Source organism: Solanum lycopersicum, chromosome 3, assembly GCF_036512215.1.
Source record: "Solanum lycopersicum chromosome 3, SLM_r2.1".
Classification (NCBI taxonomy): domain Eukaryota; kingdom Viridiplantae; phylum Streptophyta; class Magnoliopsida; order Solanales; family Solanaceae; genus Solanum; species Solanum lycopersicum.
Window position 1 is genome coordinate 11,785,442 of NC_090802.1, and position 72,089 is coordinate 11,857,530.

Consider the following 72,089-nt stretch of genomic DNA (forward strand, 5'->3'; position numbering starts at 1 on the left):
GCTATGCCTTTGAAGAGGCTAAAGAGTAGACTTGGGGCTGAAGAAATGGCAGCATTAGCTGTGAAGGCGAGTTCTGCATTAAAGAGAACTAGTAGTAGTAATAAATTGTTTGTATTTTCTCAACAAAAGAATTGTGATAGAGTGACAAGGAACGGCGATGACGGTGATAGTGGGAGAAGAAGAGGAAAAAAGACGGCGAAGTTGAGTGTAATACCAGAATAAGGTGAAAAAAATTATATTTGAATAACCTTTTGTTATGTCCGGTAAAAGTTACCGTGGCTAAGAAGGGTGAAATAGTATTTTGCTTAGCAAAATAGGACGATGGCGATTGACCATTCAGTTATTGATCCAAATCAGGTAACAAAAAAGATATGTTTTGAAAAGATGAAAGTTGGAGCTATTGACCTTGAAAAATGTGCAAAGACACTTCCAAAACAATCATAATTTCTCATGCAAGAGTTGATCTGAGTCATCCCATTGGGAATCAAAGAAAGGAGCAGGAAAAATATTGTACAGTAATGAAAGATTTTCATTCAACTTTAAGTACTGTTCATTTTATTTTGTAAATAGTTGGTTTTATAAATAAGTTAAGATTCAAAGCTATTTATTTGGGTGATACAAAATTGTTCTTCTTTATCTGAATCATATTTAAGAATTTGCTGCTATAATTAACGTCTATCGACAGCAAGGACTGTATCATAATTTTTTAAATCTTACAATTTGATAAAGGATAATGAAATGTACAATTACTGTAAATTTAATACACGATTAGTATATATATATATGTATGGAAATCTTAGTTTGGAGTATTTTGGTTCGCAATTTGGTTTTTGCATATTTGCACAAGTGGAGTTGTTTGCTCACAAAAATTAAATTTACTTTTTTTAATGTAAATGTATTGAACAAGATTAATTAAATAATTAATATGAACGGGATGATTTATTTCAACCATTTGGGAAGTCAATGGAAGGAGAAGAACATATGAATGTGTACTTGCAAGCCCCATAAGACATACTGACAAAAAAATACTTATGAATTGTCATTTCCCCTCACAAATTTCATTATAATTATGTAATTATTTACTTTTTATAACACATTTATTTGAGCAGCTAAGGTGCGTGGTGTATACTCTCTACTTTTATTTTAAAAGAATATCAAGTGACACTTCATGTGTATAATTATTTTTAATTATGGAAAACTAAAATAATTATTAGGTTAAAATAAGGGGGGAGGGTGATGATTTTTTTGGATAAAATCTAAATCAAGTCATTTATAGAAATTTATGGGTGACTTGTTGTTAGGAATCATGTAGGTATAATATCAAATTACAATCTATCACTTTTTAGTTTGTAATTACATTAATTCTTAAAAAATAATATAAATCGGATACATAATATATAACTCAGAGATATTAAAGAGTATCTGAATACATTATAATATAAACCGTATACATAATATGTAACTCAGATACATTAAAAACAAGCTCGAATACGTTATAGAATAAATCAGATATATAATATGTAGTTCGGATAAATTAAATATTGACTCGGATACATTAATACGTAGCTCAGATGCATTAAAGAAATAAGAGATTTTAGAAGATTTTAAAAATAAAAGGAAATATTGAAAATAAAAAAAACATAAGACGTGCATTTTAGTAATTTTTCCTACGTATACTACTAGATCAGTATGACCGTTGCCAGCTTGAAAATTGGTTTGTTCAAAAAGATGAAATGAAGTAAAGAAAATTCAAAGTATTGGATAAAGTCAACCATATACATGCATAAGAGGCAGTTATCTTTGATCAAATATACATATGATATGAGAAGCTAAGAGAATAGTAATTTTCCAACTTAATTAGATGAACTGTAGCAGGAAATGATCAAACTTAATGTGTAAATTTTCTGAATATGCTTAGAAAGAAATACGTTTGCTGCCAAAAATATTCAGAAACGGTCACCAAGTAAAAAAATTACTAAAGTTCCATCCAAATATAACATATAAGTTCTCCATAAATAAATAAAATGGTGAAGAAAACTGAAGTCCTTTGATTTAGATTTATAAAAAGAACAATCTAACATGAACGATTCTCTTGGTTTCTATTTCCTCATCATGGTGGAACATATAGGGTGTGTTTCGTAAGGAGGAAAACATGTTTCAATCTTCACATGTTTAGTTTGGTAAAATCATTTGGAAAACATTTTTCAAATTAATTCATTTTCTAGAAATTTAAGGAAAATGACTTACCTTTATGTCACGACCCAAATCCGGGCCGCGACTGGCACCCACACTTACCCTCCTATGTGAGCGAACCAACCAATCTAAACCTTAACATTTCAATATAATATAAACAGAAAGTAATGCGGAAGACTTAAACTCATTAATAAAAACCGATTCAATAAGTATCAATTATTCCCAAAACCTGGAAGTCATCATCACAAGAACATGTACTTTAAACTACTAATTCTAAGAGTTTCTAAGAAGCTAAAAATACATAAGCAGCTAGTCCATGCCGGAAGTTCAAGGCATCAAGACATGAAGGAGAAGATCCAGTCCAAGCTAGAAGCGTTAGCTCACCCTGAAGATCCGGTGTGACGAAGACTGGCTTGAGTTACTGTTGAGTCGAAGATGACGGCACGTTTGCTGCACTCCACAAATAACAAGAAGAAAAATATAAAAGTAGGGGTCAGTACAAAACACGGGTACTGAGTAGGTATCATCGGCCAACTCAAAATAGAAAACAGTATGTATTAAGCAATATCATAAAATCAACTAATATCCTTAGCATGCAGCACTTACAGTTACCATAACCCTTGGTTACAACACCAAGCACATCAATGAGGACTCACACCTCCTCATCATACTCATTTGGGAATTTAGTTCATTAGATTGTATATATTAACATATTTCAAAATTCATTATCTTTATTCCCCTCGTGTCGGTACGTGACACTCCGCTCCTCAATATACTATCCTGGTGTCGGAACGTGACACTCCGATTCTCATATACTATCCTGGTACCGGAACGTGGCACCCGATCCATATTCTATCCTGGTGTCGGAACGTGACACTCCGATCCTCATTTACTATCCTGGTACCGGAACGTGGCACCCGATCCATATTCTATCCTGGTGTCGGAACGTGACACTCCGATCCTCATATACTATCCTGGTACCGAAACGTGGCACCCGATCCATATTCTATCCTGGTGTCGGAACGTGACACCTGATCCATATTCTATCCTGGTACCGGAACGTGGCACCCGATCCCCTAATCTCACCACTTTCGTTCATCAAGCCTCCTTTTATGCCAAGGCATCATCATTAACAAAGTAGATTAGGGTTTCTTTTCAAGATTTGGGATTCAATAGCTTCATCATGCTTATTTATTCACAATTACATAATCACATCATTCATGCAAGCATACAATTAAGCATATAGAAGGTTTACAATACTACTAACACATATCATTCGCTATTAAGAGTTTACTTATGAAGCATGAAAACCATAACCTACCTCCACCGAAGAGTTGAATCAAGCAAGAATTTTCCCCAAAGCTTTGTTTCTCCCTTCTCGTTCGATTCTCTCTCTCTCTCTTGTTCTTTCTATTTTCTTTATTCAAACCCTCTTTCTTTTACCCTAATTAGTATATAATTAAGAATAAAAGATGGCAATAATACCCCACTAATTAACTTAGGGTTACCTCTTTTAACCCCTTAAGAATTTTAGTTATTAATATAACCCCACGAAATCTATAATTAAGGAAAGAATAGTCCAAAAACGTCCCTTAAAACTTCACCAGAAATCCGACTCTGCCTGGGATTTGTGCAACCTGTGACGGGCCGTCGTGCCTGCGACGGTCCGTCCTGCAGGTCGTCGCAAGGGTCAGAGAGTCAACTTCCACTGAACAATCTGTGACGGTCCATCACGCCTGTGACGGTCCGTCCTTCCATTCCATCACGAAGTTCAGAGAGTCGATTTTCAGTACCCAATTTCAGATTTTCTAAGTGTTTTGAAACGAGACCCTGCGACGGTCCGTCGTGCCCTTGACGGTCCGTCGTGGGGTCCGTCGCTTCTGCCAGTTTTTCCAGAATTGAAGTCTGTTGCTCAAAATGACTAAACAGATCGTTACAATAGATACCAATTTACCCATCGTTCGTCCTCGAACGATCAAAAGAAGGAAAACAAGGGCGAAAAGGAGTACCTGAATCTTTAAATAGATGTGGGTATTTTTCTCGCATATCCGCCTCCTTCTCCCAAGTGGCTTCTTCAACAGGTCGATTCTTCCATTGCACCTTGATGGATGCAATCTCTACTTGACCTCAACTTGCGAACTTCTCTATCTAAAATAGCAACAGGCTCCTCCTCATAAGACAAGTTCTCATCAAGCAAAATTGAATCCCAACGGATGATGTAGTTTCCATCCCTATGGTATCTTTTCAACATAGACACATGAAATACCGGATGCACTCCGGACAGCCCTGGAGGCAAGGCTAACTCATAAGCCACCTCTCCTACTCGCTTAAGTACTTCAAATGGTCCAATGTACCTTGGACTTAGTTTACCCCTTTTTCCAAACCGCATCACCCCTTTCATGGGTGAAACTTTCAACAAGACTTGTTCACCCTCCATGAACTCTAAGTCTCTAACCTTTCGATCTGCATATTCTTTTTGTCTACTTTGCGCCGCTAGAAGCTTTTCTTGAATAGACTTCACTTTTTCCATCGAATCCCTCAAGAGATCAGTGCCCCAAGGTCTAACCTCAAATGCATCAAACCAACCAATGGGAGACCTACATCTCCTACCATACAATGCTTCAAATGGAGCCATATCAATGCTTGAGTGATAGCTATTATTGTATGAAAACTCCGCTAAGGGTAAGAAGCTATCCCAATGACCACCAAACTCTATCACACATGCACGAAGCATATCCTCCAACACTTGAATCGTTCGCTCAGACTGACCATCGGTCTGAGGATGGAACGCAGTACTAAGGTCCAACCTAGTACCCAATTCCGCATGCAATATTTTCCAAAACTTAGAAGTAAACTGCGTACCTCTATCTGATATGATGGATAGTGGAACCCCATGCAATCGCACCACTTCCGAGATGTAAAGTTTGGCTAACTTTTCTGCATTGTAAGTCACCTTGACCGGAATGAAATGAGCAGATTTAGTTAACCTATCAACAATCACCCAAATGGAGTCATACTTACCCATTGTTTTCGGAAGACCAACCACAAAATCCATTGCAATTCTTTCCCACTTCCATTCCGGAATGGGCATTCTCTGAAGTGTTCCTCCAGGCCTTTGGTGTTCATACTTTACTTGTTGACAGTTTGGACATTTGGCAATAAAATCCACAATGTCACGCTTCATTCTACTCCACCAGAAGTGTTGTTTTAGGTCACGATACATCTTGGTTGCACCCGGATGTATAGAATACCTTGAACTATGAGCCTCTGTCAGAATAGTGTTGATCAAATCATCGACGCGGGGTACACATACCCTTCCCTTGATTCTCAAAACACCTTCCTCATCGATTTGTGCTTCCTTAGCCTCCCCTCGCAATACTTTATCTTGGATTCGCCTTAGTTTCTCATCATCAAACTGTTTTCCCTTAATCTTGTCAAGAAAGGAAGATCTTGCCTCCACAGAAGCCAACAATCCTCCCTTCTCATTTACTTCTAATCTCATCAAGTCATTAGCTAGAGTTGAACATCTCTAGCCAATGGGCGTCTAGAAGCTTGCAAGTGAGCTAGACTTCCCATGCTTCCCGCCTTTCTACTTAAAGCATCCGCTACAACATTCGCTTTTCCCGGATGATACAAGATAGTGATATCGTAGTCCTTTAGTAGCTCCATCCATCTCCGTTGCCTCAAGTTCAATTCTTTCTGAGTAAAGACATACTGAAGGCTACGATGATCCGTATAGATCTCACACTTAACCCCATATAAATAGTGTCTCCATTGTTTTAATGCAAACACTACCGCGGCCAATTCCAACTCATGAGTGGGATAGTTACGTTCATGCACTTTTAATTGTCTTGAAGCATAAGCAATCACACTCTTCTCTTGCATTAGTCCTGCACCCAAACCAGAATAGGATGCATCACAATAAACAATGAAGTTCTTACCCTCTACTGGCAAGGTAAGGATAGGTGCGGTAGTCAACAAAGTCTTGAGCTTCTGAAAGCTTTCCTCACATTCATCCGACCATACAAATGGGACATTCTGCTTAGTCAAGTTCGTCAATTGGGAAGCGATAGAAGAGAATCCCTTGACGAATCGGCGGTAGTAGCTAGCTAACCCAACAAAGCTCCTTATTTCTGACACATTAGTAGGTCTTACCCAATTCTTCACTGTCTCAATCTTAGAAGGATCCACCATCACTCTATCCTTAGAAACCACGTGTCCCAAGAAGGACACTGCATCTAGCCAAAACTCACACTTAGAGAACTTGGCATAAAGCTTTTTCTCCCTTAACATTTCCAATACCATTCTCAAATGCTCTTCATGTTCCTTCTTGCTCTTTGAGTATACCAATATATCATCAATAAATACGATTACGAAGAGGTCTAAATATGGCTTAAAAATCCCGTTCATCAAGCTCATGAACGCAGCAGGGGCATTCGTAAGACCAAAGGACATCACTACAAATTCGTAATGCCCATACCTCGTTCGAAACGCAGTCTTTGGCACATCCGTTGCCCGTATTTTCAATTGATGATAACCGGATCTCAAGTCAATCTTAGAGAAGACACAAGCACCTTGTAACTGATCGAACAAGTCATCAATGCGGGGAAGAGGATACTTGTTCTTTATGGTTACCTTGTTTAGTTGTCTGTAGTCTATACACATTTGAAAACTCCCATCCTTCTTCTTTACAAACAAAACCGGAGCACCCTAAGGAGATGCACTTGGTCTAATGAAGCCTTTGTTCAATAACTCTTGAAGTTGTGCTTTTAACTCTCTTAACTCCGCGGGAGCCATTCTATAAGGGGGTATAGAAATGGGGCGAGTACCGGGTTCAAGATCAATACAGAAGTCAATATCCCTATCCGGTGGCATACCAGGAAGATCTGCAGGGAACACATCCAGAAACTCACGAACTACTGAAACCGACTCAATAGAAGGTACTTGGGTAGTGTCATCCTTGAGATGTGCCAAGAAAGCTAAACACCCTTTACTAATCATTTTCTTAGCACGAAGAAAGGAGACGATGCGGACCGGATTGGAAGTGTAGTCACCCTCCCACACTAACGGGTCTATCCCAGGCTTGGCTAACGTCACCGTTTTAGCATTACAATCCAAGATTGCAAATTGCGGAGAAAGCCAAGTCATACCCAGAATCACGTCAAAATCATCCATTTCTAAGATAACCAAATCTACATAAGTGTTGCTCCCCACAAAGTTTACCAAACAAGACCTATATACCTTTTCAACTACCACAGACTCACCCACCGGAGTAGAGACACGAATAGGCATATCAAGTAATTCACAATGTAAATTTAGACCATTAGCAAATGAGGAAGATACATAAGAAAATGTGGATCCAGGATCAAACAATACAGAAGCCATGCAATCACAAACCAAAAGATTACCTGTGATGACAGCATCAGATGCCTCCGCTTCAGACCGCCCAGGGAAAGCGTAACAATGGGCCCTATCGTTCATCTGTCCATTGCCCCTACCTTGTGGTGCTGTAGTGGCTCCAGTTTTCCCATCACCTCGGCCGTTTTGGTGACCACCATTTCCTCGACCACCACGTCCTCCAGAATAACGGCCTCTGCCATGACCAGCTCTACCTCTAACATTTTGAGGTCTGTAACTCTGTTTTGGACAATATCTCTTAATATGTCCAATCTCCCCACATCCATAGCACTCTCTGGGTTCATGCATAGGTCTCTCAGAGAAGTGTTGACCGGTCGGAGGTGGACCCCCAACTACAGTCTGTAGTGAAGACTGAATGGGTCGAAATGCGTAACTTCCCGAACCCTGTCCTTTAGTGTAAGAACCACTAAACTCACCTCCCTTTCGAAACCTTTTTGATATCGATGTTGTGGTGAAGTCGTCTGGCTTCACTCCTTCCACTTCTATCACAAAGTCTACCACTTCTTGGAAGGATTTTGCCGTTGCCGCTATCTGTAAGGCCAAAATCCGCAATTCTGACCTCAACCCCTTCACAAACCGGCGAATCCACTCTTGAGGACTGAAACAGAGTTGAGTGGGATATCTGGATAGTGCACAAAACTTAGCCTCATAAGCATTAACCGACATCCTACCTTGCTCTAGTCTCAAGAACTCATCCCTTTTCCTATCCCTCAAAGTCCGGGGGATATACTTCTCCATAAACAAACTAGAGAATGAGGCCCAAGTCATAGGTGGTGCCTCTATTGGTTGACACTCGATATGTGACCGCCACCACATTTTGGCTTTCCCTTGAAACTGATAACTCACGAACTCAACACCAAACCGTTCTACTATACCCATCTTGTGTAGTAGCTCATGACAGTCAACCAGAAAATCGTAAGCATCCTCAGATTCCGCACCCTTGAAGACTGGAGGTTTCAATTTCAAGAACTTACTGAAAAGTTCATGCTGATCATTTGTCATTATAGGCCCAGTAGTCAGACGTGGAAATGTGCCTATGTCCAATGGAACATCCATGCGGGGAGCCATAGTAGCCGCATGTTGTACTTCTGAAACCGGAGGTGTTGGCGCAGAAAACACTGGAGGTGCCTGACCTTGATCAGATAACCCGCTAAGATAAGCCAGAACCTGATTGATCATCTCTGGGGTAGGCTGGGGTGGCATTTCCTCATTTTGCACTTGTTCAGTTTCCCCATCCTCCCCTTCTCTTATTACTTCCTCAGTCGGTGGAGGAGTCATTGCCCTAGTATTAGATGGGCTAGGTGTTCGTCCTCTTCCCCTAGAAGACGTCCTCCCACGACCTCTTCCACGGCCCCTCGCCGCTGTTCTTCCTCGAGCCACAGCCCCAGTGGCTGGCTCAGTTGTTTCTTGTCTGGCCGGTGTTGGTGTTGACGTAGTCGTTGCTCTAGTTCTAACCATCTGCGAAAGAGAGTGAAGATGGTCAGATACCAATTCGTATCACCTAGATACCAATTGGACTCAAGTAGTAGCACGAAAGAAAGAATGAAGGAGTGAAATTTTCCTAAAGTCTCATAGCCTCTCAAGGAAAAGTAAAGGCGTCCCCCTACCGTTCCTTAAGACTCTACTAGACCTGTTCTTGTGTGATGAGACCAACGAACCTAATGCTCTGATACCAAGTTTGTCACGACCCAAATCCGGGCCGCGACTGGCACCCACACTTACCCTCCTATGTGAGCGAACCAACCAATCTAAACCTTAACATTTCAATATAATATAAACAGAAAGTAATGCGGAAGACTTAAACTCATTAATAAAAACCGATTCAATAACTATCAATTATTCCCAAAACCTGGAAGTCATCATCACAAGAACAACTACTTTAAACTACTAATTCTAAGAGTTTCTAAGAAGCTAAAAATACATAAGCAGCTAGTCCATGCCGGAAGTTCAAGGCATCAAGACATGAAGGAGAAGATCCAGTCCAAGCTAGAAGCGTTAGATCACCCTGAAGATCCGGTGTGACGAAGACTGGCTTGAGTTACTGTTGAGTCGAAGATGACGGCACGTTTGCTGCACTCCACAAATAACAAGAAGAAAAACATAAAAGTAGGGGTCAGTACAAAACACGGGTACTGAGTAGGTATCATCGGCCAACTCAAAATAGAAAACAGTATGTATTAAGCAATATCATAAAATCAACTAATATCCTTAGCATGCAGCATTTACAGTTACCATAACCCTTGGTTACAACACCAAGCACATCAATGAGGACTCACACCTCCTCATCATACTCATTTGGGAATTTAGTTCATTAGATTGGATATATTAACATATTTCAAGATTCATTATCTTTATTCCCCTCGTGTCGGTACGTGACACTCCGCTCCTCAATATACTATCCTGGTGTCGGAACGTGACACTCCGATTCTCATATACTATCCTGGTACCGGAACGTGGCACCCGATCCATATTCTATCCTGGTGTCGGAACGTGACACTCCGATCCTCATATACTATCCTGGTACCGGAACGTGGCACCCGATCCATATTCTATCCTGGTGTCGGAACGTGACACTCCGATCCTCATATACTATCCCGGTACCGGAACGTGGCACCCGATCCATATTCTAATCTGGTGTCGGAACGTGACACCCGATCCATATTCTATCCTGGTACCGGAACGTGGCACCCGATCCCCTAATCTCACCACTTTCGTTTATCAAGCCTTCTTTTATACTAAGGCATCATCATTAACAAAGTAGATTAGGGTTTCTTTTCAAGATTTGGGATTCAATAGCTTCATCATTCTTATTTATTCACAATTACATAATCACATCATTCATGCAAGCATACAATTAAGCATATAGAAGGTTTACAATACTACTAACACATATCATTCGTTATTAAGAGTTTACTTATGAAGCATGAAAACCATAACCTACCTCCACCGAAGAGTTGAATCAAGCAAGAATTTTCCCCAAAGCTTTGTTTCTCCCTTCTCGTTCGATTCTCTCTCTCTCTCTTGTTCTTTCTATTTTCTTTATTCAAACCCTCTTTCTTTTACCCTAATTAGTATATAATTAAGAATAAAAGATGGCAATAATACCCCACTAATTAACTTAGGGTTACCTCTTTTAACCCCTTAAGAATTTTAGTTATTAATATAACCCCACGAAATCTATAATTAAGGAAAGAATAGTCCAAAAACGTCCCTTAAAACTTCACCAGAAATCCGACTCTGCCTGGGATTTGCGCAACCTTTGACGGGCCGTCGTGCCTGCTACGGTCCGTCCTGCAGGTCGTCGCAAGGGTCAGAGAGTCAACTTCCACTGAACAATCTGTGACGGTCCGTCACGCCTGTGACGGTCCGTCCTGCCATTCCGTCACGAAGTTCAGAGAGTCGATTTTCAGTACCCAATTTCAGATTTTCTAAGTGTTTTGAAACGAGAACGGTGACGGTCCGTCGTGCCCTTGACGGTCCGTCGTGGGGTCCGTCGCTTCTGCCAGTTTTTCCAGAATTGAAGTCTGTTGCTCAAAACGACTAAACAGGTCGTTACACTTTAAAACTCAAGGAAAACATTTTTCAAAACAACCTTTCAAGCTTAAATTAAAATTATTATTTTTTTGTTGAAAAAATGAATTTATTAAACTTAACAACCCCCCCCCCCTCCCCCACTCCAAAAAAAAAATGTAAGTTCTGTTCATTAAATTTGCGAATAAGAAAGAAATGTACAAAATTTTCACCAGCAATATTAAAAACCCCAATGGAATGTGCAAATATTATTAACTTTCACTTTCATACTCAACTCCAAGATCCAAGTGTCTTGCATACCAAACTTGTATTCCTGAAAGTACCATGTATTTAAAAAGTATTCTTATGAAATAAACTATGACATCTTATTTCCTCAATTAAGTTGATATCCAAGGCAAATGTTTAATTAACAAAGTATTACCACATCAAAGAGAGAACAAAAATAATCTTCTCCATGAAATTATTGTTACAAAACAACTTTAGTCTCAACTCCTTTTCATCTTGAAAGTAAGCAAAATTTATTTCAAAATGTGATTTCAGTATTGATCGACTCTTCGAATATAGAAGCTGAAGTACCTTTGTAAAGGGAATGATTCTTTATTTAGGATCTGGACAATGTGATATCAAACAAACATTACCATACAAAGTAACTGAATAGTACCAAAGCTAATACGTTCTCTAATACCTTTTACCAAACAATCCTTAAATATCATCATCTCTAATTACCGTCATCCATGATTAATAAATCATCTCTATTATTTAGCCATTAATGTGCTCAAATAGATACTTTAATCTATAATATGTGCAAAATACCTAAATACATTGTCTATTAGAACTATTCATATTTAAATACTTTTAGAGAACATATAACAGAAACAAATGTTTGTATCGAAGGAGACATCACAAGTACACCCGAATTCTTTGTTCCAACTGAGGAGGAGTTGTAGTCCCAAACTCAACCTTTTCCATTTCAAACAAACAATATATGGAGAGGGTTCAGGGTACCTAATTCAATAAGCAAGTGAACCACATTCAACTAAACAAACTGAATTAAGTTTGAGTGATTTCACCTATTGTACAAATATTCCTTATTTCAGGAAAAAAAATTAACAAATGAATAGACTCGAGTCTCAATTTCAATGTTTAAGATCACTAATGTAGACAATATATGAAGAGATTCTATCTTGGTATGATCATAACACAAAGTTAAACGAGAACTAAGATAATCATACGTTCATTATATAAGGCTAGGCACCATTCACTGTTTCTTAGGCTGGGATTTTGCACCAGTACCAATGTGTTTTCAAGTCGCACTGATTAAGAGATTATGAAAACGTTTAGCAATCTTAATTAATCAACTAGACTTAGTCCCGTATTTTTTCTTGGTGAAAGCATATGTTATAGAAAGACAAATCACATTAAATGAGTGAAAAACAAGAGTTTGAAATAATTTTTTTAAAAAAAATGAAATAATGAAGGATCTTAAAATTATAACTGAATGAAACTTCCCCTGTTCTCCATATCTCATTTTTGTATGTTCTTAAATATCACTCTAATATTAAAGGAGAACAGTACTCAAAGATCTCTGTCATTAGTTATTCATCATTTTTCACAATGGAAAGATAAAAACCTGCCATCATAAACCAAGTTCAACATTTACATCAATTATCTCATTTGTATCGATTTCTAAGAATCATCATACAAATTATGTTCACTAGTAAACATAAATTTGTTATTCTGATTTTGATTTTGAGTCCCGATTCCACTCCAGTAGTCAGTCTCTTGCAAGAAATCACTCACATTCAAGATACTTTCTCCAACCCGCATAAATATTTCAAAACAAAAAACACATAAAAAGTAAATCAAAACAGTACCTCAAGGGAAAAAACAAAAAAATCCAAAAAATTGTATGATACCAACAAAAATTATCTCCAAAGTCGTCAAAACAAAAAACACATAAAAACTTGCACCCATCTAGCTCTAGTCCATTTCATAGCACACAACCACATGTTGATCTAGAACAACAATGTCATGTCATCTTATACAAGACAATATTACATTCGCTACATGTAACTATATGTCCATTCATTGCCGAAAAGTAGTGCGCCTACTACACTAATACTGAAAGCGTAGATCTCAATCCATCCTGATAAAAAGCAAACAAAGGTCCAGTTGCAAAATATTTCTTGAATTTATAATTGAACTACTACTATTACACCCCAATTTTCTCACAAGCAAGTTCAAGGTTAACTACGTAGATGCTCACTACTCACTACCCATATTGCTCCATTTGAGCATAAAGCAAGTTCATGCACAAACTTTTTTTTTCTTTTTTGGATAAAAACACCTACGCAATGTGTGCATATAAAAAATGATCAATTTAACTTTTAATTGGACAAACAATCTAGTCTAAAGCGGCAAAAGATTGGCACATGATATAAACACTAAAATGAATAACATAAACAATACTATAATTAAACGGAAAGGGGACTAAAATACCCATAAAGTATTGGAAATGGTACAAAATTACCCTCCATCCACCTATTGACTCCAAAATACCCTTCACACCCAATTATTGGGTCCAAACTACCTTTGTCATCCACCTTTTGGTTCAAAATTGACCACTTATTTAACGGTTTTATATTTAAACTATTTAAATATTTTTTTAAATACGTGGCGCTCAACTATTTGTTATAATTTAACTTATTAATATAATTTATAAATCAATCCACTACCCACCCATTACTAATTAAACCCCTCTAAATTAATAAATCCGTCACATTATTAATGCAACAACAGATTATCTACCACCAACTGAGTGTTTTTAAAAATTTGAGGCGAAAATATTTATAGAAGTAAATTATCATACATTCAAGTGTCTAAAGAAAATTACGGATAAACTTAAAAGTCTAACTATGTTTATCTTAATTATTCTTACATCTCAATTATGTGATGTTACTTCATAGGTAACTTTTTTAAAAAATAATATATTAAAGGTTTTAAAACAAATAATAAATATTTATAAAATTATATTTTAAAAAAAATGCATGAATTAATTCGGGATGTATTACTTCTTTACCTTAAATCATAAATTTCTCGTTCAATCTTGAAAGAGAGTGTGAACACCTAATTTTTTACCAAAATATAAAGAGTCAAACACCAATTTTTAAAAAAGGGTTATATTTTAAATAAATAAAAAATAAATAAATTGTGTAAATTACTTTAATGATAAAAATTATGAATTTATGGTATTTGTTTTAAATCTTCAACTTTTAATTAGTTTAAAAATAAGGGTAGAAGAAGAAAAAAAAAGGAGAGTTCTAAATATTCAAATTACCTTCCCCTTATCCTAATTATTCCCAACTTCCTAACTTATTTTACTAAAAAATCTCATCCCATTTATTTTTTATTTTTTTCTTTTTCTTCTCTCTCTCTTTGGACGTTCATTTCACCTTTTTTTATTATTTTTTTTTAATTTTCTATTATTATTATTTATTTATTTTATATCCATCCTTATCTCAACCCCAATCCCCTCAACAATATTTCAAATTAAATCCTAATCCAACTCTATTACTATCATTTTAATTAGCACCAAACTCTCAGCCAAAATTATTATAAAAACACGTTCAGTTGAGAAGAAAAAAAGAGGATAGAAAAATACACAGATACAGAGAAATACAGAGAGGAAATACAAAAGATACAGAGAGATGTAAAAATACACAGAATACACAGAGACAGATACACATATACAAAGAAATACAGAGAGGAAAAGAGAGATATAGAGAAAAAATACAGAGAGAAATATAGAAAAAAAATGAGTTATTTCTTTTGAGAATTAGGTTAGAGTTAGAGATTTGATCGTGATTCTGAATTCGTGGATAACAGCTCGCTTTTTTTCGTATCAATTTTCGCAGCGAGGTAACTATAAATTCTCGCATGATCTAAATAATATTATTTCTATGAAAAGTTGATTTCAATAGCATGAAATACTTAAAATCACATGTATTATATTGATTATTGCTACGTTGTTATTATTATTATGTTTTTTTTAGATCGATTTTGCAATATTATGTCGCATATTGAATTGTTGAATTTAACCATATTAATATATCTTTCCGTCTATTTTCACTTTAAAAGATTTTATTGAATTTATTATAGACTTGTTAGATTAGGATATATAAATAATTAGTAATTTTTTTATCTATGTAGAATTGTATATTTCATCTAGAGATTCATGATAAATTAGTGATAATTACTATTAATAATTATAATAAATTTTTTTAGAGAAATTGTATAAAGAAAACAAAAGAATAAAATAAATAAATAAATAAATAAATAAAAAATAACAAGAAAGCCTAAAACATAAAAAGAAAAAAAAACAACGAAAAAAAAAGAAAAGAAAAAATATCATATTTTTTAAAAAGGAAAACAGAAAATTAAAAAAAAAGAAAGAAAAGAAACGTGAAAAAAAATATAAAAAATTAAAAAAAAACATAAGAGAAGCAGAATGAGAAAAAATATATATATAAAACAAAAAAAATGAATGAAGAAAAAAAAGTAACAAAAATTATTTTAAAAAAAAAGAAGGAGAAGAAGACAAAAATTATAAAGTAATAATATAATAAAAATAATGATAAAATAAAATAATAAAAACAAAAGAAAAAGAAGCAGACTTACAGAAGGAAAATATATATATATATATATATATATATATATATATATATATATATATATATATATATATATATATATATATATATATATATATAAAATCTAAAACAAAATAAGAAACCAAAAAAAAAAGCAGATTTTTCCAAAAAAAAACAGAAACAAATTTTTTTTTTAACAAAAACGTACAGAAAAAAAAAACAAAAAAAAAACAAACAGAAAAATGTAAAAAAATAAAAAGATATAAAAGCATAAAAAAAATTTAATTAAGAAAAAGGAAAATTAAAAAATGAAAAATACAAATATAAATTTTTTAAAAAAAAAATGAAGAAAGACCATTTAAAATAAATAAACCAATTTAGAATAAGTTTAAAATAAATCTGAAAATAAATAACAATTTTATTATTAAGTTAAATAATACAGTGTCCAAAAATTAAGTTAATTCTTTAAATATTGATTTATTTATGACTATGATTTATATATTTATGTTTTTGGATATTGTATTTATTTAACTTAATATGCTAATTGTTTATTTATTTAATATTTTGATAATATTTGAATTGCTTCTCTCCCGAACCATTCTGGGTCTTCAATAAAATATGATGGGAATTGCAACTGTGCACCCCACTTCTGTCAAGATAGCCAGTGGATCTTCGGTCCATGGTGAAGGGTATGTAGTCACACCATTTTAGGATAGGGAGCACCCATGCACAAAGCCGGAAAGCGCTGCTACCGGTACGTTGCTACTCCTTCACTCGAGTTATCCGCTCGTTTTACAGCCAGTCTAGATATCTTACCTTAGTAGAATTGAAACTTTCAGACATGAAATCCTTACTAGGTTCCAATTTATTTGCATTGTTGGATGTAACTTAGCGGAATTTAGCATAGGGGCCTAATTTGACTAAGACAGATATCTATTCGTGAGACCATCATGTGCATTTTTGTGCTACTTGTTGCATCATGTGAAGACTGTAACAAAATGTTGAGCGGCTTTAGGATAATCGACTAAAGAAATAAATATCTATTTCCTACCCATTTTCAACCAATGATTCAAAATAAACAAATTAATACACATATATATACATACACACGTAATCCTCAATTTTATTTTTCACTTTTATTAAAATAATACATAAATAATAAATATAATAATATTAATAATATATGTATATATGTCTTTTAAATTGTACATATAAGAAATTTTAAAAGTTTTCTTATATCACTTTAAATGAAGAAAAGAGTTGCATTTGTCAACAAATTCTAACAAAAATTATTTTAGACTTCAATCTGAACGAACTACGCACACATGATTCTCACCTTGATGAGATACGTAGGCAACCTTCCTTGGATTCGGTGATCCTTATTTAAAAATTATAAAATTAAAAAAATATCTTAATTATTATTTAATAATTTAAAAAAGAAATAATATATGTATATATGAAAAAGGGAATTTGTCCTTAAGAAAAAAAAACATATTTTTACTTATATTTTGGAACTACGTTAGACCTGATTCTTATTTTAACAAGATACGTAGGCAACCTTATTGTGAGGTTCGGTCCAACCGAGAAAAAAATCTTAAAAATTCTAGTCACATAAACTGGGGCAAAAAAAAAAGATTATTTTTCTTTGACTTGGTTGGTAACAACATGCTTAGGATTATGCATAAGAAAAAAAAAGTGTTAAACTATTTGGTAAGACATATCAACTTTGTTGTGAACTATAGACTTCTATTGACATCTCTTAATACATTTATGTCATACTTGAGAAATTATCTTGTTTGAAGTTATTGATAAAATAAATTTGACCTCATTGTTTCAAATGCATTGTGTGGTGAGCTTTACGACGTAAAATTCAAAGTCATGATTTTGCTGATCTAGAACTTGGCCCGAATGTTGGTTGAGACGAAATTTTGAACAACATTTAACTTGAGAAAGGATTATAGGCTTTCTTTGAATCGATTGTGCCTTTCAAGCCTACCGAATGACATTTATCTACAGAACTCCCATTTCGACCCTGAAAGCTTTTTATTTGAATAACCATATCTTAGCATATACCTTTTGAGTGTAAAAATGCACTAATCCCTTTATCTCACCTCCTTGAGCGCACTATGAAATATCTATATAACATCAAAGACCTAAGTTGGGTAGCAAAGTGAAAAAAAACCAAATATGCAAAAAAAAAAGATCGAACGAAAAATGAAAAAAAAATCTCCAACAAAAAGGAGAGAAGATCAAAAAAATGAAGAGAGAAAAAAAAAAGAAAAAGACCTTATAAGAAAACAAAGGTCAAATGCAAAAACGAAAAAAAAAATATCAAAAGCATCGTGCGAATTCTAAGGAGGAAGTACTCACTTTATCTCAAATGAATATCCTACCTTTCCCTAAGACTACATTACAAGCCAATGACAAGTCCTATTTGATCTCATTTTTTATGTTCTCATATTAGTGGATGCTTACATGAGGGCCAAGCATATGATATCTTAATCTCATACATTGAATATCTTTCTGAGTGGGAGTGACTTTAAAAAATGTCCTACGATCTAAATTATTATATTGTGTGAAGTAGGACTTTCATATATTGAGAGTGCATTTGAAACATGAGGATACAAATAATTCTATCCCTTAATTTTGACAAGATAAATTGATCTTGTAATTACTTAAATATATTTGAGATACAATTTGAAACTATATAAATTACTTAAAGTTGACCTCAAATTTATTTGAAAGTCGTTGAATGTAGTTCATATGCGTAATACTAATTGTTGGTACCAACTAAAGTCAAAGCATTATCAAACATGAACTAATTCTTTTTCCATTTTTTCTATTATATTTCTAAAAATAAATCAAAAAAAATATTTTTATTGAACTACGTTCGACCTGATTCCTAAGAGGATACGTAGGCAGCCCCCTACATTGAGGTTCGGTCCAATTACTCAATAAAATAATGATCATGCTATTTTAAATCTCCAAGGGTTGAAACATGACATTGTAGCCCATAGAATGTTAAAAAAAAAAGAAATAAAAAAAAATAAGAGGGTCTTATGAGTGAAAACTCTCACGAGAACCATGAGACGACAGTAAAAAGATAAGAATATCTACTTGGTAAAAGATCACGAATGACACCATTTATCAAATGATGACATTCCGTCTTGGCATGAGCACGATAAAGATATAAATAAAGTTATAGGCTGAAAAAAACTATAAAGACAAATCATGCAAGTAATTCGCTAGAGACAAACGCCGCGATGGTGAGTTTTTGAATCCTTGTCTCTCATATAATATGCAAAAAAAAAATCTTAATAAAATTTGGGGCATTTTATTTTATTTTTAAATTGGTCAATGTACTAATAAAAATAAAATAAAATAAAGTAATATTAAATAATAATAATATAAGTAAAAAAAAAACCCTATCCAATTTTTTCATGTCTTCACAGGGCACAATAACCCCTGAATTGCATATAGGGCACAATAACCCCTATCATTTTTTTCATGTCTTTACAGGGCACAATAACTCCCAGATGCATATAGGGCACAATAACCCCTATCCCATTTTTATGTCTTCACAAGGCACAATAACCCCTGCTTACATATAGGGCAGAATAACCCCTATCCTATTTTTCATGTCTTCACAGGGCACAATAACCCCTGGTTGCATATAGGGCACAAAATCCCCTATTTTATTTTTCATGTCTTCACAGGGCACAATAACCCCTGGATTGGATATAGGGCACAATAACCCCTATCCTATTTTTCATGTCTTCACATGGCACAATAACCCCTAGATTGCATATAGGGCACAATAACCCCTATCATTTTTTTCATGTCTTCACAGGACACAATGACCCCTAGATGTATATAGAGCACAATAACCCCTATCCTATTTTTCATGTCTTCACAGGTCACAATAACCCCTGGATTGCATATAAGGCACAATAACCCCTACCATTTTTTTATGTCTTCACAGGGCACAATAACCCCTGGTTGCATATAGGGCACAATAACCCCTATCCTATTTTTCATGTCTTCACAGGGCACAATAACCCCTGGATTGCATATAGGGCACAATAACCCCTATCATGTTCTTTATATCTTCACAGGGCACAATAACCCCTGGTTGCATATAGGGCACAATAACCCCTATCCTATTTTTCATGTTTTCACAGGGCACAATAACCCCTGGATTGCATATAGGGCACAATAACCCCTATCATTTTTTTCATGTCTTCACAGGTGACAATAACTCCTGGTTGCATATAGGGCACAATAACCCCTATCCTATTTTTCATGTCTTCACAGGGCACAATAACCCCTGGATTGCATATAGGGCACAATAACCCCTATCATTTTTTTATGTCTTCACAGGGCACAATAACCCCTGGTTGCATATAGGGCACAACAACCCCTATCCTATTTTTCATGTCTTCACAGGGCACAATAACCCCTGAATTGCATATAGGGCACAATAACCCCTATCGTTTTAATGTCTTCACAGGGCACAATAACCCCTGGTTGCATATAGGACACAATAACCCCTATCCTATTTTTCATGTCTTCAACGGGCACAATAACCCCTGGATCGCATATAGGGCACAATAACCCCTATCATTTTTTTATGTCTTCACAGGGCAGAATAACCCCTGGTTGCATATAGGGCACAACGACCCCTATTTTATTTTTCATGTCTTCACAAGGCACAATAACCCCTGGATTGGATATAGGGCACAAAAACCCCTATCATTTTTTCTTCTTCACAGGGCACAATAACCCCTGGATTGCATATAGGGCACAATAACCCCTATTTCATTTTTATGTCTTCACAGGGCACAATAACCCCTGGTTGCGTATAGGGCACAATAACCCCTATTTCATTTTTATGTCTTCACAGGGCACAATAACCCCTGGTTGCGTATAGGGCACAATAACCCCTATAGAAAAAAATTATATATAAAACAAAAAAAAAATGAATGATGAAAGAAAAGTAACAAAAATTATTTAAAAAAAAGAAGGAGAAGAAGACAAAAATTATAAAGTAATAATATAATAAAAATAATGATAAAATAAAATAATAAAAACAAAAGAAAAAGAAGCAGACTTACAGAAGGAATATATATATATATATATGTATAAAATCTAAAACAAAATAAGAAACAAAAAAAAGCAGATTTTTCCAAAAAAAACAGAAACAGTATTTTTTTTAACAAAAACGTGCAGAAAAAAAAACGTGAAAAAAAACAAAAAAAAAACAAACAGAAAAATGTAAAAAAATAAAAAGATATAAAAGCATAAAAAAAATTTAATTAAAAAAAAGGAAAATTAAAAAATGAAAAATACAAATATAAATTTTTTTTAAAAAAAATGAAGAAAGACCATTTAAAATAAATAAACCAATTTAGAATAAGTTTAAAATAAATCTGAAAAAAAATAACAATTTTATTATTAAGTTAAATAATACAGTGTCCAAAAATTAAGTTAAGTCATATTAAAAGTCAATAAAGCGACCGTACTAGAATCACGGGATTCGAGGGGTGCCTAACACCTTCCTCTCGGTCAACAGAATTCCTTACCCGAATTTCTAGTTCGCAGACCAATAAATTTTCTTTTGATTAGGGATTTAAATAAGGTGACTTGGAACACCAAAACTCAATTCCAAGTGGCGATTCTGAATAATAATTATCCCTTTTCAAAACGTCACTTTAATTGGAAAAACTCTTTTTCTTTCGAAACAACAAAAAATCAAAAATAAATTATAGAGGAAAAAAAAAGGGGCGTGACAGAGAGTGTCCTCCTAAATAAGGAGCTCAACCTAAATTTAATTGGGGCTTCGATTCGGACTCGAATAATTTTGAAGTTATTTTCAGGAATCTATAATTTCATCGTGTTTTGGTAGTGTTTATGATGATTTTGATAATATAATTGGATTATTAATTGGGTGAGGTTTAGTTAGTAATTAGTGGGTAGTGGGTAGTGGGTTAGTTTATAAATTATATTAATAAATTAAATTATAACCAATAGTTGAACGTCAAGTATTTTAAAAAAATATTTATAGAGTTTAATTTTAAAATAATTAAAAAAGTGGTCAATTTTGAATCCAAAAAGGTAGATGACAAGGGTATTTTGGAGACAATAGGTGGATGAAAATGGTATTTCGGAGCCAATAGGTGGATGAAGGGTAATTTTGTACCATTTTCAATACTTCAAGATATTTTAGGCCCTTTTCCCTTAATTAAATAACTCCCAAGTTTCCAAAAGACATTTAGCTTGCATATTTTCACAAATATATAAATGCAGACAACTCAAAGTGAATACTATATGTAAAAGGGATGACAAAAGATACGAATAATAAGAGATATACATTCATATATAGCCAAAATTGGATACCAAAATTTGAATTCGGTGCGATTAGAACAAAATCAAAACTCAAATGTTGATGAAATTTTCAAACTAGAAATTAAACAACATAAGGCTAAAGAATACGATAAGCATACCGTTGAGAACTGCGGAATGTGCTTCCACTTCAATCTCTGTCTCATTTTTCGGCACTTCCTCTTCAACCTCATCATATGGTTTTCTTGCACAGTATGAAAACAAAAAAAAAAACTGATGAAATTGAGCATAAACGACTTACGGAATGAGTGAAAATGGACAAATACGGTGCTACAAAATTCATGTTATCTTAGCTCTCATTCTGAATTGGTGACGGTCGGAAATTATTTCTAATCCTCCAAAAAATTACCATAGAGATCAATTATCATTGCTTACCGCTTACCTGATAAAATATGGTACACTCTTTGTAGTAAAGAATAAAGTCGTACATGTGTGAGTAAGGATAGAGTAGTAAATGTGTTCGAAGGAAATAACCTTGTATCAATTTACCCCAAATCCATCAACTTTAAGAACAATGTGATTTGCTTTCGATACATTTACAAAGTACCATACATGTCTTGTAATTTCTCTATTGCAATTTGAAGAATGTATCAATAAATCAGATATATATATATATATATACTTTGAAGATAGTGGCATATTATTCAAGGATGATATCGATTTTGATTGAAATTTGCGGCTTTCTTTGACCAACGGAGACTCCACAATGACCTTTATCGTCGATTATAGTTTTCAAAGCTCCATTCCCTCCAGTTTATCTTAGCAACTACAGCAAGCTGACTCGCAACTCTCTCATGTATATGGTATCCCAAATATATGTGAATCATTCAAGATACAAACAAATATATGTATCTATGTTTATCTAGTGTGATTTACACGTGTCTGAGATACATACAAAGATATGTATCTAGTGTGATTCATATGTGTCTGAGATACATACTAATCTCACTCTCCAATCTCGCCTCTCTCTTTATGTATTTGATAGCAAAAATACATGTATCTAGGCATAAGAACGTAAATAATTATAAATAAGTGATGTTTTGTTTTTTTTAGAAAAAATTAGAATGATTTTAAGAATCCACTTATTTTTAAAGAAAAATTAAGAAAACTATTTATTTTTTCAAAAGATTTATACAGAAATCTAATGAATATATAAAAAAGGGAGTTCGGGGTGTAGAAAATACAGTATAGAAAGGAAAAAGAATGTTGACTATCATTGTTGTATTTTTCCGTATAAAGCTACTGCACAATACCTTCTTATATAGGCTATCTATTGGCAAGTTACAATTTAAGAGAGTTCTACTTGAATTCTGCTTTTGTAAGTTGACTCCTACTAGTAGTACTCAACAAGACTTATAGTCCTAATGCAATACATATATAGGAACGTTGATTATTATTGTTGTATTTTTCGGTATAAAGATACTGCACAATACCTCCTTATATAGGCTATTGACAGGTTACAATTTAGGAGCTTGAATTCTACTTTTGTAAGTTTACTCCTACTAGTAGTACACAACAAGACATAGTCCTAATTCAATACATATATACACTCTCCTAATGCTAACACAACTCTGCTCCTTTGTGCTAGTCTCTAACACTTCACCTCAAGCTAGTGAGAGGTGGATCAACCACTCCCAGCTTTCTTCAAAAGGCTGCAAATTGTTGCTTTGTAAGTGACTTGGTGTGTATGTAAGCTAGCTGATCTTGTGATTGAACAAAATGTGTTATGAGATTTCCCCTTGTCACCTTTTCTCGAACAAAATGATAGTTCATCTCCACATGTTTAGTCCTAGCATGTAATACTGGATTCATAGTCATGTAAAGTGCACTACGATTATCACAGAACAAAATTGGGGCTGTAGTAAGTGTGAAAATCTTTGAGAATATAGGTGATCCATGTAATCTCAGTTGCAGTGGAGGCTAGTGCTCTATATTCAGCTTTAGAACTTGACCTGGCGACTGTATGTTGTTAACTTGATGCCCATGAAATGCAGTTAGCTCTTAAGTATATTGTATAACTTGTAAACAACCTCCCAATATGCGCCACAGTTATCCATACAACCTTATAAGTGACTTTGCGATTAGCCTAAGTCCAAATTGAACTATCCCTCTAACATATCTAAGAATCCTCTTTACAGCGTGAAAGTGCTCACTGTTTGGATTCTGCATGAACTGACTTGTGAGATTCACTGCATGAGTTATACCTGGCCTAATCAGTGTGAGATACTGCATGTTATGATCCGATTTCGAAAACTAAATCGTTTCGAAGCCGATTTCGCAACTTTGGCAATTTTTGTTAAGTTTTTGGAAAAATTTATAATTTAGGGAGTCGCCACTGAATCTTTTAGGAAAAATTAAGAAAACCATTTGAAAAGAATTTTTTAAAAGAAAATATTTAAATAAACCAGAGTCGAGTAAGGGTTCAAATAATTCTCTAAGTAAGGGTTTAGGCACCTTAGAGAATTCGTTAACGTGTGGTATACCGACGAATTTTAAAGTTGACTAATTTTTTTTTAAAAAAAACTTAGATTACTTAAAAATCTTATTTTATTATTATTATTTTTGAAAATGAAAAATCTTTCGATACTTGTACATTTGTACTCCAAATATTAAAGTGTCAAAAGTAAAATTCTAACTTAACTATTTATCCGAGTCAAGCTTTTGAGTCAAACAATCACTAAGATATGGATTTGAAAGCTAAATACTAACTCTGAAAGAATATGGATAATTCTCAAGTTAGTTTTGAAGCTTAGATCGCCTAACTCAAAAGAGGTTTGAAAATTTGAATACTTGAAGCAAAATAAGTAACAAAATAGCGATGTCATTAAAAAACCTCCAAAGGATTCATCCAAGTTAATAAGAAGGTTAGATGTCATAATAACAGGCAAGATAGACAAGTAATAGAAAGAAAAATTTGGACTTCTAGTCCAAATTCAGGTGTGTTGCCTCCTTCTCTTCTTTGTTGCATCTGCATTTTTTAGATTTGAGCCCTTAAATTTCTTGGAATTAGGTCCAAATTCCACCTTCAAACCCTTTGGGACTAGTGCTGAATCCTTGTTGCTATGCTGCTGCTATTGATTTGGGTTTTAACCCAACAATATTAGCTCCTTTTTTGCGACTTGAAAGAGATTGACTCGGAGAGAATCGAATGCAAAGGGATGGGGATTCCAAGTGGACTCAAACAAGATAGTTCATGCAAAGAAAAGGAGGAAAATAAAGAATAGCAAGATGATCAAGTTATGAAATAATTGTTGCGGAAGTCGAATATGTAGAGAGTGATGGAATCACAACTACTATATCTAAAGGTAGATAATAAATAGTAAATGAGACAACAATAAAAAAAACACCAGGAATTAACGAGGTTCAACAAACTTTTTTTTTCTTTTTCCTACTCCTTTGACACAACCAACCAATGTTTATCTCACTCCAAACAGAGTACAAGTGAAATTCTACAAGAGAGAAAGAAGAACAAATGCCTTAGGAGATGAGAAGACAAGTGAGAGGTGTGTTACAAATGAATTAAGAGCTACCTATTTATAGGAGTGAATTCTTCCTATTGATGTCATCCATGACATCATAATATGTCAAAATGTCAAGATTTACCTTGTGAAATCAATTTATTGTTCACCTAAATTTCACCTACAAAAAGGTGCTATCTTGACTTTTCTACCAATAAAGAATTATCCTTCTAACTACCATATTTTCTCATAAATTCATTTTTTGAATCTTGTCAAATTTATCAAATCTCCACCTTGGCAAAATTCTTCATTTTCAAATTTCTCTCAAAAACAATTTTGATTGTGTCTTCAACCTCAATCTTCAATGTTAAACAATGTTGATCAAGTTCAAACAATATTGAAACTTGACTACAGTCACCACTTTTGTCAACATATCAGCAGGATTATCTGTAGTATGAATTTTTTGCATTATGACTCCACCATCATCTATGATGTCTCGTATGAAATGATATCGGACGTCAATGTGCTCCGTTCTTGCATGATAAACTTGGTTCTTTGATAATTGAATAGCACTCTGATTGTCACAAAATATTGTGATTCCTTTTTGTCCAATACCAAGCTCTCTAAGTAAGCCTTGAGCCAAATTGCTTCCTTCGCAGCCTCTGTAATTGCCATGTACTCTGCCTTAGTGGTAGACAAAGCAACTGTTGACTGCAAAGTAGACTTCCAACTAACTGATGCATTTGCAATAGTGAAAGCATAACTAGTAATTGATCTTCGTTTGTCCAAATCATCTGAATAATGTGAGTCACAATATCCAATAAGATATTGACTACCTTTCTGCTCGAAAACCAAACCAACATCTACAGTATTATGAATATATCGTAGAATCTATTTTACAGCCTACCAATGATCCTTTCTAGGATTATGTATGTACCTGCTTACAACTCCAACAACGTGTGAAATATCTGGCCTTGTGCAAACCATCACATACATCAAGCTACCAATAACATTCGCGTATGGTACTCTTGACATATATTCTCATTCAGCTTCATTCTTAGGTTACATAGCATTACTAAGCTTAAAATGAGGAGCAAGAGGAGTGCTAACCGAATTCATTTTTTCTTTCATACCGAATTGATTTAGTACTCTCTTCAAATATTCTTTCTAAGATAAATAGTGTTTCTTTGAATGTCTATTTCTTTTTATCTCCATGCCAAGAATCTTTTTTGCCTCACCTAAATCCTTCATCTCAAACTCCTTTCTTAGTTGAATTTTTAGCTTCTCAATTTTCTCTTGACTTTTAGAAGCTATCAACATATCATAAACATATAGGAGAAAATATATAAAGAAATTATCTTCAAGCTTGTGCAAATACACACAATGATCGTATTTGCTTCTTATGTACCTTTGCTGCAACATAAACTTGTCAAATCGTTTGTACCATTGTCTAGAAGATTGTTTCAATCCGTACAATGATTTTTCAAGTTTGTACACCAAATTTTCTTTTTCATCAACTTTGAATCCTTCTGGCTGAGTCATATAGATTTCCTCTTCCAAGTTTCCATGTAAAAATGTAGCTTTTACATCCAACTGAACTAGTTCAAAATTCAACTGTGCTACCAAAGCGAACAAAATTCTAATAAAGGAGTGTTTCACAACTAGATACCTCATTATAATCAATTCCATCCTTTTGAGCAAATTCTTTGGCCACCAATCTTGCTTTGTAGCAAACATCTTCTTGGTTAGGAAATCCTTCTTTCTTTGCAAATACCCTTTTGCACCCAATTGCTTTCTTGACCTCTAGGAGATTGGCCAATCTCAATGTATGATTCTGATGAAGGGACTGCATTTCTTCATCCATGGCAATCCTCCACTTATCTACTTGTGAACTTTGGACTACGTCTTTATAAGTGGTAGGAATGTCTTCGACTGCAATTGACTTAACACAAACCACCATATCTGTGAGTCGAGCACATTTTCTTATTGTCCTTTTTGGCTTGCTGGTTCCTATTGATTCAAGTTGTGGTTGAGGTTCTTGAGATGAAACCTCCTCTTCGACTGGCTCTCCTTTAAGGAAAAAATCTTCTGTTGTTTCCTCGTTTGATCCATGTGTTGGTAAAATTATCTTTCCCTCAAACTCCACATGTGTTGAAGGACCATCTATTTGTTTGGCTTCTTCAAGTGTTACCTTGTTTGTCAAGGAACATTCATCAAAGGTAACATCCTTGCTGAAAATAACTTTTCTTGTCCCTAAATACCATAAACGGTATCCTTTGATTCCAAAAGTATTTTCCATAAATAAATCTTTCTTTGCTCTTGGGTCCAATTTCGAATCTCTTACATGATAATATGCAATTGAGCCAAATACATATAAAGAACCATAATCTTTAGCAGGTTTTCCATACCAATTTTTAAATGGTGTCTTCCCACCAATAGCAGCAGTTGTTAGACGATTAATGAGGTGGCATACATATGTATTGCTTCAGCCTAAAAATTTTTATCCCAAGACAACATTGGACAATATACACCGAATCTTGTCCAGCAAAGTTCGGTTCATGTGTTTTGCCACTCCATTCTGTTGTGGTGTATTTCTGACGGTGAAATCTCTGACGATGCCATTTTCCTCACAAATTTTCTGAAAAAGATTATTTTTGTATTCTCCACCATTGTCTGTGCGAAGACACTTCAAGTTTCTATAATCACCTTCCATTTGAGAAAAATTCCCAATACTTCATCTTTTATTTTCATCATATACACCCACAATCTTCATGAAAAGTCATCAACAAAGGTTACAAAATAGTGTTTCCCACCTAGTGAAGGTGTTTTGGAAGCACCCCAAACATCTGAATGAACATAATCCAAAATATCTTTAGTATTGTGGATAGCTGTTCGAAATATAACCCTTGTTTTCTTTCCCTTTATACAATGCTCATAAAACTCCAAGTTGCAAGTTTTTACTCCTTTTAGCAATCCTTGATCTGATAAAGTTTTCAAGGATTTTCCTCCAGCATGTGCTAAGCGCATACACGGTAGCTTGGTCATTTCTGCCTCCTTCTCATCATTGGATGTTGTTGTCGCTGTCCCAATAACTGTACTACCTTGATAGTGGTACATGTTATTACTTCTTAGAATTTCCTTCATTACCACCAACGCACCATATCATATTTTCATCACGTCATTATCTGCAATGACTTTGAACCCCTTTGACTATAAGGCTCCAACAAAAATGAAATTTTTCTTCAAATCTGGTACATATCGAACATCTGTTAATGTTCTACTTGATCCATCATGGTTCCTTAATCGGATTGAACTAACATTATATGCAGTAAGAGGATTATTGCTTGCGGTGAGAATAAATTCACATTCTCCTTCTTGTAAATCAACAAACATTCCCAATCGGGACATATATGATAGCTAGAACCTCAGTCCATCAACCATACATTAGATGATTTAGATGAATCTGTCGTAACTAGTGAATAATCGAAGTCATTACAATCAGCCACATTTGAATCCATGACAGCCTTCCCATTATTTGGTTTGACTTTTCTTTTCAACTTTAAGCAGTCTTTCTTCGAGTGCCCTTTTTCTCGGCAAAATACACATTTATCTTTGCTGAGTCCGGATATTGACTTGGATCTTCTTTTCTTTGTTCTGATATGATTCTGAGAACGACCTCTCGCAATCAATGCTTCTGCTTCTCCATTTTTTTCTCTCTCTTTCTTTGCTTATAACTATATAAGGCAGAACAAAGTTCTTTGATAAATACTTCGTCATTCCCATGTAGTAGATTCGTTTCAAGATGCTCGAAATCATCAGGAAGTGAACTTAACAACATTAAGGCCATATCTCCATCCGTAAAAGTCACATCCATATTCCGCAAATCTGTCGCCAACTTATTAAATCTTGTGGTATGATCATTCATTGTGCTACCAGGAATATAAGTGAAGCATCACAGTCTTCTTTTCATGTAAAGTTTATTTTGACTATTTTTATTCAAGAATTTTTCCTCCAATGAATTCCATAATTTATTTGCAGATGTTTCCTTCTTGCGTGGATACTTTTATTCTCTTGTAAGGTAAGATCGAATGGTACCGCAAGAAACACGTTGATAATATTCCAATCTTCTTCTCCTACACCATCTGGTTTCTTTTCTTCAATGGAAATATCTAGCCCTTGTTGAAAAAGAACATCAAGGACCTTACCTTGCCACATTCCGAAATGTCCTAACTCGTTGAAAATTTCAACTGCAAATTTTGCATTTGACAAAATTTTCGTCATAAGCGAAGATGCCAATGATGACGTATTATTGACACTTGATGTGGACTCATCATTTTTCTTGTCCCCCATTTTACTAAAAATATTATTTATTATCTAACAATGCAGTGACCAAAGTAAATCTTTTTCTGATGTGGAAGTTTTGGCTATGCTGCAACCACAAAGCATACTCAAATAATACCTCGACTCTGATACCAATTATTGTGGAAGCCGAATATATAGAGAGTGATGGAATCACAACTATTGTATCTAAAGGTAGCTAATAAATAGTAAATGAGACAATGATGTACCTTGGTTTCACGGTATTTTTAATGTTTTTTCTTTAAGTTTAGTGTGTGTCCAAAAGCCTTTTTGTATTGATTTTTATGTAAGTTTCTCCTTATTTGCAGGAAATCTTTCCAAAGATGAACGCGGAAGTTTTTGAGCGAGAAATACAGAAGAGACCACCTATGGAGCTTATGACGGTCCGTCGAGCCTGTGACGGTTCGTAGGTGACATCGTAGTAAGGAGAGAAGTTGTTGAAGGAAGATGGGGAAGTCTGGCCTAGTGTAGGATTATGGAAGTCCATGATGAACCGTCATAGCCACGATGGTCTGTCCTGCTGGTTCGTCGTAATGATCATAGAGTAGTCCTAGTACGCAAATTCCAATAAGTTAAAGTATTATGGAACGGAGACCCTCGACGGACCATCGTGCTTGGAACGATTTTTCATACCTGTTAGTTGAGGGTAATGAAGAAAGCAGCAGAAGAATTTGTGAAGTATGGGACGGCGGAGGCCATGAAGGCCTGTCGTGACCACGATGGTCCGTCACGAGGCCCGTCGACTCAGACGCATTTTGACAGATTTTCAGTAATTAGAATCCTTCTTTTATTAGGTTTTTGTTTTTATTATAAATAGTTTGAAAAACCTCGTTTTAGGGTTTAGACTTTTTGATAGTTAGACTTTTGGATAATTTTAGTTCTCTTATTCAAGTATTAAAGGATTAATTTCAACAATTGTTACACTTTTTCTGGAATTGATTGTTGGTGCTTTTCTTAATTAATCAAGTTAATTTCTGGATTTTATTCTTTCTCATTAAAGTAAGTGCATGAATTCTTATATTAAATATATAAATAGTGTGATTATGACCATGAGTAACTAAACTCCATAACTAGGGTTGTGGGAACCATGGGTGAATAATGTCTTTCATGTATTGATAATTCTTTCATTTAGAAGTCTTTTTAACGGATGACCAACGTTAGAACTCACCTTAACGCTACTTGCCGGACGAAGGAGGTAGATAATAGAAAAAAAATTATCAACATAGATTTAGTGTACACTATCTAATAGGCTAGTGTCGATTGGTACAAAGTAATAACTTAGTCAAATATCGAATACAATGCTTAATATGAGGTAAAGGTAAGGGTTAGTATAGCAACACACATGGCCGGACCAAGGTGCGTAGTGAAATTTTCTAGATGCCGGACCAAGGATTTAGAGATACATAACTTATCACTTTACATGCAAGATACTAGGAAAGAATTGTTATAGTTAGAATTATCAAGTTAGGAACCTGTGGGGAATACTTAAGCCCTAGTTACTTTTATTAATTGATTAAGCTCCAAGATTTGAATCTGTTAGTTGTTTACTTTAATTTAGTTAATTATTTTCATTAATTTAGAAATAAAAATCCCCTTTATTGTCTTTTGTTTTATAGGGAAATAATTGACTAAATAATAGTAATAATAGAATAAAGTTAAGTCGGGACTATTTTCCTCGTGAGAACGATTCCAACCTCATTAGTTGAGTTCTTTACTTGATACGAGCGCTTTACTTCTTATTTGAGAAGTAAATTTGAGCGTATCAGACAACAATAAAAAGAACACCTGGAATTAACGAGGTTCGACAAACTTTTATTTTCTTTTGCCTACTCCTCGGACACAACCAACCAATATTTATTTCACTCCAAAAGAGTACAAGTGAAATACTACAAGGGAGAAATAAGAACAAATGTCTTAGGAGATGAGAAGGCATGTGAGAGGTGTGTTACAAATGAATTAGGAGTTGCCTATTTATAGGAGTGAATTTTTCCTATTGATGTCATCCATGACATCACAATATATCAAAATGTTAAGATTTACCTTGTGAAACCAATTCTTTGTTTACCTAAATTTCATCTACAATAAGGTGTTATCTTGACTTTTCTACCAATAAAAAATTATCCTCCTAAGTACCATATCTTCTCATTAATCTATTTTTAAATCTTGTCAAATTTAACAATAATGACCAAGAGTGATATAATTCAATCAAACAAGAGGAATTTTTCAGATAATAAAGGCAACAAAGTAATTTACTAAAATTCTGCAAGAATCTGACTAATCATATAACTTTAACATGAGTTGGTTAACTACATTTTGCAAATTGAACATCTTTGTAATGCAGAATAGACAAGAAGATACAATATTTTATTAGTCAGCTTTGATCTATACGATTCAATAAAGAGACAATAATCAAGATTCCAAAACAATAATCCCCGCTTCAAAAATGAGAAGGCGACAGAAATACAAAGGTTATAAGTAACAAAACAATAGTCTAATGTACGCAATTTAGTTCCCATAGCTCAAAGGAGTGACGTGAGGATCTAAGGGATTTTGGAGAAACCAAAGAGAATTTGAATTAAATTTCGACTTCATCTAGAGCTCGAGTAGACCTAGGATCTACTCATGATTCCTGAATGAATAAGATCCTTAACTCATCATTTCAGATCATACCAAATAAAACAACATGTAACCAGTGATCATCTCATCTTAAATAATCAATTTGACCCCCCCCCCCCCCAGAAAAAAAGCTCATTCAAATTGAGGAAAGCTCTAGTGAAAGCATCAAAACTCATCAAACCTTTATACCAAAAAGTTGATTAATTATACCTCAGTACCATCAACCACAATGACATCAAGTAATGACACAAAATAGAGGCGACATCTGGAAAGAGGCTGGCAGCATATAGCCTTTAAGAACAGTGAAAAAATGTGCTATTGCATCTTTAAAAAAAAGCAACCAACAGTGATAAGCAGCCTGAACAAATACATGACAATAACTAAACAGAAGTTTCCTAACACGTCAGCTATCAAGTATACTCCTACTTAAACCTAACAGTTGATCGAACCAAAATGGAGTTCGAAACAAACTAATGCATGGTTTAAAGATAAATAACTTTAAAATCAATTTTATCAAACTTGTAAGCCATAACTCATTTAGCATATATGAAAGACAAACAAGAAAGAGCAGGGAGATACAAAATAACTTTGCACCAAAATAACTTAGAGAATTTAAACAAGGATCTAAGTAGAGTAATCTAATAAATTTAGGGTGTATAAAAGCTATGATATGAGCTTTACTCTGTCCCAAACTAACCCTTTGGAGAGTGCTAAAGAACAACTTAAAGGCAAGCAATTTCTTATTCAAACAGGGCCTCAATTGGTGTTGAGATCCAACGGTCTGTTAGCTTACAAATAACACTAACAAGTTTCGCAAAATAGGCAGGCAGAGACGACATTTCAGCAAAAAGGACGAACTCTCGCTATACAGGAGATATAAACTTTGAATCAATGTAATTAAACATGCTATTTTCAGATCACCTTCTCGATATGAAATGAGGCATGGATTGTATCTCGAGAAATAGGTGTCTAAAGAGGGCAATGAGAAAGAAATTGACAGCCATATACATGGATTGCGAAGTCGAGTTAGAATAACAATGACTAGAAGCACATATATAGATTTATGAACTCGACTAAGAAAAAAATCACTATACATTTTTTTCAAGTATACGAAAACAGCCAAGAAGAAAACATAAAATAGGCAACTTCAAATAGGTAACTTAAGAAAGATTATTCTTCCTAAGAAAACAGAAAACTAGCCCACTATATATATTACTTGGAAAAAAAGAAGCTAGCTATCAAGAAACAATAATGTAAATAAGCAATGACAAGATTGAAACTCCCTAAACAAATTGATTCACTGGGAAGATAAGAGCTCAAGTTTTACTTCCAATAGATAAAACCTTCAATAGAAAATAAGAGCTAAAACTTTTACTTCCAATAAACAACCACAAACAACACTTAAGATAATGAAGAAACTACCTATTTAATTTTTTATGCTAAAGTAGCTAATACCAAACAATATTTCAATAAACAAACATAATTAAGAGCACCAAAAAATGCAGAAATAAATGAAAAGATCACCTGCTTCTGGGCAGCGAACTAAAATGACGAGTGGAGAAGACGACTCCACCACTTCTTTCAACTCAACAGCCAAAAACATTAAACTTATTGAACCAAGATTTCCCAAAGCCTTTGGGGGTACTCTGTCGTTTCAAAAGACCCTCTCTGAACAGTGAACAACAAGGGTATTTATAGGACAACTTTTAGGTCGAAATAGAGGGAGAAAATGATATGGGACTAATGCAAGCGTCCAAAATTCCTTAGTAGATAAGGTTAAGGTATGAATTCGTACCATTTTTGAATGAAAATATGCAAAAAAGAAAGGAAAATTGAAAGGATAAAATTGTTAGGAACGTCTTAGAAACCTCCAGCTATCCTCGAGCTCGTGTTAGGCACGCCCAGACGTACGAATTCGAGGGAGAGAAGAGTAAATTGAACCTGCAAATTAGGGAATTAAAGCTCGCTTTTTTGGGTTTGTCGTTGCTGTTATAGCGTTGGATCTAGATAGATTGGAGAAGAGAAAGAGGGGTAAAAGGGCATAATGGTCCAGATTTTTGAAATTGGGTTGAAGGATTTGGGCCAAAACTTTGGGTTAAAGGTCATCTGATGGTCCAAATTTGGAGTAAACGAAGTCCATTAAGAATTTCCATCAAATTCAAATTTATAAAACGGGAACGAAATGAATTATAAACTTAATTAACTACTCAACCTTCTTAACTTTAACAACACAAAATAATTATTTTGAAAAGATCTTAATTAAATTGCTATAACTTTTACGGGAAAATAGTATGTCTATTTATTTAAAACTTCATTTTTGGTAAAACGATTTTATAAATACTTAGAAAAAATAATTATTTTATAAAAAAAATACAAATCTATATATATTTCAAGTACATATAGAGATATATTTTATAGGAGAAAAAGGAAAATCGCCTTGAAAATGACTTCTAAAGTATTTTTGGTTTTTCAAAATAATTACTTCAAAATGTTTGAAGTTGGAGAAACTTGAAAATTAATTAAATTGTGGAGGGTCAAAATTGGGTGTCAAGATTGCAAACTACCCACAATACTTCTATGCGCTAAGGCATCTACAGAACTTCCTTGAGCTTCCTGTACACCACGTTTTGTGCACGTAGTGTGTTTACTGCTCTAGACATGGCCATATCAGTTTTCTTGAGGAGTTCAGTGACATATTTAATTTGATTTATATAAATACCTCCTCCAAACTAAGTAACCTCAATCCCAAGAAAGAATTGAACAGGACCATGGTCCTTCATTGAAAATTCATTGCCAAGTGCAGTAATTATTTCTTGAATATGAATAAGAGAGCTTCTTGCAATCACTATATCATCTACATATAGAAAGAGCAGGATAGTACCACTTTTACAATGAAGTAGAAATTAGGATGATTCTGCTCTACTATATTTGAACCCAAGGTGAAAAAGGAAGAGGCTGGCTGAACCTGTTAAACCAGGCTTTAGGTGCTTGCTTGATACCATATAGTGCTTTATTTAGAGAACAAACATGCCTTGGATACTAGGTATCAACAAAACCTTGAGGTTTCGCTATATAGACTTCTTCCAATAGATGCCCATGTAGAAAGATATTTTTTACATCAAGTTGTCTTCTAATAGGACATTTTAGACTAACAACAATTGATAGGACTGCACTTATAGTGGTAAACTTAACTACAGTGCTAAATGTTTATTCAAAATCAATTCCCTCAAGCTGTGAGTATCCCTTGGCAACCAACCTAGCTTTGTGTATGTCTGTAGAACAATCTAATTTTAGCTTGGTCTTGAATACCCATCTTGATCCAACCACATTCATGTTTATTGTTCTAGGTACCAATTTCCATGTTTTGTTTTCATGTAAGGCATCAAACTCTTCTTTCATAGTTGCATACCACTATGGAACATTTAGTTCTTGATCCACAATTATTGGCTCAATAATTCCCACTTAAGTTGTGTGAGGGGTTGACACATTTTTTGCCTTCAATCTAGTCATCATATGATGTCCATCGGTAGGGTGAGAAGTTGTGGTTTTGTAGTTCTTCTTTTTGTTTCTAGATTCTGATTCATCTCTTCATTAAACCAACCTGAGAAATCACATTCCAAGTTCACACCTTGTGCATTAGGCACTGAGATATGGTTAGGTTCCTAAACTTACCTTGCATCCGGACTTTCTAGTGCATCTTGAGTTTCTGGATCAGCAGCATGATTATCACTTTCTCCATCTGAGATGTTTTCTAGATCATGAATACCATCTAATAGTACATCATCAATCTCATTATGTTGTGAATCTTCAATATCAATGTAGGGGGGTTTTGGCAATACTTCCCTTGTAGTTGAACCACCATCTATTGAAGAGCTATCCTGGATAGTGGAAGAAAACTCTACGAAAAGTAGCTAAGTAAGTAGAGATGTTAGGAGAGGATTGTACCGGTTGCACATAGGAAAGAAGATGCTTAGCAAAGATTACATTTCTTGATATAAACATCTTTTGTGGATGGTTGGTAGTACCTATAGCCTTTGTGTAAACTATTGTATCCAACAAATTTGTTTGACCCATGAGGTGTGGATAACATCTACATCTAAAAACTTTTCAAACTATTATAATCTGGAGATGCTCCAAGAAGTTTGACAAAAGGTATCCTATTCTTTAGAACCGACGATGGTAGTCTGTTTATCAAGAATACAACAGTGGGAAAAGCTTCAACCCATAAGAACAAAGGTAGTTTTGCATGACAGAGTAGAGTGGGACCAGTTTCTGCTATGTGCCTATGTTTTCTTTCAGAGGTTCCATTTTGTTCCAGAGTATTTGGATAGGAAAATTGTCATATAATTCCACAGTTGTCCAAGTGTTTAATGAATTCACTGTTTATTACTCACCAACTCCGTCATACTGAAAGATTTTAGTTGATCTTGAAAACTGTTTTCAACCATTTTTTGAAACTTAAAGGAAATCTCAAGAAACTTAGACTTCCTTTTTTTTTAATACAACCAGGTGTATCTACTGTTATCATCCACAAACAATACATAGTACTTCATGTGTTAGAGAAGATTCAATAGGGGTTGGTCCCCAAAGATCACATTGAATTTTGAATAATGGTTCCTTCTCAATTTTATTTCTCAATGTAAAAGAAAGTTTACAACTTTTCTCTAGCTGCCAGCTAGTACAAATGATAGACACTTTATTCCAACTCTTAACATCTATATGCTTATTTGTATTAAAAAATTGTAACCATTTCAAACTAGTATGACCTAATCTAGCATATCAAATGCAATCTGTCTTCCTCCAGTCAGGGGTTGTTGTCAAAGCATAAATGTTGTTATGTTCCTGTGCATAAGGTCTTCCTTTATTAGTTCATTTGGCCAGTTGCTTCCCCGACTTCTTGTCCTTAATAACAAAATCATATTCATCAAACTCAAGGGTGCAACAATTATATTTTTCTAACTTGTGATATACCGTGGTTTCGCGGTATAATTAATACTTTTTCTCTAAGTTTAGTGTGTCCAAAAGCCTTTTTTGTGCTAATTTTAAGATAAGTTTCTCTTTGTTTTGCAGGAAATTAGTCCAAAGCTGAATGCGGAGATTGTGAGTGAAGAAATGCAGAAGAGACCACCTACGGAGCTTATGACAGTCCGTCGTGCTTGTGACCGTCCGTAGGTGGCAGCGTAGTGCAACTGCTGAAGGAAGATGGGGAATCTGACCAAGTGTGGGGTTACGAAGCTTGTGACGGTCCGTCGTGGCTATGACGTTCGGTCCTATAGGTTTGTCATGAAGTTCAGAGAAGTAATCGCAGTACCCAGATTCCAAGAGTTGAAGTGTTTTGAAACGATGACCCTCGACGGACCGTTGTGCCTATGACGGTCCATCATACTTGCCGCCGAGGGTATTGAAGAAGAGCAGCAGAAGAAATTGCATAAGTATGGGACGACGGAGTCCATGACGGTTCTTCATGACCATGACGATCTGTCGCGAGGTCCGTCGACCCAGCCGCGTTTTGGCAGATTTCCACCAAACAGAGTCCTTGTTTAATTAGGTTTTTTATTTTCTATAAATAGTTCAAAAAAACCTCGTTTTTGAGGTTAGACTTCGTATTGTTAGACTCTTAGATTGTTAAACTCCGTATTGGTAAACATTGTATTGTGATATTCTTGATAATCATTAGACTTTTTGTGAGATTATTGATTACTTTGAGATTCTTGCAAGTGAATATTGATGATAATCAAGCAAACTTTCGAATTTTACTCTTTCTCATTGAAGTAAGTACATGAATTCTTATTTAATATATTTAAATATTGTGAGTATGACTATAAGTAACTAAACTCCATAACTAGGGTTGTGGGAACCATAGGCAAATAATGAGATAAAACTTTACTAAAATAACAATTCTAGAATAGTGTCTTGCATGTATTAATTATTCTTTCACTTCGAAGTCTTTTTAACAGATGGCCAACGTTAGAACTCGCCTTAATGCTACTTGCCGGACCAAAGAGGTAGATAATAGCAAAAGAATTATTAACATAGATTTATTGTATACTATCTAGTAGGCTATTATTGATTGGTACGAGGTAATAACTTAGTCAAATATCGAATACGATGCTTAATATGAGGTAAAGATAAGGGTTAGGAAAGCAACACACATAGCCGGATCAAGGTGCGGAGTGAGATTTTATAGATGCCGGACCAAGGATTTAGAAATACATAACTTATCACTTTGCATGCAAGATACTAGGAAAGAATTGTTATAGTTAGAATTATCAAGTTATGAACCTGTGGGGAACACGTAAACACTAGTTACTTTGATTAATTGATTAAAATCCAACATTCAAAACTGTTAAGTGTCTCTTTCAAGTTCATTAGTTATTTTCACTCATTTAGAAATAGAAACCCCCCTTTTATTATTTTTTACTTTCCAAGAAAGTCATTGACCAAACAATAGTTATAACAGGTTGAATTTAAGTGTAGAATTTTTTTCTCGTGGGAACGATCCCAACCTCACTAGTTGGGTTATTTACTTGACACGACCGCTTTACTTCTTATTTGAGAAGTAAGTTTGAGCGTATCAACTTGCTAACAGATAATAGATTTTTGTTAATCTCGGGAACTACTAGTATCTCGTTAACCTTTAAACCTAACCTTAATGTATATGTTTTGATGTGATCCATTACCAACGGTTATCTTATCAGTTCCATTGTTGTTAAGATCCAATTTTGACCGACCTTTAACCATTTTTAGGAATGCTATTCGATTAAATACATATTTTAAAATTTATTTAAAGTTAAGAATTTTTGGTCGATTTTGCTTAAAGTTATATATATTTTATTATGTTTAATTTACAAAATTGTAGTAAATATTATTATAATATTTTAGAATTATTAATAAATTTTTGAATCTTTCAAAATTTAATTAATTTCCAGTTATATAAAAAATATTTTAATATATGTAGTATTTTAATTAAATAGTAACTCCTAAATTCTCCTTAGAATCATTTAAATTGTAGCCCATGTTATTTTATTTTATTTCAATTCTATCCTATCCAATTGAAATTTTTATTCCTTTCATAGTCACCCATTTCAATTCTAGCCAATTTTATTACAATTTTAGTCATTCCATATCCAATACAATTTGATTTTAAAATTCATCCTTTAATCTCATCCATACATTAATTCATAAAATACTAGATCGAATCCTAGCCATGCATCTAAACTAATCCTACAGTCAAGATCTAACCTCCTATTCTTCCTATTTCTAATATCCTAAAAGATCAAAACCTAGAAAACACTCGTTCTCTTCCTCTCTCTCTCTCTCTCTCTCTCTCTCTCTCTCTCTCTTTCTCTTCTATTTTGCTGGCGGTAACAACAGGTCCAACAACCAGAGGCGGCAACCCCTCTCTCTTTGCCTCTCCTTGTTCCCTCCTCTCCTATCTCCTCGCAGCAGGAGCCGCTGCACAGAACCATAAGGTTCCGGCGAAGCAGCAGTGCTTGGAGAGGCACCTATCCTAAAAGGTTTTGAACTTAGAGTTCAAGATGATGAAGAGTGGCCTAGAAAAAAATTTCGAACAAAGCTTCGTTTATTTTAATGTTGTGTATATTTTCCTTTGTTATTTTTATTATAATGTATGTATAACTCTAAAGCAACTCTTATGTATGAAAACAAATTTAGGGGATCGCCTAGGAGAGGGGGAATTATGTATTAATCATTTTTTTATTTGAAAACTTATTTATGTTAGAAAGCATGCCTATAGGTTCGTAATTTGTTTGATAAAATTTAATCTGATAAAGTAATCTTAGATCTAACCATAAAAATAAAATAAAAATAAAATAAATCATCTTTGCTCAATCTTTAAGTTAATTTTGCCCAATTAATGTTTGAAGTTAATTCTATTCAAATTGACGTATTATGTAATGAGTTATGATTAATTTTCTAAAATATTAACTAAAAAATTTGTGTGTTTTTTTTTTGTACAAAGTTATTCATCGAATAAATCATGTCTATAGAATTTATGCATGCATATGTCATTTGGAATTATAAATCATGCCTATAGGTGTTGTTTAAATGTTTGATTATTAAATCACCTAAAATTCATGTTTATAGGAAGTATTAACTAATTTTAGCATGTTAATAATTGAGTTGTTACTTTTTTTTTACTTTGTCATTTTTTAGTATGTTAAACACCTAGAAATCTTGTCAATAGGCTTGTAAATTTTCAGCATATCACTAACTGAATTAAAATTCGTTGTGCATATTTCCTGTCACTTTATATAAATATCCCCTATTGATTTCTGCATCTATTGAATTGACTACTTATTCAATAAATTTGATAAAAGACATAAAGTAACCATTGAATTTGTCCTGAATTTTTTTAAAAAAACACATTAACTTTATAACTGTCCTATTACTCCACTAAACAATTATAAATCGGTATTATTATACCATTTTTCGATCAACCCCAAATTTTAAGAAGTAAGTGTGTTCACACACCAATCAATACATGTCACGTGTTAATTTAATTAAAAATATATTTTTTTTATTTTAAGTTTTCATTTATCTTTTTTTTTGTTTCTCTCTCTCTCTTACTTTTTAGATTTTAATTTTGATTTATTTTAAATTTCATTTCATCTTCCACCTTTCTTCAATTTTTTCCTCTTCACCTCCTACCCGTGATGTCAAATTGAATCTCACTCCCATTTTTTTTCTTTTTCTTTTTCTTCTTCGATCAAATTCTATTCATAATATTATTTATACTTTACTAGATTACTGATAACAAAATTAATTATTTTTCTAAATAATTTAAAATTTTGAAGTATCATCAACTATATTACTCATTTTCATATAAATTCAAAATTAGAATCATAATTTTAAAAAAATAAATTATTTTATGAGAACTGAAAAAACTTAATTGAAATCTGATAAAACAAAACTACATGATACTCCCTAATCATCTCATTAGTTTAGCTCATTTTTATATAATTTCAAAACTAGAAATGATATTTTTGAAAGAATCATAATTCTCCGAAATTTTAAAAAGCTTAATTGAAATTTGGATTAAAAAACTAAATAATACTTACTAATGTTTAGATATAGTTTCAAATTAAAGAGATAGTTAAACTAATAGTAAAAAGTAACATTTAAAGTGAGCAACTTCATTTAAGATGAAAATGATTTTTTGAAGAAGAAGGAAGAAAGAAAAAGAAAAAAAAATAAGGAGAAAAAGTTAAAGTGATAAAAAAAACAAGAAAATCTATTTTATAGCAAAATACTTGCAAAAATAAAATTATATTTGTTTTTTTGTTTGTTCACGCTCTCTAAGAAAGTGCATACACTCTCCATGCCAGGCTGACAATAAATGATGTAATAATATCAGTTTAGAATTGTTTAGGGGGGGTAATAGGACGCTTGCATAGTTTAGATATCTTTTTGAAAATTCGGGACAACTTGAGGTGTCACTTTATGTCTTTTCTCAATAAATTTCTGCATTAAATCTTTCATTGTTCCTAAAACAATTTTAGCGTTATTAATAAATTTATCACTTATTTAAAATAATTTTCTGCACTATGAATAAATATGTTGTTGTCTAAATAAATAATTTTCTGCCTTATATAAATGAAAATTTGTTGTTCTAAATAATATTTTCTGCCTCAGTAATTAAATCGGCTACTATTTTAAAATATATACGCATGTGTCATCATTTCTATGCTACTTGAAAAATCAAAATAAAATCTATTAAGCCATTATTTTTGGTCATTTGATAATTAGCTAAAATTTTCATTTTTGTAATATTTCTCGACCATTTTTAAAATTAATTAGATAATTATATTCATTCTTTTAGGAGTTTCCATTAATAATTTTGTCTGCTTAATTCTTTGTTATATCAATGTTTGGTTGTTCGTATGCTCACACTTAACATGAAGACATTTCACAACTATGTGTTGTTTGCAAAACATGTCTAATTAAAATTTAGAGGCCAAGTTAAAACCTATCGTGCTAAAATGACCGTCTTGCTTGTCGTGTTTGTTTGACTTGGCATCTAGGAGGGCCTTATATTTTATTTTATTCAAACCCACCCTATTTAGTGTCCAATGCATCTTGGACATTGAGCTATTTGTTTGATTTGTTATATCTCATAGTCTCGTATGTTAAATTAAATAAAAAATGAGTTTAATTGTTTATTTATTGCTATCACCTAGTCTTGCATGTTTAAATTAACTTAAATAATAGAAATGTCGTTTGTTTAATAATATGTCATCACCTATAGAGCATGCGAATAAATAAATAAATATGAAATAACCTTATTTGCTTCTTCTAGACCCACATAGATTGCATGAGACACGGCCGAGACCGACATTTGTGGACCTTGAGGGATGCCTAACACCTTTCCCTCGAGGTAATTTGAACCCTTACCCGTTTCTCTGATACATTGACCTTAGCTAGACTAGTTAGGTTAAATAGGTGTTTTAGCGCTCCTTAATTCGTTAGGTGACGACTTTTTAAAACTCCAAAATCCCAAAAGAGTTGTTAGGTCGCGATAAAACTAGTTTTCGCAAGAAAATGACGCGGGATAAAATAACGACTCCACTACGAATACTAGGTTCATACCATTATGTGTTTCATGCTTATTTATGTGGTATTAAATTTATTTTGGTTATTTCATTATTTGTTAGGTGATTACCATGTTTAGTTATTATTTTGTTTCTTTATTTACTATCTTCTTTTCATATTTCATCCCTTTTCGACTTCCATATTTGTTTATTAACATGTTTCACCCTTTCCCTTTTCCCTTATTTGTTTACTTACATGGTTAATCTCTTACCCTCTTTCCTTATTTGCATGATTTTTTATATGTCTATATGTTTAAATTCCTTTACTTATTTTTACTTATTTGTTTATCGCTTTTTTAAAACTGTTTATGTGTTACTGCTTTCCAATCTAAATGCTAAATGTTATTGCTTTGATAACTGACATTCCATTCATACTTCCCCCAATTGCGACCCTTTTCTTTTTCTTTTTCTTTTTTTATAATTTTGTTCTCGTGATGTTGTGCCTTTTCACCTCTCATAACTACTCCAATTCACTTCAAACATCCATTATAGAGAGTCATCATATGGGTGGACGTAACAGATAGTTTTACTACCGCGAAACCACGAGCCTATCGCATAGAAACCCTTTCAAGTATATGTCAAGCCAACTCTTAGAAGTCTTAATTAGGTCGTATATGCAGCATAAACCCTAGGTGGTTTGACCCTTGGTGTCAATCCACATTAGTAGTAGCCACCCTATAGTCTAAATGGCCCCAACACCCTTTAGACAAATTCCAATGTGATCATAATAATTAAATCAAGTCAACTTTGCCAAAATGGAGTTTAGAAGTTGTTTGTTATTTTGTTTGCAGAGTCATGGATGAGTATGAATTCCAAAACCCTCAAATGGTCACAAAGGTGAATCACAGACTTAGGGGCTAGTGGATGGATATAAAGAGAGATCGAGAAAGGGAGATTCGTCAATTGTTAGGTGGTCTTACGTATCTTATTTTCGTCACACCAAACCCTCATCTAACTAGGGATATACTAGAATTTGGGGACCCTGTGAGGATGGTTTTCAAATTTACAAATTATAACTTGACACCAATAATGAAGAAATTAGTAGTTTCATCGATTTCCCTTATCATGAGTGTGAAATGATGGTACCATATAAGCCATCAACAAGGGAATTTCTAAAAAGTATGGGGATGAAGTCTAATCCAATCTGGACTTCTTTAGACCTTGGGTGGACTCATTTAGACTTCATATACTCACGATTTGGCCTAGATTTTAGCTACTAAACTTGTAGCTATGAATTTGAGTAATCCGTTGAGGAATGGGAAAAATTCGTCTGGATGCCTTTGCCATTGCCTTATTAGGATCCTTATTTTTTCCTGAAATAAGAGGAAGAATCCACGCATGTCTAAGGTACGTGGTTTGATACCTAGCTCAAAGAGGTGGCGAGCCTAGGAAAACCATAGTGCTCATGATCCTGGCAGGGATAATGAGGAGTTTGTCAGCATGCATCGATGGTAGAACATTCTTCGAGGGATGCAACCTTCTACTTCAATTGTGGGCTATCAATCACTTCCTCAAGTGATCTGACGTGGTAGAAACCGTTCTTGGTCAAGGCAAAAAGATTGATAATCATCCAAGAAGGTTGGCACGTTTTCGTACTTGTAGTATTTATGAACGGGTATATATTTTTGACAGAGCTTGAGAGACGGTTAATCCAATGGAAGCTCCATTAGTCGTCCACTCCTATTGCCATAGTAAGAGGGAATGTTTGATACTTCATTGAGATTATTGGCTTTAAAAACATTCAACCATATGCACCACTTTCAGTACTTTGCAATTTGGGCAAACTCAAGTCATACCCCTTCGTTCTGACATGGATCATTTTAAGTATGAGTTTTGACTAAATAAGCCACCAGTCTACAACATACTTTGATTATGGGAGCGTGTGTTGACCATTCCTATGAGTGTACGAAATAAATTGTGCACACATGAGTGCCACATATGGATCTTGATAGAGTCTAAAGTCCCAACATCAAGTGGAGAAGGATACCATGGGCTCGCCGATGAAAGGGAAAACATATGTGCGCAGAGTGTGTTGAACATGAGACAATAAGTCTATCCCTATACAAGAGGTCAATTGGTGCCAAGATCTTTGAGTCGATACCTCCAAGATTTCAGAATTTAGGATGCTTTCCCCCATGTTATCCCCTTTCCCTTAGTTTATTTCAGTTTTGCTTTTTCAATTATGGTGTATTGTTCGCATTATATAATAAATGAAAGTCGTTTTGCTTTTTCTAATCTAAACTACAATTGGAAAATCAGTCTTGAATTAATTATTGTGCATCACTTATATGTCATTTAGGCCTACCTCTAACTCAACGAGGCTCCTTTGCATTTCGAGCGTTTATCTTAAAACAATGTGCTTGATATAGCTAACAACTTATAAATTGCTCTAACTTGGGTTTTGTTTTATTTTTACTTTTTATTTTACCCTTCCCCAATGGTTGATGTGTAGACCATGGTTCACCACACACGATGAAAGGGCTCTCCTCCTTCTTTCTCAATTGAGAATCGCAAAGGAAAGATAATAAAGACTAAGGACAAGGTCATATGCAAGACTGTTGAAAAGAAGTGTCTTTTAGAAGAGTTGAAAACAAGCCTTGAGCAAAAAATTATGAAGTTAGAAGAAGAAGTTGTAGATATGCGCGAGTGGGCCAAGTTGTTGCTCTCCGCCAATCCCACTTTGGAGACAAAAATGGATATGTCACCTTTCTCACGTCAAACCACTCTTCAAAATAATCATCCTCCAAATTACCCTACTTCTCAAGGTCAACCAAGCTCCATTCAAATGCCTCCAAAGAATATCCACTTTCCAAATCACCCATATCCTCCGCAACGTCATGCATATGCTCCCAAACCTCAACATCTTACTCCACACCCGCAGAAACCTGTCATGCAAGTTCCTCGGGATGAAACACCTCTGCACCAAGTTCCTTGCCATCATGCTTCTCTCAGACCATTTCCAATCCTTCTATATCAAATGCCTCTGTAACAAAGGCCTCCTCCGCCATATCAACCACTAACATATCTTGGTTACAATGCCAAAGTCGTCACTCCACCGCATATTCACAAATAACTTTTAAACGTTGAGGAGAGACTTGACAAAACTTAATACTTCTTTGATTGAGCCTATAAGCCAACTTTATGAAAAGTTGAGGATTGCTGGTCACATCCCTCCTATCATTGAAATAAGGATGAATACGCATTCATCGTGGATTGAACCCTATAAAATTTGTGCTTATCGTTCAGGAATTGTAGGATATACCATAGAAGAATGTCATGATCTGAAGGACAAGATTCAACGACTAATTGATACTAAGGTCATATGCTTGGAGGACTTTGCAACAAATAAAGTTCAAATGCGAACACACCAAAGTTTACTTGATACAGTCTCGCAATAAGGCTTGTGTCGTTTAAGTTCATGTTTTCCACATTCAGACACCCATGATAACATATGGGCAAATAATGACTGTCAAAAGATACCATTCAATTGCTACTCAAGAATGTTATCTTAATATTTCACTTATGCTTTTTATAATTTGGAACTACGTTAGACCTGATTCCCGTTTAAGAGGGGATACGTAGGTGCTCTTATGGGGGTTAGGTATTATCATAATAAAAAATTTCATTTACCCCTCTATTGTGTGACTGGGGCAGAATTTTTGATAGGGTCTCAAAAATTCCAACGAAGAGCATTTTCCTTGCGAATCTCGACAATGGGACATAATTTTTGAGAATTTTTGAGTTCTATCAACATCACTTCTTTTCACAAATTAATTACTAGAGCAGAATTTTGAGAAGGGCTTAAAATTTCTTTCAAAAGCATATTGTCTCGCAAATTAAGACTGGAGCAGAATTTTTGAGAGGGTCTCAAAAATTCACAGCAAACTACAATCTACAACAAATCAGAATAGCAGAAGTTCTACATTGGGGCAAAAAATCTTGAGGACACCTTAAATATATATGACAACTCTTGGAGGGACCTCCTAGCAGACACCAAAGGGCATACCGTGTCAAACGATTGATACACATCAACCTCCCCCTTAAACTAACTATTTTTCTTTGAATGTAAAAGTACAGGTTCATATACAAAGGCAACTTGAATATACTACTTGTGAGCCCGACAAATGATGCTCGACCCTTCAACAAAGTGCATGCCCAGAATACTTTATGCCTTCAAGCAGCTATCATGCATGTGGCTAAATTATACCATGCCAAAATTACATTATGCTCGGGGATTTCATATGCTCTAACTACATTCTTGTCCGAAGTTTGCATATGCCCTAACTTCACGTGCCCGAACTAGATTATGCTCGAACTGCTTAGTGCTCGAGCATTGCATGTGCCAGATATCGCATTGCATGTACCCGAGTCTACATTATGCCCAAACTACATATGCCCGAATTACATTGTGCTCAAATTGCATGTGCAACACTGCATTGTGCCCGGAGATTGCATCCGCCTGAGACTGCATCGTGCCCAAGATTGCATTTGCTCGAGACTGCATTATGCCCTAAATTTGCATATGCCAGAAGATTACATCATCTCCTGCTCCCGAGATTGCATTGTGCTCGAGAATAACATGTTCCTGAATACATTTATACAGAGTTACTACTGATTTTAGTCGCAATATGCTACAATTATGTCAAAACAAAAACACTCTTTATTCATTTTACTTATATTCCAAGGCGTCATCCTCCAAAGGCATCATCTTTCATGGCTTGCGGACTTCATGTCATGACCTAAGGACTTATTTTATGTTTATCATGTTCCTAAGGTATCATAGTCTAAAGGCATCATCCTCATGGCCTGCAGACATCTTATCATAGCCTAAGAATTTAATTTTTGTTTATCATTATCCGAAGGTGTCATAGTCTAAAGGCGTCATTTTCATGTCCTGCAGACAACATTTTCATAACCTGAGGATATACTTTGCATATCATGACCCTAGACATCATAGCCTAAGACATCATTTTTCATAGTCTTAAGGCAAAGATTCATGGTCGATATGGGAAATTGCATCATGTTTACATTTACCGTTTATTTTGATACATTTGCTCTAATCACTCTATTTAAGTCATAATTACAAGTTACAAATGTGCAGATTATAGACAAAACTGATTGGCTTTTGAACAGTCGTCTTCATGCTTACAAACAAAGCTCCGTAAAATCATAGATACTCACATTATCCTTTAGCTACTCAGTCTACTATTGTGACCATCTTGGAGATATTATCAAATTTAACTCGCTACTATGACCTAATTTTTTTCATCCAGGCGTGATAATCTTCCTTTCGGCTACGATTATCGTGCTTACATTCATCTCAAAGAAAGCCCTATCATTTTCTGCTCATGTTGCTCCTATTTATCTGGCTCAAAAGTTCGCTCTTCTCGCTTCTCTATCTCGCTTCTCATCTCTCTATCACAAATTTCTCGCTTGCCATCTCTCTTCTCGCTACTCTAACTTTATCCATTCAAGCTCATATCGTGCCTTTCGAATACCTCAGCGCTCTTTCAACTTTTAAGAGTTTCATTTGCTCTTGAATCTAGAACTACACACGACCTGATTCTCGTATAAACAGATATATGTAGGAGGCTTAATATCAAAGTCTCGGTCGTACCCTTTTCAACTCTACATCGCTTCAATTGATCCCACTAACATTTGTCGTCGGTCGGACAAAATTGGCAAATAAGTCAACGTTGGTTGCCTGACAATTTATTCTTCGTTCCCAAGCAACAAAAGGGAAACTGTTGACACCCAATTTTGAGTGACCTTTAACCATTTTTAGGAATGCTATTAGATTAAATACATATTTTAAAATTTATTTAAAGTTTAGAATTTTTAGTCGATTTTTCTTAAAAGTTATACTTTTTAGTATGTTTACTTTATAAAATTAGTAAATATTATTAAACTATTTTAAAATTATTAATAAATTTTCAAATGTTTTAAAATTTAAGTAATTTCAGTCATATAAAAAATATTTTAATATATGTAGTATTTTAATTAAATAGTAACTCGTAAATTCTCCTCAGAATCATTTAAATCGTAGCCCATTTTATTCTAATTTCTTTCAATTCTAGTCTATCCAATTTAAATTTTTATTCCAATCATAGTCATACTTTCATTTCAATTCTAGCCGGTTTTATTATAATTTTAGCCATTTCATATCAAATACAATCTAATTTTAAAATTCATCCTTTAATCTCATCCATCCATTAATTAATAAAATCCTAGATCGAATCCTAGCCATACATCTAAACTAATGCTACGGTCAAGATCTAACCTTCTGTTCTTTCTATTTCTAATATCCTAAAATACAAAAACCTAAAAAACACTCATTCTTTTCCTCTCGCTCTTTCTCTTCCATTTATGCAGGCGAGAACAACAGGTCCGACAACCAAAGGCGGCAACCCCTCTCTCTTTTCCTCTCCTTGTTCCCTCTTCTCCTCTCTCCTCGCAGCAGTAGCCGCCAAACAAATCCAGAAGGTTCCGGCAAAGCAGGAGCGCCTGGAGGCGCACGACAAGAACCAACCACTGATGACCAATGCAGGCAGCAGCGCCAGCGAGGACGACCACCGAGAAGGGACGCCGCAACGGTAACCGCGAGAAGCAGCTGTGATCAGTTGCTCTCTTCTCCGGTGAGAATCCGGTAAGGCAAACGACACAACAAACAACATCAAGCACTTCTCCAGCATCCCTCCCCTTCTCCTTTTCGCAGTGATTCCGGCGAGTTTCAGGCAAGCAACGAACATCGACCAGCAACTCTGAAGAAAGTGAACTTCGGCGAAGCCTTTGAAAATTAAAGATGATTAAAAGATGGATCTCTAATAGATCCGTCCGGGTACATTTCTCTCTAATTATTTTTGATTATTTAGCAAATTATTATTCTCATCTACAATGTGACTTTGATATGAAAGTTTTATGCATCCTAATGAATGTGCAAATCATGTTAGTCTTAAATTTGAATTATCAGATTTTATGAAGTTTGTTTATGTTCATATTACTTAGTTGAATATAGCCATTTGTTGCTCCCACTTGTTTAGTTGACTCTGTATTATTGATGATATGAGCTAGTCGTATGGAAAATATATCTTTGTATTTCTTGCATTATCATGGATGCTGATTCCTTGGCTAATATTAGTACAATTAGGTGCAAAATTTACTGATTCTCTTTCTTTACCTGTGAAAGCATAATTGTTCATAATTTTGAAACTTTGTAAAAATTTGTGATTTGATTTTCTTTATCTCAACAAAAGATTAAAGTGGCTACTTTTTGCTTTATTTGGTGGAATAATAAATTGATTAAAATAAGTGTAATTTTCGGTCTCACTCCTTAATAAGAAAATATTTTTTAGGTCTTAAGTCATTCTCTCCCTTATTTACATTTGTTTTGTTTGGTTAAGGTGAGAAAGTAAATTTGATTTGGCTTTTTATTGTTAAAGGAAAAACAATATTATCTTCCTGGTTTTGACTCTCCTTGAAAATAAGTAAATAGTATTATAATTAACCCCTTAATTTATTTATTTTCCTTATGTTCTCTCCCCCCCCCCCCCCTCCCCTTTCTATATAAATAGCACCCGTCCTTTCATTATAATTCATTTTATCACAAGTTCTCTCAATCACAAATTTTCTCATAACTTCTTACTCTCTCATTGCTCTCTTGATACTCTTAAAATAAATTAAGATTCCGATAAATATTCAAGTGCTCTTATTTGCTACTTTGCTATGTTCGGGTCGAAAGTGGAATTAAGTTATCTACATTGCTGATTTTTCTTTTCTATTTAACCGGTTAGTATTCTTAATTAGCATTTTACTATTGCTCATCCCTCTATTATTTTCAATTTTGTTTTTGCATTTATTACCATTGCTGTGTGTTGGAAACAAAAAAGGAAACACTCCTTATCCTTTCTCCCAATTTGTGTTAATATGTCTACGCCTATGCTTTGTCCCTTTTATTTCTTATGTTTGTTGTTTATATATGTATATATGAGAGCAATTTGTTACTATGAGTACTTTATATTATAATTATTTCTCCATTGTATATGTGTTACCTTACCTATCCTAGCAGGTTTTGAACTTAGAGTTCAAGATGATGAAGAATGGCCTAGAAAAAATTTTGGACAAAGCTTCATTTATTTTAATGTTGTGTATATTTTCATTCGTTATTTTTATTACAATATGTGTATAACTCTAAAGCAACTCTTATATATGAAAACAAATTTGGGGGATCGCCTAAGGGAGGGGGAATTATGTGTTAATCATCTTTTTTATTTGCAAACTTATTTGTGTTAGAAAGCGTGCCTATTGGTTCATAATTTGTTTGATAAATTTTTATGTGATAAAGTAATCTTAGGTCTAACCATAAAAATAAAATAAAATAAAATAAATCATCTTTGCTCAATTACTAAGTTAATTTTGTCCAACTACTGTTTGAAGTTAATTTTATTCAAATTGGCGTATTAAGTAATGCATTATGATTAATTTGCTAAAATATTAAGTAAATATTTTGTTTGCTTGTTTTTTTTTTACAAAGTTATTCTTCGAATAAATCATGTCTATAGAATTTATACATGCATATGTCATTTGAAGCTAGAAATCATGTCTATAGGTGTTATTTAAATGTGTTGATTATCATGTTTATAGGAAGTATTAACAAATTTTTATCATGTTAATAATTGAGTTGTTTATTATTATCTTTACTTTGTCATTTTTTTAGTATTTTCTAAAAATCATGTCAATAGACTTGTAAATTTTCAGCATATTAATAACTGAATTAAAATTCGTCGTGCATCTTTCCTATCACTTTATATAAATAACCGCTATTGAATTGACTACTTATTAAATAAATTTCTACATTAAATCTTTCACTGTTCCAAAAACAATTTTTAGCGTTATTAATAAATTTGTCACTTATTTAAAATAATTTTCTGCACTAAGAATAAATATGTTGTTGTCTAAAAAAATAATTTTCTGCCTTATTTAAATGAAAATTTGTTGTTCTAAATAATATTTTCTGCCTTAGTAATCAAATCGGCTACTATTTTAAAATATATATGCATGCGTCATCATTTCTATGCTACTTGAAAAATCAAAAATCAAAATAAAATCTATTAAGCCATTATTTTTGGTCATTTTAAAATTAGCTAAAATTTTCATTTTTGTAATATTTCTTGGCCATTTTTAAAATTAATCAGATTATTATATGCATTCTTTTAGGAGTGTTCATTAAAATTTTTCCTGCTTGATTCTTTGTTATATCAATATTTGCTTGTTCGTATGCTCACACTTAGCATGAATACCTTTCACAACTATGTGTTGTTTGCAAAGCATGCCTAATTAAAATTTAGAGGCCAAGTTGAAACCTATCGTGCTAAAATGACCGTCTTGTTTGTTTGACTTGACATCTAAGAGGGCCTTATATTTTATTTTGTCTAAACCCGCCTTATTTAGAGTCCAATGCCTCTTGGACATTGAGTTGGGACGATAAGTCACATTTTTAGGTACGAAATACATGCGGTGGTTGGGTAGGGGTAGTTGGCCCCAGGAATATGATGACATCGACTCAGGCTTGAAAAGACAAACTTTTGTTTTTTCTATCCCTATAACGCAGCTTATCGAAATATAAAAGAGAAATCGAGTGCTGATCCAAAAAGTCTCTTTGAGTTTCTCTTGCCTTTTACCCCTTTATTTGTTTGATAATTACACTTACTTGGGGTAGTCTAAAAAATAAAATAAAATTTGTTTACTTATTTATTTATCTCTCTTCTATCCTCTCGCTTATCTCTTTATTAATTGCTTAATATATATATATATATATATATATATATATATATATATATTTTATAATTATCAATTAGACTCGCATGTTTAAATATTAATTAAAATATTAATATGAGCTATTTGTTTGATTTGTTATATCTCATAGTCTCGTATATTAAATTAAATAAAAAATGAGTTTAATTATTTATTTATTGCTATCACCTAGTCTTGCATGTTTGAATTAACTAAAATAATAGAAATGTCGTTTGTTTAATATTATGTCATCACCTATAGAGAATGCGTAAATTTAAATAAACAATGAAGTAACCTTATTTGCTTCTTCTAGACCCACATAGATTACATAAGACACGACCGAGACCGACATTTGTGGACCTTGAGGGATGCCTAACACCTTCCCCTCAAAGTAATTTGAACCCTTACTCGTTGCTCTGATTCATTGACCTTAGCTAGACTAGTTAGGTTAAATAGGTGCCTTAACGCGCCTTAATTCGTTAGGTGACGACTTTTAAAAACTCCAAAATCCCAAAAGAGTTGTTAGGTCGCGATAAAACTAGTTTTCGCGAGAAAATGAGTCACGACAAAATGACGACTCCGCTACGAATACTAGGTTCATACCATTATGTGTTTCATGCTTATTTATGTGAGATTAAATTTATTTTGGTTATTTCATTATTTGTTAGGTGATTACCATGTTTAGTTATTATTTTGTTTCTTTATTTACTGTCTTCTTTCCATGTTTCATTCCTTTTCCCCTTCCATATTTGTTTATTAACATGTTTTACCCTTTCCCTTTTCCCTTATTTGTTTACTTACATGGTTAATCTCATACCCCTTTCCTTATTTGCATGATTTTTTATATGTCTATATGTTTAAATTTCTTTACTTATTTTTATTTATTTATTTATCGCTTTTTTAAAAGTGTTTATGTGTTATTGCTTTCCAATCTAAATTCTAAATGTTATTGCTTTGATAACTGACATTCCATTCATACTTCCCCCAATTGGGACCGTCTTTTTTAAAATTTTGTTCTCGTGATGTTGTGCCTTTGCACCTCTCACAACTACTCCAATTCACTTCAAACATCCATTATAGAGAGTCGGCAAATGCGTGGACATAACGGATAGTTTTACTACCGCGAAACCACGAGCCTCTCGCATAGATTACCTTTTAAGTCCGTATCAAGCCAACTGTTAGAAGTCTTAGGTCATACATGCTGCATAAACCCTAGGTGGTTTGACCTTTGGTGTCGTTCCACATAATTAGTAGTCACCCTATCGTCTAAATGGCCCCAATACCCTTTAGACAAATTGCAATGTGATCATAATGATTAAATCATGCCAACTTTGCCAAAATGGAGTTTAAAAGTTGTTTGTTATTTTGTTTCCATAGTCATGGATGAGTACGAATTCCCGAACCCTTAAATTGTCACAGAGGTGAATCACAGGCTTAGGGTATGGTGAATGGATATAAAGAGAGATCGAGAAAGGGAGATTTGTCAATTGTTGGGTGGTCTTACATATCTTATTATTTTCGCACCAAACCCTCATTTAACTAGGGCTCTACTAAAATTTTGGGACCCTGTGAGGATGGTTTTCAAATTTACAAAATATAACTTGACACCAACAATTGAAGAAATTAGTGGTTTCATTGATTTGCCTTATTAGGAGTGTGAAATGATGGTACCATATAAGTCATCATCAAGGGAATTTCTAAAATGTATGGGGATGAAGTCTAATCCAATATGAACTTCTTTAGACCTTGGGTGGACTCATTTAGACTTCCTATACTCACGATTTGGCTGAGATTTTAGCTACTACACTTGTAGCTATGAATTTGAGTACTCCGTTGAGGAATGCAAAAATTCGTCTGGATGATTTTGCCATTGCCGTACTAGGATCCTTGGTTTTTCCTAAAATAAGAGGAAGAATCGACACATGTATAAGGTACGTGGTTCGAGACCTATCTCAAAGGGTGGCGAGCTTAGGAAAACCATAGTGCCCATGATCCTGGCGGGGATGATGAGGAGTTTGTTAGCATGCATCGATGGTAGAACGTTCTTCGAGGAATGCAACCTTTTACTTCAAGTATGGGCTATCGATCACTTCCACAAGCGATCTGACGTGGTAGACACCGTTCTTGGTCAAGGCAGTAAGATTGATAACTAGCCAAGAAGGTTGGCACGTTTTTCCGCACTTGTAGGATTTGTGGACTGCATATATTTTTGACAAAGCTTGAGAGCCGTGAATCCAATGGAAGCTCCATTAGTTGTCTATTCCTAATGCCATAGTAAGAGGGGATGAACGATGCTTCATTGATCTTATTGGCTAAAAAAACATTCAACCATATGCACCACTTTGAGCACTTTGCCAATTCGGGCAAACTCAAGTCATACCCTTCGTTCTGACATGGATCATTTTAAGTATGAGTTTGGACGAAATAAGGAACAAGTCCACAACATTCTTCGATGATGGGAGCGTGTGTTGACCATTCCTATGAGTGTACGACAAAATTTGTGAGTGCCACATATGGATCTTGATAGAGTCTAAAGCCCCACATCAAGTGGAGAAGGATACCATGGGCTCGCCGATGAAAGGGAAAACATATGGGCAACGAGTGTGTTGAACATGAGACAATAAGTCTATACCTATACAAGAGTTCAATTGGTTCCAAGCTCTTGAAGTCGATACCTCCAAGATTTCAGAATTTAGGATGATTTCCCCTATCTTATCCCTTTTCCCTTAGTTTATTTCTGTTTTGCTTTTCAATTATGATGTACTGTTAAAATTTTATAATAAATGAAAGTTGTTTTGTTTCTTCTAATCTAAACTCCAATTTTCAAATAAGGCTTGAATTAATTATTGTGCATCACTTATGTGTCGCTTAGGCCGTCCTCTAGCTTAACGAGGCTCCTTTGCATTTCGAGCGTTTATCTTAAAACAATGTGCTTGATATAGTTAACGAATTATACATTGCTCTAAATTGGGTTTTGTTTTATTTTTACTTTTTATTTTACCCTTCCCCAATGGTTGATGTGTAGACCATGGTTCACCACACACGACGAAAGGGCTCTCCTCCTTCTCTCCCAAACGAAAATTGCAAAGGAAAGATGAAAGTGACTAAGGACAAGGTCATATGCAAGACTGTTGAAAAGAAGTGTCTTTCAAACGAGTTTATAACAAGCCTTGGGCAAAAAATAAAGAAGTTAGAAGACGAAGTTGTAGATATGCGCGAGTGGGCCAAGTTGTTGCTCTCCGCCAATCCCACTTTGGAGACAAAAATGGATATGTCACCTTTCGCAAGTCAAGCCACTCTCCAAAATAATCATCCTCCAAATTACCCTACTTCTCAAGGTCAACCAAGATCCATTCAAATGCCTCCAAAGAATATCCACTTTCCAAATCACCCATATCCTCCGCAACGTCATGCATATGCTCCCAAACCTCAACATCTCACTCCACACCCGCAGAAACCTGTCATGCAAGTTTTTCGGGATGAAACACCTCTGCACCAAGTTCCTTTGCATCATGTGCCTCTCATACCATTTCCAATCCTTCCATATCCAATCCTACCATATCAACCACTAACATATCTTGTCTACATTGCCAAAGTCGTCACTCTACCGCATATTCACAAAAAACTCTTCAAGGTTGAGGAGAGACTTGATAAAAATTATGCTCCTTTGATTGAGCCTATAGGCCAACTTGATGAAAAGTTGAGGATTGCTGGTAACATCGCTCCTATCATTGAAATAAGGATGAATTCTCGTGCATCATGGATGGAACCCTCTAAAGTTTGTGCTTATCATTCAGGAATGAAAGGATATACCATAAAAGAATGTCGTGAATTGAAGGACAAGATCCAACGACTAATTGATACTAAGGTCATATTCTTGGAGGACTTTGCAACAAATAAAGTTCAAATGTGAACACACCAAAGTTTACTTGATACAGTCTCGCAATAAGGCTTGTGCCATTTAAGTTCATGTTTTCCACATTCTGACACCCGTGATAACATCTGGGCAAATAAAGTTTGTCAAAATCTACCATTCAATTGCTGCTCAAGAATGTTCTCTTAATATTTCACTTATGCTCTTTATAATTTGGAACTACGTCAGACCTGATTTCCGTTTAAGAGGGTATACATAGGCGCTCTTATGGGGTTTTGGTATTATCATAATAAAAAATTTCATTTGCCTTTCTATTGTGTGACAGGGGCATAATTTTTGAGAGGGTCTCAAAAATTCCAACAAAGAGCATTCTCCTTGCGAATCTCGACAATGGGACAGAATTTTTGAGAACTCCTCAAAAATTCTATCAACATCACTTCTTTTCACAAATCAATTACTAGGGCAGAATTTTGAGAAGGGCTTGAAATTTCTTTCAAAAGCATATTGTCTCGCAAATTAAGACTGGAGCAAAATTTTTGAGAGGGTCTCAAAAATTCACAGTCATGCTACAATCTACAACAAATCAGAATAGAAGAAGTTCTATACTGGGGCAAAAAATTTTTAGAAGACCTTAAAATATATGACAACTCTTGGAGGGACCTCCTAGTAGACACCAAAGGGCATACCGTGTCAAACGATTGATACAGATCAACCTCCTCCTTAAACTAACTATTTTTCTTTGAATGTAGAAGTACATGTACATATACAAAGGCAACTTGAATATACTACTTGTGAGCCCGACAAATGATGCTTGACCCTTCAACAAGGTGCATGCCCAGAATACTTTATGCCTTCAAGCAGCTATCATGCATGTGGCCAAATTATACCGTGCCAAAATTACTTTATGCTCGGAGATTTCATATGCTCTGGCTACATTCTTGCCCAAACTTCACGTGCCCGAACTAAATTATGCTCGAATTACTCAGTTCCCGAGGATTGCATGTGCCAAGTATCACATTGCATGTACCCGAGACTACATTGTGCCCGAATTGCATTATGCTCAAACTTCATGTACCAGACTGCATTGTGCCGGAATTGCATTACTTGAATTGCATTGTGCTCGGAGATTGCATCTGCCTGAGACTGCATTATGCCCTAAATTTGCATATGCCCAAAGATTACATCATCTCCTGCTCCTGAGATTGTATTGTGCTCGAGAATTGCATGTGCCTGAACACTTTTGTACAGCGTTACTACTGATTTAAGCCGCAATATGCTACAATTACGTCAAAACAAAAACACTCTTTATTCATTACTTATATTCCAAAGGCATCATGTTTCATGGTTTGCGGTCTTCATGTCATGACCTAAGGACTTATTTTATGTTTATCATGTTTCTAAGGAATCATAGTCTAAAGGCATCATCCTCATGGCCTGCAAACATCATATCATAGCTATGATATTGACTATGTCTAAGGCAATTGTTCTTTCCTTATTTTGAGTCTTTGTTGTAAGCCTATATGTGACATATTTTACTAGTGTAAGGGTTATGCCCAAATCTCGTAATTCTTAGTAGATGGTTTATGTGTGAGATAATATTAGACTACTTAATGAATTGACTATGTTGTTAAGTGAGGAGTCTATGTAAACTCCATAAATGAGAAATTTATGTAAAATTAATATATATGATAACGAGAAGTCTAAATATACTCAATATGCAAAAGTTTTTAAATTTTCCGCATTTTTACTACATATGATATGCAATTATGTATGCTAAGGGCTAGTCTAAGGTCTCTTGGAGGACTAAGACGTCGATTACTTCTAAAAGGTGCTCCCCGGTCATGACAACTTAGTCCCCATATACTTCTTTGAAGAAAAGACTTTAACAACATTAAAACGTTTTTGAAAGACTTACGAAACTTGAAATGAACTTGTTTTTCTTACCTTTACTCTTTACTCAACATGATCTTTAAGTCTTAAAACAAGTTTAAAAGCATTTGTAAAGACTTCTTGAAAGGACTGTAAGAACCTTTTAGACTTGGCTCTAAATTTACTTGAATTTGAAGTTATGTATTCAATGTTGTAATTCATGTTTTGGAATATTTCTATATGATTAGAAGTCATTTACAGTATTTAGAATCATTATGAAGTGTTAAAACACTTTAGAAAGGCTTAATCAAACTGAATTAGATGACTGGGTGAATAACACCGATCCGGGCGCGTTCGGGACACGCCGCACCAGCCTCTCTTGACTGAGGATCCTTTCTGGCGCACTACTGGTGCACATCGCTCTATGGGAGCGCGTCGCGTCAACCTGTTCCTTAGGCAAAAATTTGCCAAATTTTTCCTAGATCATCAAAGAACTTCTAAATCTCAACTCATGTTCAAGAACGAAAGCAATTCAAGAACAACATTCAAGAACATTCAAAAATCCATTCTTTTTAGGATGAAATCACATTAAATCAAACATGCTTGGTACGTGATTGAACGAACCCAATGTTATGAAAGACTCACATACTTTTTTGGGGATCACCCCCGACGAAATCTTCAAGTTATTTGGACGATCTTGGCGAATCTTGCACTCTTTCTTCTTCTCTTCTCTTCCCCTTTCTCCAAGCTCTAGCGTAAATTCTCTTCTTTTTTTTTCTAAATTGAATAAATTCTTGTTTTTACCCCTATTTAATCGCTAAACGAATTAATTAAATTAGGTAAGGAAAAGACAACTTTGCCCTTCCCAGATCTGGATTGGACTTTTCTTAATCCAACAACCCAACTTTCCATAGGCATAACTCACTCATACGATATCAAAATCGTGCAAACTCGGTGGAGTTGTAAAGAATATTCTAAGGGATTTCCAACCATATCTGGAACTACTCTTAACTTATCCTGAGTTCGGAGTTATGGTCGTTTGAAAATGATTAAAACTCACTTTCCTAACTTAGAAATTTTTCAAATTTTCTTTTTCTTTCCAAAAAAAGTATTTTCAGATTTTAAACTTTTTTCTAGTTCTTTCTAGTTGCGAGGTGTTACATATGTATAGACAGAGAGAAACCGAAAAAATTGATGAAGAAGCAAAACTTATTGGCGGATAATCAATTCAAAATTGATGAGAAGAGAGAAATCAAGAGGACATGAATTATATATATTGAATTCTCTCATATTATTTTTTATAAATTAAATGGCTTTACATTTTAATTTGAGTGGTGATGTTTGTTTAGAGGTGGCTGGAAATGGAGCTGGACAAACGTCGACAAAACTTTTTACTCCAATGTGTAAAGATTTAATCTCTTCTTTCTTTTTGCAGATCTAATTAGTTAATTTTTTAAAATAAAATTAGACAAAGAACCCTTTAGTTTTGAAAACCAAATTGAAGCGTATAAGAAGACTGAACAGTAATTTAGGTGCTCAATAGATACTAGCTTTAGTTGAAATGTATATGTGAAAGATGTGAACAACTTTAAAAGGTTGTAAACGACTTAAGCCACAATTTTATTGACAAACACACCTATTAGCATTTCTAGACAAATATTTGGTGTAATGAACTTCTTGTGTTTTACAAACCATTAAATAATATTTCAGATTAAAAAACTCACTCTCAAAGATATGAAACTCAATAAAATAAAGTATCCCTTCCGTCCAGAAATGTTTGTCATGTTGCGCTTATCAAAAGTCAATTTGATTAATTTTTTAAGGTAAATTAGATCATATTAAAAAAAATAGATATTCTAAAACTAAATGAAAAGTACTATAAATTACAATTTTTTGCATATTAATATGATGATAAAATACTTCTTAAAATGTTAATCAAAGTTTTTATAGTTTGATTCTAAAAATAGAAAATATGACAATTAATTCCGGATGAAAGGAGTAATATACATAGTATATTTGATCCTTTTTAAGTCATACTAATAAAATAAAATTGTCAATGAAATTTGACAAAAAAAAAAACCCAAAGTGTGAAGTTGGCCATAGGTATGAAATGATCAAATATAGATATATCATGACATTCTCATTTTCCAATTCATTCGATCTGATCATAATTTATTCCTCTTTCCCATTTCTCAATAATCAACATCTCATGCGTTTCCGTGGTGGAAACTTCATTCAGCTAGAAGAGATTCCTCAACAACCATCAAAAACAAGAGAAAAAAGAGATGAGTAGTAAGTATTTTGTGTGCTTCACAATATTCATTTTATTCATCTTCGCATCTATATTCTACAGTGGTCGTACCATTGATTACAGATCCAAATTTCTGCTTTTCACATCCCTGCCGCCGAGTAACGCTACGTCCTGCAGCAGCAGTGCTACTCGACCGCGGCGGCAGCCACTCAATGTTTATATGTACGATTTGGGGATGAAGTATAATGTTGGAATGTTGAAAGGCCCGCATCACGATGGTCCTCCGGTTACGGTTGAGACTCTGCCGGAGTTTCCGCATTATACTGGGTTAAGGAGACAACACACGGTGGAGTATTGGATGCTGGCTTCGTTGTTGTATCGTGAAAATGGAACGAAGCAGCAAGAGGCGGTTAGAGTTTTGAATCCGGATTCAGCTGATGTGTTCTTTGTACCCTTTTTTTCTTCGTTGAGCTATGATACTTATGATAATCAGGGGAATGATACACAGTCGAAGTTTGATGATAAACTGCAGGTGATATCACTTTTCTGATATCTTTATTGTTATGTAAAAGGAATGAGTGCTGAAAAATTGGTAGCTGTACATAGGTTTGATTCATAAACTACATGTTTGTCACTGGTCAGAGAATCGTCTTCTAGGCATGTTATGCTAATCTCGAATTTGTGACCCCCATAATAATGGTCGATTAGAATTATGAGAAGTGGTTAAGAATGGTTTAAAATGTAAAAGGTAAGAGTAACAGGTCACAACTAACTGGATATAAAGTAGTTTAATTAGTATTGTTCGAGTCCTCAGAGAAGGAAAAAAAGAAAAGGTTTAGTGGTTAGATAAAATTATTTCAACTCAAAGCTTAAATAATATTTAACAGTAGTAGTTTGAATACTTAGGGATAACTTTTCAATTTCACAAATTTCAGCCATTTATGTATGAAAAGGTAATCACCTTGGAGAATATTATTGCCAAAACAACGCTCTTGTGTTGTCTATGTATATGTGTTAGTATATAGAATACTCTGTTGAATATGGATTCTCCGCAAAGATCTCTTTACCTCCTTTGTTATTACAAGTCAAAAGCAATAAAAGAAATATAACCTTAAGTTAAGAAATTTTAGGAAGGGGCCTGCAACCATGCACTAGTCCAAAAAAGAACAAAATAACATTTGTTTGGGTTTCTAATTTAAATTCTTAATGTAGCACAACAAGTTTGAATAAGCTTTAAGGGGTATGAAAATGATTTGATTTTTTGAGTGTCTAACTCCAGGTAGAAGTTTGATGAAGTTCGAAGACAGCAGCAGTTGATTAGCCATTTAGGTCTGGACTTACATCTCCTCCATAATTGTATAGGTTTAGACTTTAGAATATATTTATTACTGTAAAGAGAAGTCTACACTCTACAATAACTAGAAGTGTTGTATATAGTATATACTGTTATATATTCAGACTCATTCATTGTTTGTTATGATTTCTTCAAGTCCTATCTGCTAGCTGTTTTACTATTCTATGCTATTTCTACCTGCTTCACCATGTGTTATAACTGGAAATTGGTGATAGTCTGGTAGGTCCTTTCTTGTATTTGTCAATGCAACCGATGTGCTAATATAAATCCTTAATGTAGCATAAACAGTACAAGCTTTGATCGATTTCCTTATTACCTTCAGAGAATTGCTATGTGGATGGTAATAACCATCTTCCTTTCTGCATCTTATTACCTGCATTGACTTAGCTTCTTCTTTTTTTTTGAATTTGACTTAGCTTCTTCTTCCAGGCTGAAATTGTTGACTTCTTACAAAAATCTGAATATTGGAAGAGGTCCGCTGGTCGAGATCATGTGATACCAATGCAACATCCAAATGCTTTCAAACATTACCGGGATAAGGTAAATGCTGCTATCTTCGTCGTAGCAGATTTTGGTCGGCCTTCTCCATCTGTGTCTAATTTGAGGAAAGATGTTGTGGCCCCATATGGACATGTGGTTGCAACTTTTGAAGCTGATGACTTCTCAGACCCATATGATTCTCGCACAACACTCCTTTTCTTCCGGGGGAAGACAAAGAGAAAAGCTGTATGTTTATATAATTTCTAAATAAATCAGTTATATTTTTTTCTAACAAAAATTGTTTCTAAATCTTATTCGTATTGCAGGAAGGGAAAGACCGTAAGCGGCTGGAAAAAATATTAAGTGGTCAAAAGGATGTTGTTTTTGAAGCAAATGGAGTCACCGAGGGAGGTGTAAATGCAGTAAGTAATTTTGTAGTATCTCCTCTTAAATCATGTATAACATCTATCAGATCCCTCTGTGGAATAATGGCTTAAATTATCGACCTTCATTTTTCTTCTTTATTGTCAGCTTTTGCCTTAGTTTAACAGTTGAGTTTTTGTGAATAGTCCACGTAACCTGTTATTTGTTTAATTTACTTGAAGAAAAGTAAAGTCAACTTGAAATTCACCTCCCCTTTTCCTTCTCTTATTGTGTTGTCTTTTCCTTACTGTGATAGTTTATTCTTCTATGTCAGTCTACCAAGGGGATGCGTTCGTCAAAGTTTTGTCTAGATCCAGCAGGGGATACCCCATCATCTTGCCGCCTTTTTGATGCTATAGTTAGTCATTGTGTCCCTATAATTGTGAGTGACAAAATTGAGCTACCTTATGAGGATGAAATAGACTACAACAAGTTCTCTATCTTCTTCTCACGTGAGGATGCAAAGAAAGAAGGCTACATACTTGATCAGCTCAAGAGAATTTCTAAAACAAAATGGCTTGAAATGTGGAGATATCTTAAGAACATTACACATCATTTTGAGTACCAGTACCCTCCGAAGAATGGCGATGCTGTAAGCATGCTATGGAGGCAAGTGAAGCACAAGCTTCCTGCTGTAAAACTTGCTGTACATAGAAACCGGAGGCTTAAAGTGCCAGATTGGTGGAGATAGCTTTTGAAGCTTCAATTAGGTGATACTTGTGAGTGGTGTTTACACACACACTTAATAGTGTTAGAATAGGAATAGGAACAAGAACAATATATAGAATCAAAACTTTTTTACTGGGAGGTTCAGGGATCAATTTCTACTGAATACATTTTTCCTTATTTATTTTTTCCAGTAACAACAAAGATTCCTAAAGTAAATAATCTATGCATAACAATATTCACAGTACAAATAATTATTGCATTCTTCTTCCTATTCCTATTGTGTATGAAAGTATGATTCTCATTCTGATTCATTCAAGGCGTTGATAAAAGCGTCCTTGAGATGAGCGTTTGTAGCAGCTACACGTCGAGCTGTTAGGTCAAATTCGGAACCAGATGGATCAAGAACGAGTCCTCCAGCTTCTATGACTATGAGAGCACCAGCTGCGACATCCCACGGACCACCAAATTCAATTTCATAGAAGAGATCAAGCCTTCCACACGCCACTCCACATAGATTTAATGCACAAGAACCAGACATCCTGAGGGACCTAACCTTGAAAATCACTCTATTAATTCTTCCTGTAGTAGCATCTACAATTGCCTTATCCCTGTTTGTTCCAACCTCTGTAGCAACAAGAGCTTTTACAAGTTGAGACTCTGAAGATACTCTGATGGACTTCCCATTAAGAAAAGCACCTCTCCCATAGATTGCAGTGAAAAGCTCGTCGATGATTGGGTTGTAAACAACACCAACCACTGGTTTCTTTTCAATTGTGAGACCGATAGATACACAAACAAAAGGGAAGCCATGCACAAAGTTAGTAGTTCCATCAAGTGGATCAACTATCCAAGTTGGTTCATCAGTAAGCTCAAAATTTCCAGAAGCAGCAGCAGTTGTTTCTTCACCAATGAACTTATGACTAGGAAAACATTGCTTCAGATGATTAAAAATTAAAACTTCACATGCCTTATCAGTCTCTGTCACTAAATCAACAACTCCTTTGTGCTCAATATGCTTACTCTTGTAGAATCCATGACGAATTATCTCTCCGGCTTTCTTAGCTGCTTCAATTGCAACATCAACAAACTCTTCCATCTTGTTTTAATTTACTATTGAATTGCCTAACAAAAATATTACTATTGAATTGTGTCTTTACATAATTCCTACTTATAGACACTCTAGTATCCTTTTTCAGGTTGGGTTATATATACTAATCCTTTTCAAAGTTGGATTTTATATACTACTGCTTTTTCAAGTAGAATTTTATATACCCTTCTTTTTCTTATTTCTATTCTAACAGGATTTAATTACATGTTTATAACTATGAGAAATTATCTAAATTTTGTTTTTTATTAATAAGAGCACTCAACTTTAAATTTTTATCTTAAAAAATCTATTATTTACATTTATCGATAAAATAATTTTTAAATGACAAATTAAATTATTTTCAAGTCGTATAATCATGGACTCTACTCCGATTTTTTTTCCCCCTCTCTAGCTCTATGCCATCAGTTTGAAAACGTATCGCCCAAATTTCAAACAAATTCGATCGGAAACGACGTCTTGTTCAGAGAAAATGAATTACTCAGATTTTTGCTAACTTTCTTGGCATCTGTATTTTCGTACTTTGTTGTTTCTTATATATGCAGTGGCTGATCCTAATTATTCATGTGGCTAATTGATGCCAAGCATCCTGTGTATTATGGGGTCTAATTTACCGTTCCTTTTCGGTTTCATAGAGTTGAGATTTAAGTTACTTTTGAAATTAATAGATTTTATAACTTTATTTATCTGTGGAGTTCATAATTATAATTATATGACATAAAAAATAATTTAAATTGTCATCTAAAATTTGTTTAAATGGAAAAATGTATATATTTAAGTTGAGTGATTTTATTGATATAAAATAAAATTTAATTACTTTGTTACATAATTTCCTATAGTTTATTGACCTTTTAAGATATTAAGTCGTCATAGTTTTTGATAAGGAACTCTATAATGTGACTTTTGGGTTTGTTTTCAGTTTTAATAACCGCAATTACTGCCTGATGAATTAAGTGAAGAGTCTAATTTGTATAAGAAATTAAACTTTCAGCGAGACATACAAAGAAAGTAAGAAAACTTTAGTTCAAACTACTGTTAAGGAGACTCATATATTTCAAACTCTAGCTATTTATGAAATCTACCCAATAAATTAAATCTTGTTGTTCTATCGCTAGAAAAAGTGCTGCTGATACATCGCACAAGAACAAGAACCACAAAAAGAATAATTCTAATTTATCATCAATAGATGTATCCAAAAATAATATTTTGAAGGATTTAAAACAAAATATGTTACAAAACTACAATCATAAGAAGAACAATTAATTATAGACAAGCCGAGTCCTGAGATTTTCTTTACTTTTTGTTGTCTCAGCCATTCAATATCATGCTCTTATTTATTTTTGTATATATTTGTTCTACTTTCATTTTATTTATTTTTTTCTGATTAAGTCGTCATCATTTGGCGAAATTCATGATAATCAAGTTCCCCATTACCATCAATGTCATATACTTTGATCATAGTAACACATTCGTCGTAAGATTTTGAATCCCCTAAACGACTCAAAACTCTCTGTAAACTTTTAGGTGTAATCCGACCACAACCTTTTTCAACTTCATACATTTCAAATGCTGACTTTAACGATTCATCCTCTTCACTACTTCCTTCTTTTTGCATCAACAACTTCTTAAAATCATCAAAATCTATGAAATTATCACCATCCCTATCGAGTTCATCTACGATTTCTTGAGCATCTTCATGTGACATATGTTCTCCTATGGATCCAAAATAAGCTCTTAGCTCGAAAGCCGATATTTTACCTATTACAAAATTAATGTAAGAAGAGAACAAAACAAAATTAATGTAACAATAGAAAGAAAAAAAAAACTCAAAAATTAAATTTAGATGATATATATTGCAACTACATTAAAAAAAATTACCATCGTTATCGGTGTCAAAATGACGAAATACTTCTCTAAATTCGTCTTCTCTAGATGAATTTCGTCGCGATATATGTGATGATTTTGGAGTTCTTGGTGAACTTTGGCTTGAATTTGAAGACTTTGATCGAAGCCTAGGTAAGATTACTCTAAGGTTTTTATAATGTGAAGAGAAACTAAAAGATTTTGATGATCTAATTAATTCCATGAATAAATGGATATTGATAGTTTATAATTATTAATATGTAGATTCTCAACCCAAAGTGAAGTAGAAGTAATTGGTTTGTTGCTTCCTAGTTGTGACAATATATATAGACCAAAAAGTGCTTAGCTGTATTGAGATTTGAACTACACCACTAAAAGTTGAAAAGTCACTTATGTAATATACTATGAAAGTTCCAACTAATTCCAATTGTACTTTCAAAATGTATAAGTGGGCGTTTGTTTTATTATATAATAATTCAATATGAGTCCTTATCCCCTTTCAGATACATTTCTCCCATTATAAATCATGTTCATAATCATGTATCCGATAATAGAGGATTTATCCGACACAACAACATTATAGAGTCAAATGTATCCGACGACAACGGAGGAGTGTATTCTATGCAACAGAATCAATAAAGGCCAATGTATTCGACATCAAAGGGATGTGTTGGACGCAACAACAAAGTAGAGACAATGTATCCGACAGCAGAGAAATGTATCCGACGCAACATAAACTTAAGTAATGTATCATTGGCAATGTATTGGACAACCATCTAAGAGCAATGAAAAATTAGAAATTTTTGTTATTGAAAAAACTTTTAGGATATATAAGATAATTAGCCCCGTATATATGAGATTTATGTATTTTATACTATAAACAAATTAGCTACTGTTATTAATCCCCGCATAAATTATATAAAAATATGTATTTTCTTTTTGGTGAAGATGGAATCTCGAGTAACAAAACGCGTATTAAAAACATATGGATAAGAGTAACAACAATAAAAATTCTTGAAGCAAATAATTTGCATAAAACTTCATCATATGTATCCACCACATAACAATATTCACCATGCATATAATTCTTGCATTTAATTTATACATGAAAAAACAGCCCCTTGGGCAATAGAGGATATCTGTTAGGACCGCAAAATAAGCAGGTGTATATGCGGAAGTTAGCAAATTCAAACCTCGAAAGACCACAAGTAAGAAGACAACGAGAAATTTACCAAAAGGCACAAAGATTTAATGTGGTTCGGTCAATCGATCTACGTCCACAAAGGAGATGAGCAATCCACTATAAATATGAGAGTACAAAATACAGAGAGAAACAACCTCTACCAATTCATTCACAGTACATGGGAGGTTCACACAAGTGATAACGTATCAAGCTTGTGACTCATAAATTCTCCCCCTAACCAAAACTCTCAAAACCTTTAAGATTACATTGTGAATGTTGATTAAGTTAGAAGAAACATGCCTTTATTTATAGAGTCTTAACCCTTTGTGGTAAGAAATCAAACAAATAAAACCCAACAATATATGGGGGTTCACAAAAATTTAGTAGCCTTGCCTTCGACATCTATCATGGCGTGACAGACAGTATGTACAAGGTTTATATATTTATGTTTTGTAGATATGTTAGAATATCTATTGAATTTCTATAAATATTTAATTGTGAATTTGACAAATAATGTTTGTCCATATAATTTGTCATTATTTGACAAATATTTTTGGCAAATATCCCAAATTTCCAAATATTAGTTTTTTCTAGTATTTGAGCCAAATATCATTATTTGGGATATTTTAAAAATTAAAATTTTACCCCAATCTTTTATCTTTTACAAAAACACCCTCTCTAGTATTTGCTTGCGTTGTATGATATCATTTTTTACGTGAACACCAAAATAGTGATGAAATATTTAGTGAATATTAAATAATGATATGATTGTTGATGAAAATTATTAAAAATTGGCTAGGTAACAAAGTCATGTACTTTATCTACTTCACGATGAATGGAATAATTCTTGTTGCACTCACTCCAAATTACCACATTGCTTCAGTGTCATGGACATTATTTGTTATTGTTGTAACTAACATTCAATTGACTTGTAATACAAACTTTTAGTTAGTTTTGATAGTTTTTAAAACTTGTGTGTATAAATCATATTTTTCTAAAAAAGTGAAATATATTTTCCAAATTTTATGGCCAAACACATGGTGAAATTTCACCCAAATTTTCACTCAAATAATATTTGCCAAAAATATTTAGAAATCTATGGTCAAACGCTAGCTTAATATTATTATACGTACAAGTGAATGAATTTTTAATTACGAATCCGACTTACTTTTTGAAGTCTTAAATTCGTCATTACGATCTGTTGGTAAGTAGAATGGTTGGTTGATACGCTAATAGTAAAAAAAGGAAAAATGAGATGACTTTTGAGTAATGTCCCATATAAAGTGAGCTATGGAATTTTCTTGGAAATTGTAAGGCATGATAAATTATAAAAAGGAAATTGCACAGAAGCTTCCTTTGGGTGACTAAAAATTGATCTTACACTCACTCTTCTTGTTGCTATATGCATGCTACGTACAAATGTACCAACCCTACTAAAAAGAATGTAGTAAAGTCCAACTTCTCTATAACACTTCCGTTTGTTGGATTTTTTTTTTACTGTTATATCGAAATATTATTATAAAGAATATATATAATATAACATAATATAAAAGTCTGTTTATATTAATACTTAGGGTGTTTGGTATGGAGGAAAATGTTTTTCATAGAAAATGTTTTTCTGAAAAACAAGTAGATTTTTGACTTATTTTCTCATGTTTGGTTGGTGAGTAGAAAATATTTTTCGAAAATGATTTTTAGTATTTGATTTATGAATGGATTTTTTTTAAGAGACATTTTTTATTTTTATTATAGTAAAAAATAATTTATAAATTGAAAATATTTTTTAAAAACAAAATCATTATTTTTCTGGGGTGGTGGAGGGGGGTAGTGGGTGGGGGAGGGGTGAGGGGGGTGGGAGTGAAAAAATAAAAAATTGAAGTTGATAGTATTTGTAAAAAAAAATTATTTTTTTTGGGGTAGGGGGCTGGTAGGGGGGCTGCCGGGGGGGGGGGGGGGGGAGGAATTTAAAAATAAAAATTTAAAGTTGAAAATATTTTTAGAAAGTAAAATTAATTTTTTGGGGAGGGGGTGGGCTCAGGGGTGGCCGGTGGTGGGTGGGGGTAAGGGTCAGTGATCGGGTAAAAAAATAAAATTTTAAAATTGAAAATATTTTTTTAAAATTAATGGTTTTCCCAAAAAACAAATGTAATTTGAAATTGGAGGAGAGTTTTGGAAAATGTTTTCTTAATCTTTGAAGGGAAGTCATTTTCCTTAATTTTGAGCAAAATGAGTTGATTTGGAAAACATTTTCCAAACTTTTGTCCCAACCAAACTTGAGAAAATTGAAAAACATTTTCTGAAAAATGTTTTCTTTTATACCAAACGCACTTTTAATTATTGTAATGAAATGTTGTTATAAAGATATCTGAATGTACTCATAATTATTAGTTTCCATGTATATGATAAAATCATAAGAAAAATGTTTTCTTTGCTCTCTGGGATATCGTTATCATCGAAGAATATGTACTAAAATGCCTTTTGATTTGTTAGATCATGAGCTGGCACAAACGCAAAAATATAACTCGATTAGCAATTACTTTAGATGGCCTCAAATATTCTACCGGACAATCGTAAAGCTTCACCAATTTTATTGCTTTTTCGAATAATTTTTTTTGGCTAACGCTTTTGTAATAATCCTGATGGTTATTTTGTGTTTTCAATTTTTTTAAATTTCGACAGTTTTGTTAGGGCATTGCTAACCCTATACCTATTTGGCTTTCTAAATATAGAGTATCTTGTTTTTTGAGACAACTAACTTCAAACTCAAATTTTTATTTATTTCTTAAAAAAGAATCTTCTTCATTCTCCTTAATATTATATTAATTTTATTTTTTCTTAATTATTCTTATTTCATTCTTACTTCATTCTTATTTTCTTATTTAATTCTTTTTTTTTTAAATAATCATTTAACATAATTTTATATAATATTATTTTATCAATATATGCTACAATTATAAATAACATAAACTGCAAGCAAATTATTTATTCATAATGTTCTATAGAACAAAAATCCAATTCTTGCGAAGATGAATGAATAAGAAACTATTATGTTGTGATAAATTAATTATTATGCTGAATTCATTATCTTATATTTAAATTATTATTATGTTATGTAGTAAGAGAGGGTTTGGATGAGTAACATGAGTTTCATTTCGAAAAATAGGAAAGTTGTAAAGTTTGATCAAAGCCAAAATTTGAGAAAGATTAGCTCAATATGGAATTTTGACAGTTTTGTTAGGACATCAATCCTATGTTTATTCTACTCCTTAAATATATCAATCGTTAGCCACATATTATTAGAATTTGGGTCAAATTTCATGGGTCATGAATCACCCATGTGAATCGATCCAATTTGATCCATTTTTTTTTTCTGAAAATAAGGAAGTTTATGCCGTATTTTTTTTATCTTCTTTGATCTTCGTTTTTTTAGTGCTTGATAGAAATCTTAAATGCTAGAAATTTGTGAAGAAAATAAATAAAAAGGATGATATTTATTTTGTTAAGAATTTTTTTGAGTTTTCATATAATTAGAAGAACCTTTCTCTATCTTCATTTATTAAAAGTGAATAGACTTTTTTTTCTTTTTCCTTGTCTGAAGTGGGATTTTTTGTTTTATCCTTTTTGGTTGTTTTATCCTTTTTGTTAAGAATTAAAAATAATAAATAAATAAAAATTGTCCCACATAAAAAGTTAAAACATGTAAAAAGGAGGAAAAATTGCATTTTTAAAAGAATTAAAAATAGTCCTATTATTTTAAAGAATACTCATATTTTATTTAATAAAATATTGTATCTTTTCATTTGGAATCAAAAAGTGTTATTTCCTTGAAAAATAGTCAAAAGAAGAAAATTACCATTTTATATTGATAAAGTATTTATTTTATTTGCTTTAACACAAGTTTATTCAAATGGTTAAATCAAATTAATACTGACTTTGTTTTATTTTTCTCATGAGTTATCTTCTTAATTTAATAACGACTAACTATTTTGACTA

At 33.8% G+C, this 72,089-nt stretch overlaps 5 protein-coding genes across 10 annotated transcripts in view; 2 read left to right on the forward strand and 3 right to left on the reverse strand.

Annotated features, from left to right (window-relative positions):
* The window catches only part of LOC101253064 (uncharacterized), a 441-nt gene extending 219 nt beyond the window's left edge, over positions 1–222 (forward strand). The window contains exon 1 of the mRNA XM_004234632.5: positions 1–222. This exon is cut by the window's left edge and continues 219 nt beyond it. Within this exon, the coding sequence (XP_004234680.1) occupies positions 1–222 (222 nt within the window).
* A 5,452-nt stretch (positions 223–5,674) lies between these two features.
* On the reverse strand, positions 5,675–34,839 carry LOC109119815 (uncharacterized). 3 transcript variants are annotated; one of them, XM_069294865.1, is made up of 4 exons: positions 34,422–34,839; positions 34,151–34,294; positions 22,295–22,377; positions 5,675–9,681 (listed from the first exon to the last, which is right to left on the reverse strand). In XM_069294865.1, exon 4 carries the CDS (start codon positions 9,067–9,069, stop codon positions 6,904–6,906), a length of 2,166 nt encoding a protein of 721 aa, XP_069150966.1. In that variant the 5' UTR covers positions 9,070–9,681; positions 22,295–22,377; positions 34,151–34,294; positions 34,422–34,839; the 3' UTR covers positions 5,675–6,903. The 3 variants fall into 3 exon arrangements, 2 of the variants coding, with proteins under 2 accessions (XP_069150966.1, XP_069150965.1); XM_069294864.1 differs by having other exon boundaries at positions 34,151–34,839; XR_002027301.3 differs by lacking the exons at positions 5,675–9,681; positions 22,295–22,377 and adding an exon at positions 24,999–25,261 and having other exon boundaries at positions 34,151–34,839.
* A 25,984-nt stretch (positions 34,840–60,823) lies between these two features.
* LOC101253361 (probable arabinosyltransferase ARAD1) lies at positions 60,824–64,196 on the forward strand. Of its 4 annotated transcripts, none has more exons than XM_010319509.4 (5): positions 60,825–61,060; positions 61,143–61,551; positions 62,803–63,099; positions 63,180–63,275; positions 63,551–64,196. In XM_010319509.4, the coding sequence occupies exons 2-5, from the start codon at positions 61,240–61,242 to the stop codon at positions 63,965–63,967; spliced, it is 1,122 nt and encodes a 373-aa protein (XP_010317811.1). In that variant the 5' UTR covers positions 60,825–61,060; positions 61,143–61,239; the 3' UTR covers positions 63,968–64,196. The 4 variants fall into 4 exon arrangements, with proteins under 4 accessions (XP_004234681.1, XP_010317811.1, XP_010317812.1 ...); XM_069294866.1 differs by adding an exon at positions 62,653–62,713 and having other exon boundaries at positions 60,923–61,551; XM_004234633.5 differs by having other exon boundaries at positions 60,824–61,551.
* On the reverse strand, positions 63,813–65,041 carry IMP2 (myo-inositol monophosphatase 2). The gene is given in 1 exon segment (NM_001246914.1): positions 63,813–65,041. A coding segment is annotated over 1 exon segment (798 nt). The 3' UTR covers positions 63,813–64,243.
* A 1,158-nt stretch (positions 65,042–66,199) lies between these two features.
* LOC101253669 (probable calcium-binding protein CML41) lies at positions 66,200–67,216 on the reverse strand. The gene is made up of 2 exons (XM_004234634.4): positions 66,929–67,216; positions 66,200–66,808 (listed from the first exon to the last, which is right to left on the reverse strand). Exons 1-2 carry the CDS (start codon positions 67,134–67,136, stop codon positions 66,435–66,437), a joined length of 582 nt encoding a protein of 193 aa, XP_004234682.1. The 5' UTR covers positions 67,137–67,216; the 3' UTR covers positions 66,200–66,434.
* Between the last annotated feature and the right edge of the window lie 4,873 nt (positions 67,217–72,089).

Coding starts and splice junctions, on each gene's coding strand:
- LOC101253669 (XM_004234634.4), bottom strand. CDS start 67,136: ATGGAATTAATTAGATCATCAAAATCTTTTAGTTTCTCTTCACATTAT. Junction 66,809..66,928: donor TTTTGACACCGATAACGATG/GTAATTTTTTTT, acceptor ATTTTGTAATAG/GTAAAATATCGGCTTTCGAG.
- LOC101253361 (XM_004234633.5), top strand. CDS start 61,054: ATGAGTAGTAAGTATTTTGTGTGCTTCACAATATTCATTTTATTCATC. Junction 61,552..62,802: donor AGTTTGATGATAAACTGCAG/GTGATATCACTT, acceptor TTCTTCTTCCAG/GCTGAAATTGTTGACTTCTT. Junction 63,100..63,179: donor GGAAGACAAAGAGAAAAGCT/GTATGTTTATAT, acceptor TTCGTATTGCAG/GAAGGGAAAGACCGTAAGCG.
- LOC109119815 (XM_069294865.1), bottom strand. CDS start 9,069: ATGGTTAGAACTAGAGCAACGACTACGTCAACACCAACACCGGCCAGA.